This window comes from Citrus sinensis, chromosome 1 (assembly GCF_022201045.2).
Source record: "Citrus sinensis cultivar Valencia sweet orange chromosome 1, DVS_A1.0, whole genome shotgun sequence".
In the NCBI taxonomy this organism is placed as follows: domain Eukaryota; kingdom Viridiplantae; phylum Streptophyta; class Magnoliopsida; order Sapindales; family Rutaceae; genus Citrus; species Citrus sinensis.
The window spans coordinates 7,822,167-7,894,255 of NC_068556.1; the positions used below are offsets into that span (position 1 = coordinate 7,822,167).

Genomic DNA, 72,089 nt, shown 5'->3' on the forward strand with positions numbered 1-72,089 from the left:
TGGAAACGGACCCATAAAATCAATTCCCCAACAGTCAACTATTTCAATTTCAAGTATGGGATTTAAGGGTATCATGTTTCTTTTTGTAATTGATCATAATTTTTGACATTTTTCACAAGTTTTGCAAAATTCATGTCTTTGAACATGGTAGGCCAATAAAATTCACACTGTAAAATTTTAGCAGTAGTTTTTCTTGAAGAAAAGTGTCCACCACATGCTTCAGAATGACAAAAATTAATGACACTACTTACCTCATTATCAGGAATACATCGCCGAAAAATTTAATCTGAACAATATTTGAACAAGTAAGGGTCATCCCAATAAAATTTCTTTACTTCAACAAAAAATTTCTTCTTCTCTTGAGAATTCCATTGCAAAGGAATTTTACCTGTAATAAGGAAATTAACAATGTTAGCATACCATGGCATTGAATTAACAAAAAATAAAAATTCATCAGGGAAAGAATCATTGATGGGTGTTATATTAGTGCAGAATTCGGATGTGAGTCTTGATAGATGATCAACAACAACATTTTCAGCACCCTTTTATCTTTGATGGTAAGGTCAAATTCTTGAAGTAACAAAATTCAACGAATTAGTCTCGGTTTGGCATCTTGTTTACTCATCAAATATCTCACAGAAGCGTGGTCAGTAAACACTACAGATTTAGACCCAAGCAAATATGAACTGAATTTGTTTAATGCAAATACTACAGCAAGTAATTCTTTTTCAGTTGTAGAATAATTCATTTGAGCACTATCCAAAGTCTTACTCGTATAATAAGTCACAAAAGGCTTACCATCCCTTCTTTATCCTAAAACAGCACCAACAACAAAATCACTTGCATCACACGTTAATTCAAAGGGCAAAGACCAATCAGGAGATTGCATAATAGGTGCAGATGTTAAAAGACAAATTATTTTCTCAAAAGATTTTTGGCAATCATCATTCCATTCAAACGGTGCATCTTTTAATAAGAGGTTACAAAGTGGTTTAGATATGGCACTAAAGTTTTTTATAAACTTCCTATAAAATCCTAGATGTCCTAAAAAGGATCGCACATCTCTAACTGTTTTTTGTTGTGGCAATTTAGATATGACTTCAATTTTTACTTCATCAACTTCAATTCCTTTAATAGAAACAACATGACCCAAAATAATTCCAGAAGTAACCATATAGTGACATTTTTCCCAATTCAACACGAGTTCTTTTTCAACACATCTTCTCAAAACTTTCTCCAAATTATCAAGGCAATCATCAAAAGAATTCCCAAACACAGTTAAATCATCCATAAATACCTCTAAACAATGTTCAACCATATCACCAAAAATACTTAACATACATCTTTGAAATGTTGCAGGAGCATTACAAAGCCCAAATGACATTCTTTTAAATGCAAATGTTCCAAAAGGACATGTAAATGTGGTCTTTTCTTGGTCCTCAAGTGCTATAGGAATTTGATAATAACCTGAATATCCATATAAAAACAGTAGTAGGGATGTCCTGCTACTCTTTCTAAGATTTGGTCAAGAAATGGTAATGGAAAATGATCTTTTCTACTGGCTTCATTTAACTTTCTATAATCAATGCACATGCGCCAACTAAATGTAATTCGTATTGGAATTAATTCACCTTTTTCATTTTTAACAACAATGATTCCAGATTTTTGAGGCACTACTTGTGTAGGACTTACCCACATCAAGCAATTTAAGGACTTCTGTTTTGACTACCTCTTTCATGTGTGGGTTTAATCTTCTTTGAGGTTGTTGACATGTTTTAGCATTTTCTTCCAAATTAATTCTATGTGTGCAGATTAAGGGATTAATGTCTTTAATATCATTTAAAGTCCAATCAATTGCATTTTTATGCTTTTTAAAAACAGTTAGTAACTTACCTTCTTGGTCGCTTGTTAAAATAGAAGAAATCACAACAGGATAAGTTTGTTCTTCTCCAAGAAAAGCATACTTCAATCCTTCAGGCAAAGGTTTCAATTCCAGTTTAGGTGTTTCTTGTTGTTCTGTCTTTTCAATACTTCCAAGCTCCTTAAATTTTGGCTTGTCATCATAATTTTGTGAAGTCTGCACAGAATCAAGCAATGAATCTATATTAGAAATATTAAAGTCAAGTTGCTTATTTGACTCAATTGAATTAACTACACAAACATCAGAGAGTTCAGAAAAATTCCTTTTTTGAATATTTTCCTTGATACAAGATTCAAGTAATTCCTTTTGTTCATCAGTATCATCTTCATTCTCATTTTCTTCACTAGGTTGCCTGCACATGTTGAAAAATATTCAATTCCAAAGTCATATTCCCAAAGGATAAATTCATTAAACCATTCCTACAATTAATCAAAGCATTAACAGTTGCTAAAACTGGTCGACCTAAAATTACACGAATTGGTTTGTAATTATTCACAATAGGTTCAGTTTCCAAGACAATAAAATCCATAGGGTATATGAATTTATCAACTTGTACTAAAACATCTTCTACTATTCCCTTTGGTACTTTAACTGATCTATCGACAAGCAAAAATGTAGTTGAAGTTGATTTTAACTCACCAAGATTAAGTTGAAGATAAACTGAATATGGAAGCAAATTAACACTAGCACCAAGATCTAATAAAGCATGCTCAATTATGTGATCACCAATAATACAAGAAATAGTAGGACAACTAGGATCTTTATATTTCAACTTATTATTAGTAGACAGAATTGTACTTACCTGTTCGGCCATGAAAGCACTCTTTCTTACCTTCAATTTCCTCTTAACAGTGCACAAGTCCTTTAAAAATTTGGCATATAAAGGTACCTGCTTGATTGCATCTAATAGAGGAATGTTAACTTTCACTTGCTTAAAGATTTCATAAATTTTAGAAGAGTGGTTTGATTTCCTTGGTTTATTCAATGCATGCGGAAATGGTGGTTCAGATGGAATACTAGTTATTTCTTCACTAGGTGTAAGTTCATTTAGTCTTTCCTTACCCTTTGAATTTTCATCATTTTCACAAGGTTCAGGCATAGGTCTATCAACAACCTTACAACTATGAAGAGTTATAACTGACTTGACTTGGTCTGTAGATGAATTTTGTTGAATTTTAGGATTTGGTTGTGGTTGGGCTGGAAATTTTCCTTTTTCTTGAATTGTGAGTGCAAAAGCAATTTTAGCAAGAGTATCTTTCAAATCAGAAAAAGTTTGTGCATTTTGATTGTTAATAACATCTTGCTTTCTGATGAATGAATGCATTATGTCTTCCAGATTTTTCCATAGTGGTGGAACATATGGTGCATAAGGCTGAGCATTTTGGAAATTTTGTGGAGGTGGTGCTTGTGAAGATTGCCCATTATTATTATTCCTCCAACTGAAATTCAGATGATTTCTCCAACCAGGATTATAAGTCTGTGAATATGGGTTTGGTTTATTAAAAGTGTTAATGACATTAGCTTGATCATTTAGACATTCTTTAAGTACAGGTAGAGTGGAACAATCTTGAGTGAAATGATCATTCAAACTACATATGTTACATGCAATTTCTTGAACAGATTTTACTTGATCACTTTTTTTATGCTCCAAAGCTTCAACCTTCCTAACTAGGGATGCAAATTTTGCTTGTAAATCATGATCTTCCCTAAGGTTATGGATTCCTCCACTAGATGGAGATGGTTATTGCTTATTTGTCAATTCAAAAGTTCCAACAGTATCCTAATGTTGTGCATTTTCAGCTAATTGGTCAAGGTAATCTAGTGCATCCTCGGGATTGTTATCCCTAAATTCACCATTACACATCATTTCAACAACCTGTCTACTTTGGGGTATTAAGCCCTCGTAGAAGTAAGTGACCAATCGCCAAGTTTCAAAACCATGATATGGGCATATGTTAAGCAACTCTTTAAACCTATCCCAACATTGGTATAATGTTTCTCCATTTTTTTTTAGTGAAAGAAGTTATTTGCCTTTTAAAAGAATTTGTTCTATGAGGTGGAAAGAATTTTTTCAAAAATTTTTCTTACATGTTATTCCAAGTTCTTATTGATCTAGATATAAGGTTTTGTAGCCAAGTTTTAGCTTTATCTTTTAATGAAAAAGGAAAAAGCTTTAACCTAATTATGTTCATGCTACAATTTTGGTCTGTGTATGTATTATAAACTTCCTCAAAATCTCTTATATGCAAGTACAGATTCTCAAATTCTAAACCATGAAATGTTGGTAAAAGTTGGATAATACCTAGTTTAAAGTTGAATCGAGATGCTTCTGGAGGGAATACTATACACGACGGTGCTCCGATTCTGGTTGGATTCATGTAGTCTCTCAGAGTTCTTGGTTGATTCTGATCATGCCCATGTTGAGAATGATTATCTCCCTGATCAATCTGAGGATTAGGTTCGTGCACAAAGCTTTCGTCTTGGTTCTCATCCATGATTGGTGGAGGAGATTGAGATCTACGAATTAACCTGCCACTTGAAGTTCGAGACCAACGTCCCATGCAATGGTTATGTCACAAAGATAATATTCACACAAATTAATAACAAAATTAAAAAGACTAATTAAAAATTTAAAAAAATAAATATGCAAATAATATAAGTGTACAAAAGAAAATTAAAACTAAAATTAAATAACAATTTTAGCAGTTGAACCCACCAATAAAGCAAAAACAATTACAAAATAAAATAAATAATGAAAATTAAATAACTGAAAACAAAAATTAAGAGTTAGTAGTTAGTTTGGTGCTTGAACCCACCAATAAAGCAAAAATAAATAAATAATAAATAAATATGAAATAAAATAAATGCAGGAAATTAAATAACTGAAATTAAAAAAAAAGTTAGCAGTTAGCAGTTAGTAAGTTAAGAGTTAGTAGTTATAGTTAGTTTGGTCCAAAGTATGTCCAAGATGTTAGTCCAAGTATTGATTATTTTGAGGAATTTCGTCTAGGGATCTTATTGCAAATTATTTTTAATTTTATGGCAACACCGTAATTTTTAGAAGTTTAGAATTGAGTCATGTGGGATGAATGTGAAACTTTTGAAAGATGTTGGGGTCAAAACATAATTATGAGACGAATGAGCTAGAAATGAGAATTGTTGGGGGTGAAACTAGAATTATGAAAGATGTGGGGATAAAAGAGAATTTAAGAAAAAGAAAAGGGGGCAAACGAAAATTTACATATAAGAGAAAAATAAAAAACAGAAAAACAAACCAAATAAAAACTTTTCCCCGACAACAGCGCTAAAAACTTGACACAACTTAAAAGTAATTTTAAACTCCCAAATATAAGAGTGTCTTGTTGTATTATAGCTCGGTGAGTCCGAGGTCAATCCACAGAGAAAAGATTTACTTTGTTTATTTTATTTTATCTAAAAATTGAAATTAAAACTTGAATATAAACAACTTAATTTAAATGAAACTATGAAATTGAACTAGTTAGGGTTGTGGATCCACTCTTAGTAGTAAATAAATTCTTTTTGCCTTTTTTTTTAGATTTATTGTCCAAAAGATTAATTATATAAATTATTATTATTTTCCCTTTAATTTTATGATGGATTAAGTATTTATTGTGCCAAAATTTAATTTGTCTACAATAAGTCAAAATATCAATTTACCATACCTTATATTAAGATATTAAGAATTTATTGTGCCAAATTCATTTGTTTGTCTACAATAAATCAAAATTTCAAAATATAAAATATGTATAAAATTAAATAGAAAATAACTTAATTTATAAAATTAAAAATAGAATTTGATTAAATCATATTTATTTCCTAAGAGTTTCACCTTCCCCTAACTAATATTATTTAGTTGAGCATAATTGAAATAAAAGGATTTATTAAAATTGAATTACTTATAATTAAAAGTAATAAAAACAACTAAAATTGAAAATAAAACTAATTTTATTTATAAAAATAATTATACAAAATATTAAAAACACACCTGAAAATTAAGATTACAGGGAGATGGAGAGAATTTGAGAAGAAGAGAGTTGTAGAGAGATGATTAAAAACATAAAAATGAGACTCTATTTATAGAAAAATAAATTCATAATCCAGTGTTTTGCGGTCTATCATAAGCTTCATGCATGTACTCCTCACAACCATTAGATCAAGATCCAATGGCTGGTCAAACTTCAAAAGTCAACATCACACGTGGCATCATTTGACTCGTCCAATTTGGCCAAAGAACGGTTGAGATTTGGCGGGTTAATGGGTGGATCGGGTCGACCCGAATATAAAAATTCGGATCCTACAACTTGCTTCGCCAACCATTGTCACGTGGCACAATCATGGCCATTGAATCATGAACGGTTGAGATTTAGTCAAAATTGCTAGCTATCCCATGCATTCATATCTATTGTAAGCTCATTTCATCATCCAATCAATGTTCTGTCAACAGGAAAAGTAAACTCTTTTTACACAAGCTCAATTTTAAGCTGATTTTGACTGATCTTGAGGTTTTTGGACCTCCAGAATCTAAATTTGACCTTTGTTTATCTATTTGGAGCCCCGAATTACGTGAAATTAATATTTTACCTAATAAACACACAAAAATACACAAGATTAGATATATTTAAAACATAATTAATAATTCCTAATATATTGTATAAACACAAATATAAATTCTAACATAAGCACAAAATAATAATATTATCGCTTGATAATTAGACAATTTTTAATACTAATCACTATTGCTAGTAATGAAGTTAAGTTGAAATATGCAGCTAATATAGCTTAGGCCAGAAATAATCAGAAGAAATCAAGGAGTAATTTTGGTTGGAATAATAATAATCAAGGAATCTAGAATGGAAATTATGTGAATAAGAGTGGAAATGCTTTCTAAAATAAAAAATACTATAACAATGGAGGTTATGGATCAAGAAAGGTGGATATTTGAGACAAAATTCCGGAAGAGGATGGAAAGGTAATCAAGGTAGAATAGGTTTTCTTGTGGTGGTTTCTCTAGCAGTAGTGGCTTTCTGGTGGTTTCAATAGTAATGGTGGCTTTTCTAGTGTTTTTAATGGCTTTATAAGGGGAGATGGTAGAGGAAAAATTACTTGTCATATTTGTTTTAAGCAAAATTATTCTGTAGTTGAATCCAAGGATAGGTTTAACATAAACTTCTTAGTTTATTGTCACTTTCCAAACCAGAATCAAGCCTCTAGAGCTGCTTATATGGTCATATCAAAAGGAATTACAAATCAAGGATGGTACTTGGATGATTAAGATACACATTATCTTACCAATAATATACATTATCTAGCTAAAGATAAGCATTATCTTGGTTCTCGCTTGTTGCTAGTTGGTAACGGACAAGTTCTTAAAATTACACATACATGCTGCAATTGTTTTTACACCTCTTTAAGACCTCATTTAAAATCTTACTAATATTTTATGTGTACCTAAGATCACCAAAAACTTTATCATTATATCTAAATTTCTTTTAAATAACAATATAATCATTGAATTGTTTTTTCCAATTTGTGCTTTATCAAGGACAAGATAAAGGGAACTTTGCTAATACAAGGGATCGCTAAAAGTGCTCTTTACAAACTACTGTCTCAAGATTAATTTCTTCTTCATATTGCAGATCAAAGTTCCTAACCTAGTCCAATGTTGTTTGTTCTCTTTAATAACGGAATTGTAAACAGTTTGCAAGAATTAAATAATCAAGTTTTTATGAGTCTAACTTTTCTTAGCTCTAGTCATTATTCTGTAAGCTTTATTACTTCAGGCAGTGAGTTAATAAAGTTTTGCAAATAATAATAATAAGACTTCATTTGCATTTAGTCCATACTCAATCTATTGACTTTTGTGATGCTTGTCAATATGTAAAGTTGCATTAATTTTATTTTTCTGTTACTAAAATTAAGTCTATATCTACACTTGAATTTTTATATACTGACTTATGGGGACCAGCTTCTGAACCTTCTATAGATGGTTACAAATACTATATGTCATTTGTCGATGATTTTACAAGATATTGCAAGATATTTCCTCTTACTTTTAAATCAGAAACACTTGACACATTCAAATACTTTAGACTTCTTATCAAAAAATAATTTTCCTTAAAGCATTGCAGTCAAACATGATGAGTGAGTTTATAGCCTTTAGATCATTTCTTCAACAAAAGGGTATTCACCATAGGCATAGTTGTCCGCATACTACTATTAAAATGATATAGTTGAAAGAAAACATAGGCACATTATTGAGACAGGTCTCACTCTCTGAATTTGACTTACCTTTTTCTTTTTAGTGGGAAGCTTTTCATACAACCTCATATCTAATAAACAAAATGCCTATATAAATAATTGGTAATCTATTTCCTTTTCAAAAGTTATACAATCAATTACCTGACTATCAATTTTCTAAAGTCTTTGGTTGTTCTTTTTCCTATTACTCAGGCCTTATAATTAACATAAGGCCTAAAAATTGCGTATTTATTAGTTATAGTCCTCTTCATAAAGGTTACAAGTGTTTAGATAAGTCAAGTAGAGTCTTTATTGCTAGACATGTCACCTTTAATGAATCTCAAAACAGTTGCCTGATTCTGCTACTGCTACTTCATCACTTGTTCAAATCTCTTTCTTCTAAAATTCTGTTTTTTATGACAGTAGTAATGAAGGATCATCAGCTGTTATCTCTACTCTTATTTTATCTCTTCCATAAAGTTCTTACTTAGCACAACACTCTTCTTCAACACAATACTCGTGTCTTCCTTCTAGTTCTTTTCAATCTATATTACCTTCACATCTAATGATTACTAGAGCAGAGGTTAGTATTTTCAAATCTAAAACCTATCTAACAGCCTTCCAAGATTTAGAACCAAACAGTGGCAAAGCAACATTGCATGATATTAAGTGGTACTTAGCTATGAAAGAAACAACACCTGGACATTGATATCTGCTGAAGCTGCTGCTAAAATTGTTGGTAACAAGCTAGTTTATAGAGTTAAGTATAACCCTAACGGCAATATCTCTAAATACAAAGCTCGTTTGGTGGCAAAATGATATCATCAAACACATGGGGTTGACTTCTCTAAGACTTTCAGTCCAAATGTAAAGTCATGTACTATTAGAGCAGTTCTAAGTTTGGCTATTATACATCATCGACCAGTAAGGCAGCAAAATGTGAATTACACCTTCCTCAATGGTATTCTTACAAATAATGTCTTCATGCATAAGCCAGAGGGCTTTATAAACTCCAATTATCCCCTTTATATCTGCAAACTCAACAACGTCTTGTATGGCCTTAAGCAGGTTCTAAGAGCCTAGTATGACAAGTTGAAAAGATCCATAGTGCACGAGGGTTCTCAAGCATCGAAGTCCGATACTTTGTTTATTCAATATGTTGGTGAAGATATTTTGCTTAGTCTTATATATGCGATTGATATTTTGATTACTGGCTCAATTCCAAGCACATTGAACATGTTATTTAGCATCTCATTTCAGAATTTGTACTTAAAAGACTTAAAGGAGTTTAATTACTTTTTTGGTCTTGAATTTACTCTATTTGTATAAGGTTTGCAACTTTCCTAAACTAAATATGTTGCAGATAGTCTTAAAAAGGCTAATATGCTGAATAGTAAAGGCTATAATATAGTCTCAAAAAGGCTAATATGCTAAATAGAAAAGGCTATAATACTCCCATGAGCACATCTAACAAACTTCAAAAGGATAAGGGTGCTACATTTGAAAATCCATTTTTATATAGAAGTATTGTAGGCCCTCTTTAATATGTTCTCTTAACTAGGCATGATATAGCTTATACTATCAATATGCTTAGTTAATTTTTGGCTGCTCCTACAATCTTTCATAGGTAGGCTTGCAAAAAGGTCTTAAGATATTTTCAATGCACAAAACATTTTGGTATCCAATTCTTCTATTCAGGTACTTTAACCTTAACAACATATACTAATGTTGGTTGGAGTTCTGATTTGATGATCGAATGTCCATTTGTGGCTATTGTGTGTTTCTAGGCAGCAATCTTATTTCTTAGTCTTCAAAAAATTGGCATATTGTTTCCCGATCAGCAGCTGATTATAAATACAGAGTTCTGGCCTTGGCAACTTTAGAGCTTTTATGGCTTACTTATTTGTTACAAGAGCTCAAGGTCTCCCTTGATCAAGTTCCAACTCTGCATCGTGACTGTAAAAGTGCTAAAGCTTTGGCTAGTAATCTAAAGCATCATTTGCACAGTACACGTATCGAATTGGGTCTTCATTTTATCAGGGAACTCATTGCACTAAAGCAACTTCTAGTTGATCATGTTTCCAGCTCTGATCAACTTGCTGACATTCTCACCAAACCTCTCTCATTTGATCACTTTACTTATCTACCTAGCAAGGATAATGTCTTGCCTAAACCTTAAGCTTGCGGGGGGATGTCCATAATACATTTCAGTTAAGTTAGTTAAATAACTGACACTAGCAAAAGCTAGTGATGTGGCTTCTGAATCAGCAAGATTGTTATAAGTTATTAGCGCCAGCATTAGGAATATGTTATTTTGGCTACTGGTTTGTTAGCAACAAGCTTAATCTTAGGACATGTATTTGGTGTATGTAGAATGTTTTAGACATCAGTTTATAAAGGCTTTGTAATCACATTCACGAAGGATGAGAAAAATAATATTTTGTCTTGATCAAATTTTCTTTCAAATTCTTCAGCTTTCTCTTTATTTTTCTCAGTAACTGAACATTACAAAACTGGCAAACAGACTTCTATTTTTCTCTTTGGATCAGGATCCTCTCTTGATCTGATCTTCATCTGAGCAAATTCTGTTAATATAATTGGTGATTAATAAATTAAAAAGAAAAATAATTAAATCATAATTATCCACTAACACTAAAATACAGGTGGCATAAAATCTGTTAAAAGTCAGAAGTGCTCAAATCATGAGAGAACCCTAATCATTTCTCTTTTTATCATATTATTATTACCATCTTTGAAAAGTAGTGTTTATTTTTTACTTGTCTTTGGCAAAAATTTAACGTTAATTTGTAGCGAAAACCAATTTTATTATAATAAAAAATAGAATTTGAGAATGCAACAGATTAAATTAATACACACCTCAAAATATTTTTCAAAGACAGTTTCAAATCTTTTCTTATACGTGTCAAATTTCCGATCAATAGTTTAGGCACCATTAATTTTCGCAACGCCTAATTTAAGCGGAATCATAAATCGCAATGCAGGACTTAACATAAGTAATAAAAGGCAAACTCTCCAAAGACAATTTATTTATTTTCGAGAAAGCGTCAGCCGGAGATTATACAACGACTGCGGCACACAGGGCAAGAATTAGAAAGGGAGATCCACGTGGAGATACACTTCGCGTGGAACACGTGGCCGCATGGAACTTGCTTGCCGGGGAATTCCTGCGAATCAAAATCTTCCATGCAGACCATGCAAACGCCTTCAGTAGTACCACTACCGGCACCTGTGGGCAAGTCCGACGCCACCATCAGCAATCCACCGTTTGTTCCCGTGACTTCAATCTTCTGTTGGTCTTGATCATCTGATGGCGTTGACGGAGTGTCTGTGGTCGTCATCGTTAGAGCCTCGTCGAGGTCGAAGCTTAGATCGATTATTGGACAGCGTAAGACGGTGTTGTTGTTGATCGCCGACGAATATGCAGACGCCATCTTGAGGGATAGAGCTTGAAGTAGATTTCTGAGAGCTATTCTGCTCGTTGTACTTAATTTATAATTATATAGAGAGAAGCTTTCTAATCTAAGTCTACAGATAAGATGGGTTATTTATATCGTGGACACAATTCACTGTTGAAAATTCACTGCTCGTCTGTAGCTTACAGATTCTGTAAGCTAGTCAAGTCCCAAATTTTTGCCACTTGCTAATGCTATTATTAGGCATCGTTGGCTTGCAATAAATGAATGGGAACCATTTGGACTTTTGGAACTGCCAACCAAAAGTATCACACTAACAAATTAATGTGTTGAGATTACGATGGTTCTTTGGGATTTGACATTCAGCCACAGATAATGCAACACGTGTTAATTTTTTGGGTAACGTAACATGTTACTCCGGTAGAAGTCACAATCCTTGTAGTCTGTTTCTAAAGTGGTCCACAAGATTTATATTGTACGTCACGGGTTTAAAAGTTAAATAATAATCTTAAGTCTTTTTTTTTTAAAATTTTTATAAACTAATGAATATAAAGTCGCATGTTTAGAAGGCATGTAAAAGCTATCAAGTATTAAAAAAATCAAATGGGCAAAAAATATTACCAAAATTTTGTTAGGCACAAACACAAATTTGAGAATAAAATATAAATAGAGATTATAAGTTATTTTAATTTTTAAGAAATCTCGGTAGGCAATATATGGAAGATTAATATTTTTATTACCGAGTAATATGTTGTTTTTAATAATTTTTAATTTTTTAATAACCATGTTTGTTATGATCGTATTACTAAAACAAGAAGTTCACATCTCATGTAGCATGATTTTAGGGTTTAGAGATGCAGTCAGAGGAATCAAGTATTTTGGCTCAGCGTTGGAGACTATTTATACAAGCTCCAAAATGTCGCATTTTACAAATAGAAAATAAAAATGAATCAATTAAATAATTAAAGTAAGATATTTTTAGCTAATACGGTGACGTTTAGGGGGCAAGTATGTTTTGATACCATTGGTAGTGGAGCAATTAATGCCATTTCGACCCTAAAAAAAAAGATAAAACAATGAAAAAAAAAACAATAGCAACTCCGGAAGTTATTTGCTTTTTTTTTTTTAAATGCCAATAGGTCGGTATATTTTTTGTGCTCAATGTGCAGTCGGCATTTAGGTTTAGCTTGATGGCCAAATTTTGTTATACCTAATTTGTTCGTTTTTTTTTTATCTTTTTCCTAAAAGTGCAATATTTTTGTTATCCCATTAATGATTGCATGAGTTCCATGTTTAGGGTTAGCTTGATTACGATATTCTTTTTAAGGGGAAACATGTGGTGCAACTGTAGTACCGTGCCATAATTGCATCCAGTCGTTAGATATCAATAGACCCCACCAATTCAAGTACATTCAACGGCTGGATGCAACTGTGGCACGGTACCACAGTTGCACCGTAGCATGATCCTCTTTTTAATACTAGTATGTCAATATTTTGACATTAGTGCTGGTATATTATTTTTCACTTACAAAAACCAGGCCTTCGAGTTGCCCACTCCGTTCTTAAAGTCGTTTATTTATAATAGGAACCATTGATTTGCATTTAAACCATATCCAACGGTCTGTGATTTTTTAATTGTATTTTATGCAACCCGATCGATCGTTACATCAGAAGCATCCTAGTCGCGGCCTGCATGTTGGCTTATATCGTTGCTATCGGCATGCCGAAGCATCGAGCATGAAAGGGGCAGGAGAATCAAATCACTCCTTTTGTTATTATAAAGTTCATCATCAGTTGCTGAATAAAATAAAGAAAAATATTAAAAATTTGGAAGGGTCGACGAAGGCTGATAAAAATAATGCAATAATGCAACTTCTGTTTCCACCGGCGATGTGTTAAATTCTCTGCTTACATACTAATAAAGGGGTACTTGTGTTGGACAAGTCAAAGAAATAATTTCATCTCAAGCAGGTTTGAAAAATGGGCCGGGCCGAGTCAACCCTCTCAATAAATAAATGAGAGATAATATTTTTTTTAAGATTTTATTTGTCACTATCGTAACTATGAAAAGAAGATTTGATAAATCCATCAAGAATTGGATCAAGTTGAATCTGATAATTCCATATTGAATCAACATGAAAGGTGTTATTTTACTATCCAGAGTAGGGATGGCAATTTGATCCATTTAAATTGGATATCCATACATCTAATCTAATTGGATTGGATAATATCCATCCAAAACTTTTGGACATGGATATGGATATTTTAAAAAAATATCTAAGTAAAAGTTGGATGGGTATGGATATCCAATATCCAATTAATATCTTATTTGAAATTAAAAAATTAAAATCATAAACTAAAATGAAAAAAACAAAAACAAATGTCTAGAATCTAGATAGCAAAAACCTAAGATTATCACATCGCTTGCCAGCCGGTCTTCGCTTACCAACGCTCTTCCCCGACTTCGACGTCGCTGTTCGAGGGTTCCGTTTAGGTGTGTCGGCGCTGTACCAATGGTTGATCAGCCGTAACTGCAGCTTCCAGCTGTTCTTGACCGCTTTTCTGCCTCATTCCAGCTACCATCGTCTCTGTCGTCGCTGCCACCGCCGTCGTCCGTCCGCCTGTTCGTTGTCTCCCGCGCAAGGTAAGTTTTGATTGCTGAAGCTTAATAATGTAATAAGCTGGATTTAAAGTTATGGCTGCGTCTATTTTTCCTTTGCAAGGTAGTAGTAACAAAAACTTGTCTCAACTTAGCCGTCATTCTAGTCCGCGTGAAGTCATTGTTGGGTCAAATTTTCAGCACTAAATGTACTGCCACCTTCTTTGCGGTCTAAGGAATTATGAATTTATCGATGGAATTCTTTCTCCTTATGCTATAGGATTAATTAGAGCATTTAGTTTTTTTGAATCTAAGTGGGAGCAGCTATGTGATGATCTTGAAAATGGGTACCTGTGTTTGGATATTACTGAGGTTGCAATGCGAGATTCTGTTACTGAACCAGATTTGAAAATGGGTACCCGTGTTGCAACCAGATTTGTCAAAAAGGATCCGATCAATTTGTGGAGAAAGTAATTTGACCCTAGGTTCCTAGAGCGTAGAGACAATCCATCTGCTTGATTAAATAATGTAACTTGGCAGCACCCTATATCAGATGTGTAATTAATCTCTATATGGTTCATGTTAAGCACTACTACTACTTCCAAACAAACGAGCTAGCTAGTTCTGGAAGTTTAGGGATTGTTAATAATTGCTTTGTAATGTCTTTTTTTCAGGTTAATTATGTCTGATTTTGATTCCGATCCTGCTATTCAATTAAACCCTCAAGCCTCAAGTAATGTTAATGCTGAAAATCCACAAACTCATTCAATTAGTGGAGGTACAAAACGAGACTCGGAAGGACAACCTAGAAGCTCATTGAGACAAACATCTAGAGCTTGGGACTATTTCACAAGGAGAACAATTAATGGAGAAATGAAGGCAGTGTGTAATCATTGTGGCAAAGGTTTTGCTGGACAGCAATCAAGTGGAACTTCACATTTGTTAAACCATATTGATAGGTGTCCCAAACGGATACAAGAATAAGCTCCAGCTCCAACTTCTAGCCCTAGTCAGGCATCTAAGGTCTACAAGAAAAAAGATGCTGAAACTTCAACAATTTCAGCATTTGATTCCACTGCATTTGACAAAGCACTTGCTAGACAGAAAATAGCAAGAATGATAATCATGCATGAGCTTCCTTCGAGATTTGTTGAGTATGAAGGGTTTAGGGATTTGATGAGTTTTGTTCAGCCTTTGCTTGGTAAAATTTGTAGGAACACTGTGAAAAGAGAAGTTTTTAAGCTGTTTGATTTTGAAAAGGCTAAGACAATGGCTTTGTTGGAGGATATTACTAGTAAAGTTTCCATTACTACGGATATATGGACATCTAGTAATAAAAAAAAGGATATATGGTCGTGACAGTGCATTTTATTGACAATTCGTGGACTCTACGAAATCGGATCTTAAGGTATCAGTTTAAAATAATTTGGGAAATTAGATTATCATTGAATGCTTGGCTTAATTCTTCATGTGATGTGATAAAAAATATGGCGAAAAGTATGTTAGAAAAGTTTGGAAAATATTGGGATGAAATCCATGGTGTAATGGTTGTTGCTGTTGTATTGGATCCTAGATACAAAATGGTTCTAGTAGATTATTTCTGTCCTCAGATTTATGGTAGTGATGCATCAACTCATATTGATAGAATCCGTACTCTCTGTTCTAACTTATATTCAGAATATAAAAAAAAAAAAGAGGATGGTTGGATCGAATTTAGCTGAAGGATTTGGTGAGTCTAGTGTTGTTTGTAATTCTAATTCTAGTTCAGTTGTGATGGGTATGTGGGATGTGAAAAAATTTAATGCATTCAAAAGCCAACATATTCGTAAACGAGTTAAGTCGGAGTTAGATACTTACTTGGAAGAAGAGGATAAGACTACTCCAGACTTCGATATTTTAATGTGGTGGAAGGTGAATAGAAGTAGATATCCGATATTGTCTGAGATTGCTAGAGATTTGCTGGCTATTCCGATCTCCACAGTTGCTTCCAAATCTGCTTTTAGTGCGGGAGGTCGATGTTTAAGCCCACATCGTAGTAGACTTCATCCGAGTACAGTAGAGGCCTTAATGTGTACTCAGAATTGGATATGGGCTCAATTAAAAGGTATCAAATTCAGCTCACTTCTGCACACTATTTGATTTTGATAGTATTTGTTTTTTTTATATTTTACAATTTTTTTTAAAAATTAGGTGAGATTCCTAAAGATAAAGTAATGAATGGGGAAGAAATAAATGGAGAAGTGACTGATAATGATGATGAAGAGGAGACCCAACCATGTTCTGAATAGTGTTTATTTTTCTTTTTTGGTATGTGCTTGATGCTTATTGTGATGCTCAATTATTAATATCATGGTTATACTTATTTATTTATTGCATCAGTGGAAGCAGCTAGTAATATTTTCAATTTTTTTCTATTATTGTTGTGCCTAATTGAAGAGTATATTTTTAGGAAAGGACCTCAATGTTACAGATCCCTGGTGTTCTGTTCTGTGGCCCTGTCTTCTATTACCTAATCTTCTGTCCTGTGTTATTCATCTTAAGTTTCACTTGATTTGAAAATCTATCCGGCTGCCAAAGATATTTCATTTGTTATGGCCATGGTGGCAAATTATATGGTTTAAGCTGAATATTACAGAAAATGTAACTGCCTTGGTTGATGCTTAAAATACTTTGATCACTTCTGAGATTAAGAAATAATAAGCATGTGAGCCCTTTGCACAATAGACTACCTACTATCTATATTATATATTTATTTAGTTAGGAAGTAAAGTGCTGAGAAACATACAATTGGAGTCTGTTTTAGAATTTCTTGTTTAGTTCATATCTGCTCTATTCATGCATCAAATGGCAGGTCTGGCTTTTTTCTGTCATTTTCTCATTTACTTCTTGTTATCAGTTGGTTGCAGTTCGAAACATTCCTTGGGCAAAGGCAAACCTGAATTATACTGGTCAGGCACTTATCATATCCGCAGGTAACTGTCACAACTGGCTGAACTTACACTATTAAGCTTCTTTCATTTTTCATTTGGCTCATTGTGCATTTAATATTATCTGTGTTTTGCTTGAATTTGCAGATTAATGATGATGATCTAGTTGGAGATTAATGATGTGTTAGAAGATTGGAGATTAATGATGTGTTAGAAGAATGAACTTTTTGTATTTAATTTGTAATTTCATATTATAATTTTTTTTTAATTCATAGTTTTGATATTTGTTATGTTTATTATTTTTTATTTGATATTAGAATCTAATACTGATTTTAACTATTTTTTATTTTATTTTTTTATTATTTTTATATAATAAAAATAAAATATTCATGGATATCCATATCTTTATGGATAAAATCCATATCCATGTCCAATATTAAATACTGGATATGGGTATGGATATATCCATCATGGATAACTATGGATTTGTATTTGGATGAATATTATCCATCCATAATTGGATATTTGCCATCCCTATTCCAGAGAGCATTGCATCCGTGTGTGGGCGCTGTAGTTATGATCTCGTCCGGTTAGCATTTCTTGCTAATGCAGCTGTGTGTCTTTTTTCTTACAATCGCAATTCGTGGGTTCCATTTATGGTATGTTAATATGGGATTTTGTAGTGTTTGCAAAACTGAGAAATTACGGTTTGAGGCATAGTTGTAAACAGTTCCATTGCCAATGGGTCGTGCCATCAAACTAAGGATTGTGAGGGCCAACATTTGGTGGGCTGTGCCGTGCTGGCCCAATTTCTTTTTGTTAAGCCCAGCACGGCTCACGACACGAGCCCACGCGCGATTTGCCCAAAAAATGTCTATCAATTTTTTTTTCCCTTCGTGCTTGACGCGCTTTATTTAAGCTCACGTACCTAACGTGCTTTTCTAAGTCCATTAGCCCATATAATAATAATAATAATTTTTATTAACTATTAAGAGAACAATTAATATTTATTATCAGTTTATCACAATTTCACAACTATATGTTTAAATATTTAATTTCACAATTATCAATTCAATTATAACACAAAAATATTATTTGAACAGCGGTGAAGCAAATTACACCTAATTTTATTTGAACTATTAATATTATAATTTAATTGAACTCAATTGAATGAAAATGTAACTTTTAATTTATTATAAAAAAAATATATTTCATTCATAATTTTTTTGTGTATAAATATGAAAAATATTTTATTCACAAATCACAAATGAAAAATATCTCCATTAACTAAATTACGATTTCATAAATGAAATATCAATTGTCGTAAAATTTTGATATATTATTTATAAAATCGTGATATTTATAATTTTATTTATTAAAATTATGATATTTATTTATTCATTTGATAAATGATAAACATAAAACAATTAGAATTTTTTTAAAACTAAGACTTAAATTAATTTAATAAAATATATTAAAAATTTTAATTTTAAAATATTTATAAACTTATAACATTTTATTTTTACTTTTTATTAAAAAAATTACTTTGATACATTTTGGGCCACGTGCTATTGATGGCACAGGGGCCGCGTGCTTATTACGTACCTTTTCGCGTGCCGTACTTTGGTCCACCACTAATCGTGTCGTGCTTTTAAAGCCCACGTGCTTAAAAATCTGAGCCCGGCCCACGTGCATGTCGTGTCATGCCGAAACGTGCTTGTGTCGTGCCATGCTACATGGACACGTGTCGTGCCCGTGCCGCCCGACCCGTTGGCCACCTTTATGTTTAGTATGAAAATGTTATGGATTGAGGTATAGTTGTAAACAATCTTCAAAGTGTTTGTTATTTTTATTGAATGAATAAATTTATTTGCTTTGATGTTTCAAAGTGTTCAATTTAGTTAATATTGTGGTATGAAATTTTATATTTTTCTTCAATATTCGGAATGGGATGATGTAATAAGCAGTAGCAGCTTCTCTAGATTCTTTTGAAAAAATTGTAGTTTCTGAAAAATGTATAAGCTTAAGTATGGGTGCACTTAAAAGCAGTTTATTCTTTTAAGTCCTTTCACGTAAAGATAAAAATAGATATTAACATAACAGTAATTAATGGGGAGTAGAAAAGTATTATAAGAGCACCAAATATCACCACTCAAACTAAATGCTGGGGTTGCTCGCCTGAGCCGGTCAACTGTTTTAATGGGTGTAAAAAAGAAAAATAATTAAGTATGGTATCATTAGCTCGGGGCCAGGCGTCTCGTTTCTTGTCATGTTCGCGGGTGATCCGAATCCAATCCAGTAACAATCATATTACCGTCATAACATCCACCTTAGATACGACCAACTAATTTAGAGTACAACAAAATGACATGATCTTTTACTTCAACAGTCCGAAGGTTTCACCTATTTCGTTATTCTTGGTGTAGAATATGAGTTGTGACACTTTCAATAGCTCGAATTTACCTTCTTCTCCATGTCATCTCCAACCATTCATAAGCAGAATATTTGAACACATCGACTATGTATCTATTAAAGAGATTCTTACTTTCAATTTAGTGATGTATTCGAGAGAAAGTAAGATGTAAAAATACTTGTTTTATCTAGTTATCTCATATAAATTTATTTATAGGCTAATATACTCGACCGGAAAAATGAGATTCCCTCTGTTAGATCTAGTCACGTGCTTTTTGAATAGAGTAATTGATTTACTTCCTTTAATTTATTAATCTTATAGTTGTTGATTGTCAATAAATGCCTACTAATATATGGATAATCCAAAGTCAGAATTCCCCCAAGAAATGTGTCGTTGTTTCATTGGCTTTTTATTTTATTTTATTATTTTGATGAAGTTACGAATGATAACCTCTTTGATTTGTTTTTTGAAATACTGATATATTACAATAAGAACTCTACTGATATTTATAACCAGATAGCAATTGAGACTCTCCTTCTTGATTCTAGTATGGCAAAACCCAAATAACCACCCTCACTTAATACTGGAGCCAAATAAACTCCTATTAGAAGGGGAGTCGAATAAACTCCTATTAGAAGGGGAATCGAGTTCCAACCATTACTGTTACTAATGATAACCTCTTTGATTTCACTGTTAAAAGCTTGCATGTTACTAATGAGCAGGACCTCTTGTTTTGTATTTAACATGTTAACTTCCCTTTCTTTGAAAAGTATTTAACCTAAGGTTATGTTTGAGAGCAAGGAATAATTCTAGGATTGGATAGACTTTTTGGGATTAAATATTAAAATGCATCCGTTATAGCACTTTCATGAAATGCAAGAGTGCAACTTAGACTCTACTTGGTATTAAGGTTGGATAGCCGTAGGTTAAAATATATGATATTAAATTGCTTCGTAAACAATAACTACTGTAACTTAAAAGTTAAGTTAATTTGATCAATCACTTTTATAATGACTTATAATATCTTTATTATTTTTATCAAAATTATTATTTAGAAATTACGCTTAGTATAAACTATTAACTTTTATTTCATAATTATAATATTTTTTTTCACAACAACTAAGTTTAAAACCTATAATGCCTTAATACCAAACGTGATCTTAGTGTTATTAGTATCACTTATAAGACAATGGGTCAAATGTGTTAAAGAGGCATTAGACCCAAACATCTTTTGCTCTGTTCCAAGCTTAAATAAGGCACAAATGTGTTTGGCTTTTATTTGCATTTTTTTCCTTTTGTTTCTTTTTTCCCTTTCTCTTTTGAAGAAAATATATTTTAAGAGTAATTTTATAATAAAAAAAATACTTTATTTAACTTTAATAAAATAAGGGACAAGCTAAAAGAAAAAATAGACCCTTTAATGTTGTGCAATTTATCTTGTACTGTAATGAAATATGTGTTTTTTTTTATCTTTATACTTGTTCATTATTTTATTAAAGTAAGGAATTCTCTTACTGTAAAATTATTCAGCTTTTTATAAATGAATTATGAATATTCATCGATAATTAGTAGAATTAAGGGGATTTTTTTTTCAAAGATCAATGAGTGGGCAAAGTTTAAACTAATTTTTAAACCCCACCTATTCGAGATTCGAATTCAAGTATTTAACTAAATAAAACCGCTTGGAAAGCATTCGACGGAGTTCCCAGAGGCAAGGGCAAATATACTTACTAGCTAGCGTGGGCAATTGACCTTACTAAAAAAAAAATTCTTAAAATTTCATGTTAATATTTAAGATAATTATTTTTCAGTGGGGGCAATTTTATAAATTGTCTTTTGTAGTGGAGACAAACTAATATTTTCCAACTCAATTAAAATATTAACAAAATGATTTTTCTTATCTCTCAAATCTCATGCACATTGCTCATTACTCTTTTCCCAATTAAAAAAAAAAAAAAACTTGTTACTCAGCTCTCGTTTATCACCCTTGATCAACACAACCCTCTTTTACTCCATTAAAATTCTTTCTCTTCTTTTGTTCCATTTCGTCAACTAGAAAAGCATTTTCGGCCATAAACATTGTGAAGAAACGAAGGAAGATAATTGGATACATGATTGCTTAGTTGCATACGTAGAAAATAATGTTTTTAGTAATTATGATAATAAGACTGTTATTGATAATTTTCAAACGAGTCCAGAATAATTGTAAGAATGTTTTAACTAGTATTAATGGGTATCAAACTTTTCGATAACTACTTAAAGCGATCCTTTAGAAAATAAAAATAGAAGCAAATCATATGTGATAAGTAGAGCTGGCAAAACAAGTGATCGGGTCGTGTTCGTGTCGTGTCAGCTTCGGGTTGTGTTAAATTTAGCTTGACCCAAACCCGATCAATTTAATAATCGTGTCAAAATATTGAGACCCAAACCCGACACGGAAAAATAATCGGGTTACCCAATAAACCACATAATATCTATATATTAAACAAAAGTTATATCAAATATTTACACACTGTCATACATACGTACGCATGTACGTATATACATACATACATATATAATTTATCGATATTATAAAATATACATGTCTACCAAAATATTACACATTTACACTATTGATTTTTTAATTATATATATATAAATAATATTATATATCAATATTATAAAATATACATGTCTACCAATATTTTACACATTTACACTATTGAATATCTAAATGTATTTAAAATTTTATAAATAAAACACTATGTTTATATTCATCTTTTTAAAGAATAAAAATAAAAGAGAAAATCATCTCTAATATTTGAGTTTTGATGACAAGAACCTGTAAATTATTTTAAAATAAAAAATATAATCGGGTTATTGATCGGGTAAATGGGTCAAGAATTTTAACCCTAACCCGACACGGAAAAAAATCGTGTCGACCCAGACCTTACTCATTTAATAATCGTATTAAATTTGACGACCCATACCTATTTATTTATGTCGTATTCGTGTCGGGTAATCAGGTCATGTCAAATTTTGCCAGCTCTAGTGATAAGGGTGTCTTTGATCATCAACGTCATTATTTTGCTACGTTTCGTTTAGACTAAGTCTTGAAATAATTTTTTTTCCTTTCGATCAAAGAATTAGAAATTTGATCATTGCTGCAAATACTAGGAATAAATTGTTTCTTATTATAAAAATTTAAATCTAGGTTGCTCTGGTGCCAACTACCAAGTCGAGAAAGAAAGAACATCTTTTCCACAGCTAAATTATCATTGCAGCCAGCCAGCAGCTAAGAATCTAAAGATTGCATTAAACCAACTTAGATTTGGTAGAATATTCTTATACGCACGCTTGTGACACGTGGGTACATTAACTGGATCTTAATTAGGGGTGGGCACGGTTTGGTTCGGTTCGAAATTAAGTAGAACCGATTTAAATCGATTATTTTATAAAAAGAACCGAATAAGAACCGAACTCAAACAGTTCTTTTCGGATCGGTTCGGTTCGGTTCGGTTTTTTCGGTTCTGGGCCTATTAGGCCTATTTTGAATTTTTAAATTTTTAGCCCATTGGGCCTCATGAATGTAATAATTTTTTTCAACAATTAATTTATCCTAATTTTATTACAAATATTAACAATAAATACAAAGTATTCAAAACACATTTTATCACTAATATCTTACTAACTATTAATAAGATACTCCCAAAATATGAAATATTAAAATTTCAAAATACATAACCAAACTCCAATACTCTATCTATATAAACATAATCATAATGTTATAAAGAGAAATAACACAAGTTTGATTTGAATAAAATAATGTTTGATTTGAATAAAATTATTAACACATGTTTGATTTGAATAAAATAAAAAAATAATTCAGTTTTTCGGTTCAGCTAAGTGAACCGAATACCGAATCGACATTTCGGTTTTTTTTTACAAACGGTATATTTCGGTTTTTTTAAAATAAAAACCGAACCGAATTAGAAAAAATCGTTGGTTCGGTTTAGTTTTTTTAAGATTACGGTTTTTTTGCCCACCCCTAATCTTAATTTCTGATTTTCCAAGCAAAGTTAGATATCAAGCTGATTAGTATTGCGAGTTTAAATTTCTTGTCAACAAGCTAGCAAATAATAATAATAATAATAATAATAATAATAATAATAATAATAATAATAATAATAATAATAATAATAATAATAATAATACTTATCAACAAACATATTGAGTGCTTTTAAACAGTAAGTCAATAACATGAAATTGCCGCAAATGGATTAGGTCTCATGATTAATTACCTAATCCAGATATTTGTTATTTCACCGAATCTTCCGACCAAAAAACTAAAACGTTGGATCTAAACCTAAAAGTTTGAAAATGTAGAGAAAGAGAAAATAAATTAATTGGGTAATTTCATCGAATGCAAAATAATAAAAAAATTAATTAAAAAGAGAGTTTAGTGAGAAAAATCATAAGTTTAAATAGGCTTACCCTTTAAACAAATGGTAGCTTACTAGCTTACAAACGGAAAGGACAACGTGGTCCTTTTGGTAATTGCTTACTAAGAAATATTAGACCTACAAATTCAATTAATTTCATTTTATTAGTATAAGGTTTTCATTTAACTGAAACTGTTATGCTATATTATTTATTCAATTTATACAAAATAATTTTAAACGTGTTACGTATGGCTCCAGCACCACATCACATGCACCCCTGCCCACTTTGAGGGTAATTTAGTCCTTTCGTCGTTTAGGAGTCTTCTTCTTGTCCATTTATCCAAGTCTTGTGGAGGAACCGATCCATGATTTAGTGATACGTGTCCATTCTAAAAGTGGGGCCCATTTGCCACGTGTTGGATCTTGATTCATACCTTGCTTTTCAATGGAGTGCTATTTCATCCCAGCGATTCCGATTGGACTCTTTTTGATTTGGAGTGCTGCGTGCTCAAACCTGCTGGGCCCCACTAACAGGAGTAGCCAAGTCCGGGTCTCTCTTTGGGTCCCAATCTATTGCCGTGAATCACCATTCTTTTCTTTAATCGTAAATAAAGTTTAAACGATTTGATCTGCTTATTCTGGCCGTCGGATCTCAAATAAGATATTCAACGTGGCAGATCACTAGATTCCTAGAGTTAGAATTTCACTCAAAATCATCTTTACCTACCGAATGGGTAGGCTCCACATTCTTTCAACGTGCCACGTATTAAGGCTTTATAATCTCCTACATTATTAGAGATTTTTGGGACAATGCTGGACTAACTCGATCACTCGTTGCCACGCAATCTACAGCCCGCAAGTTGACACTTCAATCCGCAGATTGCGGGTGCATTGCGCTTCGGAAACACCGCCCAACAGAGAAACTCTCCTCCGTTAATTATGAAAGTGGTGCGTAACCTCGACCATAACAAAAGAAATAAAAAGAAAATAACACGTGGCGGTTGAACAAAAAGTAAATGAGTACGACTTTTTATTTTTTTCCTTTTTGTACAATAATCAACAATCAATGGTTCTTTTTTCCTTATTACGTGTCGCTCTTTTATCAGTTTACTTCTCTCTTCTTTTATTATCTCATTCAATTCTCTCCTTTTTCGCCTTCTCTCTGAACAGTCACTACATGGAACCCCTTTCAGAGCGAGAAGAAGAGCAACTCGAACGATTCGACTTGGTCGCTGACACGGACTTGGCATCGGCGAGTTCAGGCTTGTCATTTGTACTAAGCACCGACGATTCCAGGAGCACGACTAGCTCCGGGGACATCTCCGCAAGCTCCGGCGAGATTCCAGCGATTCTTGTCGAGGAAACAGTGGTTCCGAGGCTGGTGGACCCCATTCCTTCCATCGGTGAGTTGACGGTGGCGGTGACGCCGACGGCGAGGCTGATGTGTGTGGGGAGGGATAATAAAGGAGTTACCTGGGGTTTAACATCTGTGATTGGTAGACGTAGGGAGATGGAGGATGCTGTCACCGTCATGCCCGGTTTCATGTCTTGCACTTGCGATCACGTAGGTGGTTGTACGGCTCCTGGTTCCAGGTCCTGCGGCGAGATCTCTCCCATCCATTTCTTTGGCGTCTATGACGGTCACGGTGGCTCGCAGGTACAAACTGTTCAAAATTTTGTTAGTTTAATCCTGTCCACTAACTTAAAAAATTGAAATTATTGGCACCGGGAAAATCAAATAATTGGTTCCTACTAGAGCTGTGACTTCATGGAAAAATTAAAAACTATTAGCACCAGCATTCTCGGGGATGAGCATTATTGCTATTAGCCAGATAGCCAATTTTTAAAAAATAAATTATTATTTTTTGGCAACGTTATGTGAAATTATTCCGTCTCTTTGATAGATTGCAATAGTTTGTTCGAACTGGTCTGACACGTGTAACACAATCTTTGGTTATGTTTGTAAAAATTTTAAAAATTTTATTCGAACCTTCATTTTCTTTACAGAGACTGAGACACGTGTCGTTGAAATCCGTGCCAATACTATTTATTAATTTTAGGTGCCATTGAGTCGTGTGGAACTTTGTGTCACTTGCGTCACAGAAACGTGCGTCATAGTTACCGACACAGTCACGGACGCATTATCACCGGCCGTTACTATCAGCAGAACCCAATCAAAATTCAATGGAATTAATTTGTTCACTTCATTCACAACTTTTGAAATTCTTTTTAAATTGGCAATTTCTTTCCCCTCCTCTCTCTCTCTTTTTTTTTTAAAATAATAAATATAATATGTGTGTGTATGTGTCTATATATATTATAACTAGAACATCCGTACTTTGTTAGTAGCTTCGCAAGAGAATGACTCTTATATCTATGTATATGTATACTTGAAAATTAGAATAGAATGCATATTTATAATCAGAGATCTCTATTGAGTTCAAATCTCTTATATCATGGTTCAATTTTTTTACTTTTATTATTGGAAGTGGTATATACCCCAACAGTAAGAGAGAAATTTACGTCCACAATTTGAAGTTTTGTGGATCCTTCCGTTTTTGTTGGAATCTATAAAATCTGATGGTCTAAATCTTTCGTGCGGTGCACGTGCTGGACGGTGGTGCCCTTTATTTCTTTAGAACGTAGATTTTGACTTGTGATTGGTTCAACTGTACGCCAGCTGGCTGGTATGAATGAAAAAAAGCCTGTCGCCTGCCCTACTGTTTTTATTTTGTTTTGCAATTTTTTTTTTTAAATTTCTCGATGAGCCAAAGATTTTAAGGTTTTGATGTCATTTTCATGCGGCCAAGTGTTTGGTGAAGCTGTTGTAACCTGGCCCATACCGTTCTATCAAAAAATCATCGTTGATATGCTAGAATTCTTATTAGGTTCTCTCTAAGTTACATTTTATGTACCTTACATCCACTCACGTAATTTTAGAGTTGGCTTTTTTATTAACTCGTCCTTTATGATTGTAATAAATGATGAAATAAATTGTATAAGTAATTGTATATCATTATTCTTGTCTTGTTTTAATTGGTGGAGCAGTTTATGGGTTAAAAAGAAAAGAAAAGAAAAGAAAAGAAGATAAGGGATGCATCAACATTTGATTAAAACAATAATGTTGCGTTCTGGACATATTAAATTAATTATGTGGTGTAGGAACCTTTGCATCCTAAGATGATGTGTCATTACCATGTAAAATTGACAAGCTGATGCCAACCTTTTAGACGATATTTAGGTGGCTAAATTTTGTGCCGAGCGGATGCACGAAGTGATAGCTGAAGAATGGGATCGAGAAAGGGTTTGTAGTGATTGGCAGAGGAGATGGGAAGTTGCATTTTCTAGCGGTTTCGAAAGGACAGACAACGAGGTTCTGACAGAGGCAGCAGCTCCTGAAATGGTTGGATCAACTGCTGTTGTTGTGGTTCTCTCTGGTTGCCAGATTATTACGTCCAACTGTGGCGACTCGAGGGCTGTGCTTTGTCGCGGGACTGAAACAATCCCATTGACTGTTGATCAGAAGGTCATATCAGATTCTCTTTTTCACATCCCTTTTTAATTTTTAGGACTTAGCATTCTTTATTTTACTTACACATTGTTGTAGATTGGGTTGCATAATCTCTATGCCAATTACTTCTATTGTTAGATATTATGTTCATGTTATATTTTCAGTAGACAGATATCTAAACGTGTATGGAGCAATTTTGTTTTAGAAAACGATCTAAGGCATCACTTAAAATCTGAGTAGTACATAACCGTCTAAAGAGGCTGATCAAAAGACTATAATGAAGGAAACCACTTGTAGTCACAGATTAGGTTTTCTGTTAGTATTGTTAAGATTTTATTTCATTAAGAGGACTGAAGACGTATTCTGCTTGTTGATTTTACAGCCTGATAGACAGGACGAACTCGAGAGAATCGAAGGAGCTGGAGGGAGAGTCATAAATTGGAATGGTGCTAGGGTTTTCGGAGTTCTTGCCATGTCCAGAGCTATAGGTTTCCTTTTATCTCTATTCCTCTACTTTGTTTCTGATTTCTTTGTTTAGTAATTATTGAAGCATGGGGGATCGAAATAGTGTATGTACGTTCTGTTCCCCCACCATCATATATATCTACCCTCTTTCTTTATTCCATTGGTACTCAATTTGAGTGATAATCTGTTGGGGCCAATGCATCATAAATAATCGGGACCATGCAAGTCCCTAAGAAGTATAGAATTCTAATTGTATAATATCATTACCATTCCCTTTATTCATTTTCTTGATAGCTAATCAATCCACAAGTTTCTTCCTAACTTCCCAAGGTCTCATATTCCTTCACTTTTTCTGAAAGAAGTTGAATATATACAAGTATGTTATTGTCGTTGACTTTTGATAAGCTATCATCATGTCTACCCTGGTAAGGTTTTCTCCACATCGACTTAAATCTGGAAATAGCATAATCGTCACCACACCATGTTCATTTCATAATCACATGTTGTGGTTGGAAACTTAGATCCTGTTCTCCATTGTTATTTGAGGCATTTGATAAGTTGACTAGGTTTATCATTTCAGATCACTAACTATATTTCAAGTCATTAAAATACTATAATCACTAACTATACATGGGGAATGGGGAAAAAAATGATTGATTCATTCTCGCATCACTCATTGCTTAAGGGCTTCTTTCAGGGGATCGGTATCTAAGGCCTTGTATAATTCCAGTGCCTGAGATTACTTTCACGACAAGGACCGATGAGGATGAGTGTTTGATTTTGGCAAGTGATGGACTTTGGGATGTCATGACGAATGAAGAGGTTGGTGAGGTAGCTCGCCGCTTGCTAAGAAGGCGACGCAGGTCCCTGTTGGTTGACGAGGTTTCGCCAGCACAAGTTGTGGCTGATAATCTCACAGAAATAGCATATGGCAGAAACAGTTCTGATAACATTTCAATCATTGTTGTCGATTTGAAAGCAAAAAAGAAGCGCCAGCAAAGGCAGCAGTGAAAAGGGAGTGACGATGAAACCATTTTCCCCAGAAATCCAAATCACTTTCAGCCATTTAATTGAAGTTTAGAGATCAGGCTGGCAGCAGGATTGATGATCTAGTGATGTTCAAGAAGTTCCGCGAATGAGCAAATCCCTTATTGATGATCACTCAACAAGGAGACTCGTTTAGCTACCAATGTTGACCTCAACGTGTACAGAGCTGACCGGCAAGTAACTGTTGCTTGTAACACCAAAATAGGTTTTGTTACTGCAAAGTACTAGATCAATCCTCAATTTTTACTGGTTTGGTCAAGAATTTAAAAAGAATTAATGAAAACAAAAGTGTTCTTTAATTGAAGCATGAACACACAAGGATGAAGGAAAAGGAAAAGTTTGGGAAGATCATTCTTTTCCTAGCAAGTATGAAGGGATTTATTGAATTCATCTTTGAAAGTAATTAAGGTTATTATTCATTATATAGTTTGGGAAGATCATTATTTTCCTAGCAAGTATGAAGGGATTTATTGAATTCATCTTTGAAAGTAATTAAGGTCATTATTCATTATGGTTTAGAATTTTATTTATCCATATATAGTTTAGTAATTTATAGAATTTTATTTATCTATATACTTGTATCATAAAACCACCATTGATCACAAGGATTAAGGTTTTTTTTTTTTTTGGGATAAATGCAGAAATTTTGAAACACCCTTAAGAATGAATTGAGGCGGATTATAGTCTATAGAGCCCAGCCAAATCAAATAATCTTTCTCTCACTATAATAGGTGATGTTTGGTTGACAGGAAAGGAGGGTGGAAAGGAGATGGATTCAAATTCTTTTATAATTTCCTTTATTTGGTTGGTCTTAATTGACCGGAAACCAATTTGCAGACAATTATAAACTCCATGAATTGAAGAATTTGATTGGGCATCAATGGACTATAATGGTGGTTGCTATTTGGCAGATTACTTCTCTAAACAAGTCAACCATTATCTCTTAGGAATTTATCCTTTTTCTGTGTTTGTTTGAGTTTCATTTTCTGTTTTCACCTGCATGGCCTTATAAGAAATTTGATTCTTACGGATTACAGCTAGTTTAAATTTTCTAACTTCTTGTTTTTGTTGCCTTTCCTTAATGGTCGTCATCGTCCTTTAGCCTTTTTGTTGCATTTAAAATTTGGAAACTTCCTTTAAACTTCATGTTTTTTTTTTTTTGGAAAATTAATGCGTCATTAACCAAAAACATTACAATAGAATTACAATTGAAGGACGCACATCGACCGAGAGCCATTTTAGCAACATTGTGGGTCATTGAGTTACAAGACTTTTGGTACATGTTTCACTAAAAACAGACTTTGTTACAAATGAGAGCTCTAATATCATATATAAGTCAATTGATTTGTAATATCAAATATAAGTCAATCAATCTTCAAATTGCTAATAATTCTCTCTGATATAAGATTAATGACATTAGCTGAATCTAACTCAATCGCAAGTGTAGTAAGCCCCAAATCCACTACCAACTTGGCCTTCCAATATCGTTCCGCAAATTCAATATCACTCGACAAGTATCTTCTATGTATTGAAGCAAGCAACCATAAACTCCAAGCCCAATAAAAACTTTTAGCCTCATTGATTGCTGCGTCTGAATTCAACTTAAACCAGTTATTTTCAAGAGGAGACTATTTTTCTTCTTTACTTATTAGAGATGCTTCAAATGGTGTAACATAGGTATCTTGAGCATCCCTATAAGCCTAAATTAAACTGTCAACCCCTACCAAAGTACTCAAAGTATCATTCCTTCCTTTATGAGCAATAGCAAGATTTCTTTATCTCAAACTGACCAAAGCTAGAACCAGAAAACATTGAAATTCTCTTTAGATAATAAAGAGTGTAGGTACAAAGAGTGCATAGAAGTCACTGAAAGAGTCATTGTTTAAAACAACAGCTAAAGTTGAATTCTTCCATACTTTTCAACCTATTTTATAGGGGCACTACTACAGTACATGCAAGTATCTCATACATGCATAAAAAATAACCATTAGATTAAATTGGAGTAGATCGAATGGCTGATATTTTTTATTATTATTAAATGTGAAAGAAATGGAAACTTGAAAAATCGATAAACATGAAACATTAGACTAATAAACATGAAATACCTACCATAAACTTGAAATTGAAATCATTAAACTTGAAACTATAGAAACTTAAAACTTATTGCAATGAACATGGAACTTAGGATCATTAACTTGCAATCCTGAAAATTATTCAATTAATGGACCAATAAAAAGGAAACACCTACCATTAACTTAAAATTGAGACCATTAAACTTAAAACTAAATGAACTTGAAACTGAGGGCAATGAACATGAAACTTAGGATCATTAACTTGCAACCTCAAAAATCATGCAATTAAGGGACCAATAAACATGAAACACCTATCATTAACTTGAATCTGGGACCATTAAAATAGAAACCAAACTGAAACTTAAAGCAATGAACATGGAACTTGGGATCATTAACTTGCAACCCCGAAAATCATGCAATTAATGGACTAGTAAACATGAAAGACCTACCATTAATTTGAAATTCGGACCATTTAACTTGAAACCAAATGAACTTGAAATTGAGGGCAATGAACCTGAAACATAAGATCATTAACTTGCAACCCCAATTATTAGACCAATAAACATGAAACACTTACCATTAACTTGAAAGTGAGACCATTAAAATAAAAACCAAAGGAACTTGAAACTTAAAGCAATGAACATAGAACTTGGGATTAACTTGCAACCTCAAAATTCATGCAATCAATGGACTAATAAACATGAAACACATATCATTAACTTAAAATTGGGACCATTAAACTTGAAACCAAATGAACTTGAAACTTAGGGTAATGAACATGAAACTTAGGATCATTAACTTGCAACCTCGAAAATCATGCAATTAATGGACCAATAAACATGAAACACCTACCATTAACTTGAAACTGGAACCATTAAACTTGAAACCAAATGAACGTGAAACTTAAAGCAATGGACATGGAACTTGAGATCATTAACTTGCAACCCCAAAAATCATGCAACTAAGGGATCAATAAACATGAAACACCTACCATTAACTTTAATCTACACCATTAAAATAGAAACCAAAGGAACTTGAAACTTAAAGCAATGAACATGGAACTTAAGATTATTAACTTGCAACCCCGAAAATCATGCAATTAATGGACCAATAAACATGAAAAGACCTACCATTAAACTTGAAACCAAATGAACTTGAAACTGAGGGTAATGAACATGAAACTTGGGATCATTAACTTACAACCCTAATTAATGGACTAATAAACATGAAACACCTACCATTAACTTGAAATTAGGACCATTAAAATAGAAATCAAAGGAACTTGAAACTTAAAGTAATGAACATGGAACTTGAGATCATTAATTTGCAACCCCGAAAATTATGCAATTAATGGACCAATAAACATAAAACACCTACCATTAACTTAAAATTGGGATCATTAAATTTGAAACCAAATGAACTTGAAACTGAGGGCAATGAATATGAAACTTGGGATTATTAACTTGCAGCCCCAATTAAGGGACCAATAAACATGAAACACATACCATTAACTTGAAACTCGGACCATTAAAATAGAAACCAAATGAACTTGAAATTTAGAGCAATGAACATGGAACTTAGGATCATTAACTTGTAATCCCGAAAATCATGCAATTAATGGACTAATAAACATGAAACACCTACAATTAACTTGAAACTGAGATAATTAAACTTGAAGTTAACGGAACTTGAAACTTATAGTAATGAACATGGAACTTGAGATCATTAACTTGCAACCCCGAAAATCATGCAATTAATGGACCAATAAACATGAAACACCTACCATTAACTTAAACCTGAGACCATTAAACTTGAAATAAAATGAACTTGAAATTGAGGGCAATGAACATGAAGTTTGGGATCATTAACTTGCAACATCGATTAATGAACCAATAAACATGAAATATTTGCCATTAACTTGAAACTGGGACCATTAAACTTGAAACCAAAGGGACTTGAAATTTAGAGCAACGAACATGGAACTTGGGATCATTAACTTGTAACCCCGAAAATCATGTAATTAATGGACCAATAAACATGAAACACCTACCGTTAACTTGATTCTGTGACCATTAAACTTGAAACTAATTTTTTATTATTATGTTGCCTTTATTATTAAAATAATAATTATTTTATTGTTATATATTTTTTATTATATTATTTCATAATATAATATTCATTTAAAGAGCAACCAGTTACTCTTTACCAGTTGCTCCAAGTTTTTTTTTTAATGTTTGGCTGCCACCATATATATTTTTTAACTTTTTATTACCCGCATGTATGTGATACATGCGGGTATTGTAGTAGTGGCCCTTTACAGGGTATAGTAGTAGTGGCCTTTTATAGGACAGTAAGGCATAGAAAGCATCTTCCCTGACTAATTGACATCTCTGACAATTGGGGAATCAAGGATTTTTCTCCTCTACAAGTTATCTGTTATAGATAAAATATTCAACAAAGCCTGCCACATGAAAATTTTAATTTTGCTAGGAAGAGATAAACACCATAAGTGCTTCTACCAACCTGTGGTAAAAGAAGAACAAGAAGAGGATTTTGACTAATTAAGCAGCAGGCCCCATGACAACCACTTTTAACAGTATAAGCCCTCTCTTTTCATGATGCCGAAACAATTGGTCTAGCCTTGGTACATTACGTAGTGGGATTCTAAAAATAACTTTAGTAGCTATTAGAAGAAAAAAAATATTCAAATCAATAACTCATCCTATGATCCGAATTAATCAACTCTAGTACTGTACTTCTTGGCAGCATAGGAGTTAAAAGCTTGAAAGTTTTCGACCTCGATATTCAATTATCCTTATGTATTTGTTGGAACAAAACTTGTTCTTTCTTTCTGCTCTCTTTGTCTATGCTATTTTGTATGTTTTGAGGGAAAAAAAAAAACTCTTGCTTCTTTATTTTGAAAATAGTGTAGATAAGTAATAAATATCAATTTTAAAGAAGAGAGAAATTTGACAATCTCCCAATAATTTACATTGTATTACACTTTTTTTAATCTTTTTATATTATAGTAATTAATGTACGAAAGTTAAAAATATATTATTTAATAGTAAATTTCAATAATTAATTAAATATAACTAATAATAAAATAATAAAATATTCATGAATTTAAATAAAATTAATTTAATATTAATATTAATATATAGTAATAAAATAAAATATTGTTATATATAATGCAGTACAAACTACTGTAACGCTTAATGTAATGCACCTTAATATATGAAACACAACTAATACAGTACAATATAATATAATGTGTCAAATACACTCTAAAAATAAATGTATATGGTTATAATTGTAAGAAATTTTGCTTTGTGCTCTTTTTCTAAATAATTCGTAAAAAGTGGTTAGATGGATAATATTAAGCAAAAGTTTGATGGTACCTTTACTTTATTTTGCCTAGATCTGACAGCCTCTGCAACACAAGTTTACAGCCTAAAAACACAAGAGGACATCAATAGAAAATAATTTAGAGTACAATTACCAATATTTGAGAGAAAAATATATAGCTTATTCAATCAGATAAGATGCTTACCAGCCACTTTTAAGCACTGCTTTGCCTTTGCCATTTGAGTCCCTCAATCTTCCAAGTGCAAATTGAGGAGTAACCCTTGAAGGTGTTAAACTTTCTCTAGTGAGAATCCCTCCTATAGAGGTCCTAGGTAATGGATCAACATTATCTTTTCCTAGTTATTGTTAGCCTAAAGGGCTACACATATTGTAATTTTAATGATGACAAACACGTGTCTTAAGTAAATTAAAAAATATTGTATTTCACATTTCACTACTTCTTAAAGGATATTATTGACGAGGAAGTAAATCACGTGAAATCAAGCTCAAGACACTTAACAGACAACGACGCGATCAAAAATAAAGTTTAGAGCTCAACAGACTCATTATTGCGACAATTATTGTAAAGCTGGTACGATTTAATATATGCTTGGTTTAGCATTTGGGAAACTTAAGATTTTATTTAATAAATCATCATTTTTCATAAACTAAAGGTTTTACAAGTATAAGCTAAGTATTTTATGAAGTTAGTTATTTTTCAAGATAATCTTTGATTTTAATAAGTATTGTTTTGAATTCTAGAGTTGGACCTATTTGTAAATATTTAAAACGTTTTGGGCCATACTATAATTTATTAAAGTTTAAGGACCCAAATGTAAACATCCAAAATGGGACAGAGAGTGAGTGACTATTCACCAGAGGAAAATCTCATATTTTCAAAATTTGGACTAAATTGACAGTGGTACTGTAGCAAAATTCAAATTTAACGGTAACATCCCTATTCTAGAGCGGCGAGCCGGATGAAAATGAGCAGCTAGCCGCTTGAGCTCTGGAATTTGCTTATAACAGCTAGTTTTCGAGCTTTAATTATAAAAAGTCAACTCCAACTTTAATTTAAAGACTTTTGCAAGCATAAACAAGTGTATAAAACATATATTGAGCTTCCATTTCACAAATCATCATATATTGAATCATCATTGTGCTATTATTTGTAGATTCACTCTAAAAGAGAGTTGTTTATTGTATTTTCTATTTTTTTATCAAATTTGTGAGTGTATAAGTGTGAGAAACACTTGAGTGAAGAGATTAAGAGATAATCTTTTGGTTGTAAAGGTTTATTGACACATTTGAAGTCAATTGTAATGAACTTGAAGCCTTGAGAGGCTTGGATAGTGAAATCATCGAGCTTGGTTGTCTTGGAGGCGTGGACTTAGGCAGGGATTGCCGAACTACGTAAAAATTATTGTGTTTGCTCTCTTTTCCCTTACTCTTTTATTATTGTGTTTTATTGAATTTATTTATTTTTATTTGATTAAGGCAATATATTAAATTGTTGTACGAATTGTTTAGCGTAATATTTAAAATCCCAATTCACCCCCTCTTGGGTTGCATAACTTGTATTTCAGCATCGTTGTTGCTTTCTTTCTTGTTGCATTCCTTACATTTCTCCTAGTTGCTAAATCCATTGCTGCTTGATCTAGCTTTTTTGTGTTGATGTCAAAGTTGAGGGCCGAGCTGTTGTGCCTTTAGGATTAATTGAAAAAAATATATATTAAGATATTGAGGATAAACTTTAATTTACCCCCAACTAAATTGACATACTTCAATTGACTCCTCAATCGAAATTCAACTTCAAAACTTGAAGTTAATAAATGTTGAAAATGGTGAACAATCATTATAAGTATCAGTTACAAACTAAAAAATTAAAAAAAAATAATGGACCTGAAGTAGATCCACTAGGCTAAGATGCACTAATAGAAGCACCATTATTAATTGATCCAACAGGCATGGAGCCACTGGCAGCAATGCTAGAATTTTGTAAGTTCCTGACGACGTTGGCTCCTACAAATGATGCACCTGAGCTTGGACCTGCTGCCAATGTCTTCCTATGTTTCTTCAAACATAAAACGAAAACCAAAGGACATTTGCATTTAATTTGTGCATAAACGAAAAGAAATATCAAATAATTTCATATTATTGCATTTTTTAGCCATTGCCTGACCAACATGTTCCTTGTATTCTTATGTGCATTAGCTGGATTTACAAGGTAACATATTCTATTATAGCCAATAACTCCATATAATTTGCAGAATACAATGAATCTTCTCTTATGAGCTGATGGTTCATAAAGCTCTTTGTTTCTACATGTTCTGGGCTTGCCAGGTGGTATTTGAACATTTGGGGGCAAGATTTTCTATGTGTGGCCATTTAGATTTGTTAGCTAAGAGATGAATCATACTTTAGTAACATCTTAAATATGCCTTCTTTGAGTAATAAAGAGTAACAAACATTTCGTAAGTACCCTTCATATAAGTGATAACTCTATGAAATGAGAGTTATTATGGTAATTCTAAACTTAAATCAAGACCACTTAGAGAGTAAATGATGTGTTTTTATTATATTTTGGTTATTTTTTTATAAACATCCATTTTAGTTTAGTCTAAATAAGTTTTGCTTGATTTAAAGTAATTTGTGTTTAAAACATGTGCATAATTGTAGATTTTCAGAAGTTATAATCCATGAAAGGAGGCTGAGATATTAAGATAGCAAAAAGAAGAAATAATATGGCCATAAAAGAAGTGAAACACAACCGGGAACAATGCAGTGTTACAGCCGTTGCTGGAGAGACCATTGCTGTAGCAATTCTGGAACAACGAGGGAGAAAACTTAGCGCGGGTTAGCTGCAGAATTGTGACCTGCAGTTTCCTAATTTGACTCATGTACGCCCGAGGCTTTTGTTTACCCTAGTTTTCAGTTATAAAAAGAGGCGCACATCACATAAAATGGCAACAAGGAATTATCATTGGAGAAATTGGATAGAAAAAGAAGAAAAAGATTAGAATTCAAGGGAACAGATGCAACATTATTGAAGAGTCCAGTAGAGTTATTTGGATGCACTTTTTGCCATTATCAACTTATACCTTTCTTCACTCTTTGATTGAACTAATGTATTTCGTGACCAATCTGTTGCCGTTTGTTTTTCTCTTTCAAAATATAAACTAAACTTGCATGTAGTTGAGTGACAAACAATCTAATGGGTTTTTGACTGTTCTTATGAGTTGCTATATAATTGATGTATCATTTTACTCTAATAGCTATTATTATAACTGTTATTTCGATTGACCACCCATTTAATGGTTTAAGTTAAGATAAAGCCACAAAATAGCTTGTCTTAGTGGATATTATTAGAGTAATATTTGATCTTAATTTGAGTTTCCTAGATTAAGTTTATCTTGAATCCCATAAGGGCCATACTTGAAGTTAAGATTTGTGACAAACTAGATATAGGTACTCACCTTGTAGGGTGGAGAGAATAGATGTTCATAATGACATGCCATGGGTAGAATAACAACTGGTCATTGCTAAGATACTTAAGGATATGAGAATTCCAATATATGACAGCTGAGGATGCAAAATAGTTCTGCTCAGTGCTATAGAAATTGTTGTAGCAACTGGTGTTAACTTGATGAAAAGCAGTCAGCCCATAAAGAGAGTTTGATCTTTCAACTACCTTATTTTCATTTGATTCTTCGACACATTTTATTTAATTTATTTCATCACTGCATTATTTCATTTTATTTTCTCACGATTATCAATTTCAGTAGGAACCAACTTTACATTTGTTCATCTCGGAATAAAGGTAGATGACACTATTGTGATTGTTGGAGCATTTCTAGTAACATCAATCCTTGTGGAGACGATCTTGAATATTCATCACTTTATTACTTGTTGTGTACGCTTGCACATTATCATCAATAGCATTTGATTACAAATAAACTAACAATAAGCTATATAAGGTATTGCGTGCCTAGAAGATAAGCCACTAATTTGCCACAACCTATAGTCACATGTATGATTTTATAAAGGGAAAATATCCACCGTCCACCTATTTTTTACACTTTTTTCAAAAATACACAATTCCTTCATTTTTTAGCTAGAATCCACCTAAAGTTACATTTTTTTTCATTTTTCCACTTCCGTTTGGAATCCGTTAAGAAAACTAACGGAAACTTAATAAAATGACCATTTTACCCCCAAAACGAAAATTACAATTTCACCTTAAAAAATACCAAAAATAATAAGATTTAATGATGAATATCATTATTGGTACTTTAATGAAGTACAAAAAAATCTTAACTACTAGAGATTATAACTCAATTAATAATAAAACTCTACTTATCTTAAATTCAATTGATGATTTGTGAGATTGGGCTATTTTTAATACTACTGTTATAATTTAGCATTCTAATTACAGATATATTTAAAAAAAAAATGCATTTGATGGTTATGGAATTAATTTATTTATTGACCGATGGGGAAAATAATTAGATTTAATCTAATTATTTTTTATAATTTTTAAGGTGAAATTGTAATTTTCGTTTTGGGGGTAAAATGGTCATTTTTTAAAGTTTTCGTTAGTTTTCTTAACGGATTCCAAACGGAAGTGGAAAAGTGAAAAAAAATGTAACTTTGGGTGGATTCCAGCCAAAAAATGAAGGAATTGTGTATTTTTGAAAAAGGTGTAAAAAATAGGTGGACGGTGGATATTTTCCCTTTTATAAATTGACAACCTAAGACTTTGTTGGAGATTCAACTTCAAAGAACACCTCATTTGCTGGTGTAACCCTAAGTTTCCTCCCTTTCTTTAGTGTCTGGTTTATTTTGTTGTTGATGAAGGTAGGAACATCAGTTTTCCATTGTAAATAATTAACTTTTCTATCATTTATTACTTTGGTCATCATTTTCTTTATGTGCTCCACCAAAGTAATTATGGGTGTCTTTCTCATTTCACCAATCCATATATTCTAACTTTTAGCCATAATATTTGTTGTACGATCATATTTGACAGAATTATTAAAAGTATAGACTGACTAATACTTAGGGTTCAGTTTTCTCAGCCACTCAAATGCATTAGAATCAATATTTTGTATATCTGTCATTGCTGTAGTGTACACCTTTTTGCCTATCAATCATGAAGGCAAGCTATCTTGTATCAACTAAATACTCTTGTAAATGCCCTAAAAATCAGGTCCCACTTTTAATGTTTTCAGACTTGTAAACATACATTGTAACTGTACAAATACCTTGATTTTTATCAGTGTGATAGCTGACTGTAAAAGACCTTCAAGGAGGCCTTTTAAATGACAACCATCCAGCACCTAAAAAAAAACATTTGAAATCTGCACTTATCTGCAGGTGTGTCTTTTTGTGTTACTTTAAGCAATGCTAAAGCCCTTGGCATTTTTTTTTATGATTTGAGCATAATTCCAAAGTTGTCTAAAACTTTTAACATGATTTTCACCAGTAGCTGAATCCAATGTCTTTTTCTTTGCTCTGTAAAATTTCTAGAGATTTATCTCTACTCCATACATTGTCGTAATATCATCAACAAAACTTTCTATACTAATTTTTGGATCAATTGTCACTTTATTCTTATATGTGTTTATAATTCAGCTAACAATAATTTCTGAATTTTTCACAAGACCCTTATATATGTGTATGCTGTGTAAGGTCTTGATTTGAAAACATTGTCCAAATGCATGTACTTTGAAAGGGCATTTGTCTACATAACATTTGCACACAATTATTTTTCTCTCAAACTTAATTCTTATATCTTTGAAACCTTATTGTATGCAGTAATCCTTTACAGCCCATGCAAAAGATTAAAAAATTTTGAACACTTATCCAACTCTAAATTCAATAGGTTCTTGTTCATCTTTAAACATTTCACCACCCAACACATGAGACATTTGACTAAAAGGATGTTCATTTTTTAAATATGACATTAGCCAGTAATTTGCGTTGTCACTTTTATATCCTTATAATACGTCGTTATTTGCATCATGCTCATCCTTATGATATTGAGTCTCTTGTTCTCTAAATTCTCCATCACTAATATCATCCTCTAATTCAGAAAATACATGGAAATCATCCTCTACTTTTGATAACTTATCATTACTGTAAATAGTTTTTGATGATGTACCAACACTATCATCTATATTAATGCTTGACTTCTTATTTTTTTGTTGTTTTGGGTGTGCTCATCACATGCTCTGAATCCACTGCATTTTTTTTTGTTTTCTTTGCTTTCTTATATCAAACCATCCTTGGAATAGCTGCACATTATTTTTTACTTGCTTACCTCTTATAAGCCTTTACTTTGACAGATGTAGACTTTCTTTTATTAACTTCTTTTTGTGAAGCTTTGATTGCATTCTTCGGAGATAATGGCAGCTTTAACTTTCTTTTGGAAGATTGTACTTGGTCAACTTGCGATGCTAAGTTTTCTTTGGGTAGTGTGGCTGTTTCTGCATGAGGTCCTGTAGGGATAACATCTTCTGAAAATGGTCGTGAAAGACAATCCTTGAAAAATTAAAATAATGATGGATCAACTGCCTCCTTATCAACTTCAATGTCATCCTCATCATTCACCATAGGAAACTCATAAAAGTCATTAGCATCCTTAACGTCAAAGTCACATACATGGTCACTACATTGTGAGAGGTGGAAAGAATAGTGTCATAATCATTAGTTTTGTCTAGGGCCTCATGTTCAAAGTGTGTAGTAGCTTCATTAGACGGTATTTCTTAAATCAATGGAGGTTAACCATAAGTATTGAGTATGACTATAGTCAAATTATGGTCCAATTATTGGTGTTTGATGAGATAAGGATGTTTGAACAATAGTTTTTTTTTTGTTTTGTAAGAGTAATGAGTTAAACATTTAGATTGATGTTATTACTGACTGGTAGCTTGAGTTTTTATAGTCTTTTTTGATGATTTGTGGCTCAAGAGTGGATGCGTTATCAGATATAGATGTGTCTTTGTGATTGAGGTGAGGTTCAGATTGAGGATGAGCTTGAAGTTTAGGTTAAGACTGAGATTAAGGCTCAAGTTCAGGTTTGGGTTGAAGCTGAGATTGAGGCTAAAGTTTAAGTTTAGGTTTAGGTTGAGGCTATGAATGAGGATGAAGTTTAGGTTTAGGTTTAGTAGTAGGTTGAGGCTAAGATACAGGTTTAATTTCAAGTTTATCTTCAGTAGCAGGTTCATCAATAGGTTGAGGAATGAATGGTTCGTATTTATGGAATGATGGACCCCTGCTGTTAGTTTTCTTCCCACATACTTTTTCTGCATTCCTTTGTGAACTTCATGTTTGTCTTATGCTATTCTTATGTAGTTGTGTCAAAGGATGTCATTGCTTTATTTTGTTCCACCCGAGGCTATTTATGAAAAACACTTAAAACATTAGACTCCTCAGCATTGGTCCAGCAACAATATCTTCACTATCATTCTGAAATAACCTTCTTCTGATGACATTATTCATATTCAGTAGTATTATTTCCATATCAAATACAATCTCTGTTAAAATGAATAATTCTTTGATAATGATTTTGATGATAACAAACTTGATTAAGATTGATTATGTCTTGAAAAGCTCAAACGTTTTTCATACATTTTAAATAAATCGCTATTTTGAAGTAGTAAAGGTTTGTACTTAAATGAAAAATGATTTTATGAAAGTTGTTTTTAATTTCATATCCTTACTAAAATAGCTTCTGGACACTGTCGACGATCCGATAGTATGATAACGGCTATCCGATATCATACAAACTTGGTGATTAGTTTCTGGACACTGTCGGCGATTCGACATCTTCATAACGACTAACCGACATCAAACATAATTAAAGATTAGCCTCTAGGCATTGTTGGTAATCCGACTTCATGATAATGGCTAACTGACATCGAACAAAATTGAAGTTTAGCCTCTGGACACTAACGACAAACCGAATTCTTGAAAATGGCAAGCCGACAGTTTCTTTGCAAGTCACTGGAAGATAACGGCGATCCGAAATTTGCATAACGGTAATCCGATAATTTAAAAAATATGTCCAACAGTCACTTGCTTAAGTTAAAATGGCGATTCGACTTTTAGTTAACAATAATCCGACTTCGATCAGAAAGTCAAATTCAAATAAGGATTGATCACAACATTATCATTGAGCTTGTAAACGAGAATACAATATTCATTGAGCTTTAAATTCGTTCTTGTTTCATTTATTCACACATTGAGCATAGATTTGTAATTATATATTTTGTGTGAGAGAGAAATATATTTGCAATCTTTGTTTTGAGTGATTGTAAGTGTAGGGATATACTTGGGTTAAGAGATTGGGGATAATCTCTTAGTGTAAAGGTTGATTGACACCTGTGAAGTCAATTGTAAGTGTTATTCAAGCCTTGGAGGCTTGATTATTGGAATCCTCAAGTCCGGTGAGCTTGGAGGCGTGGACATAGGCAAAGTTGGCCGAACCACGTAAAAATCTTAGTGTCTAAATCTTTCTTCCCTTATCTTTTATATTTTGGTTGATTTATTTATCATTGTTTTAAATTCGCTTAAGATTTGCATTAAGTTTTGTTCAAACATTGCATAAATTTTTAGAAACCCAATTCACCCCTCTTGGGTTGCTTAGATATTATTTCAATCTCAGTATATTTCTTATCATTGTACAAATGCCAAATTTCATAGAGCTCATGACATCATCAATTATCCTATTCAATCCATTCCAAGGCAGTGGCACTTCAATTATAGATGATAAAACAACAAAACTACTGTTATGAAAATCTAAACATGATATTCACATTAAAATTAAAAACCATAACAATTAATTTGGAGTTCACAATACACTCAATGAACTTGCAGCGAGAAGTTGGCAAATACAGTTGCTTTTTGAAAACAAATTCAAGTTCAAATACAAATGCAAAAATGTTTGAGGTTTAGCATAATACAAATGCTTTAAAAAACAATCGTACTAACTAAAAATGAAATTCCTTATAAACATCAAGATCATTAAGAGTAACAACAACATTAGTATGATTATCTTCTCCCTACTAACAAATCTTCACAAATGAAAGCATTAATTTCAACAAAATGATAGATGAAATAAAAAACCCCAAATTTTGTTGACTCAAGGTTTGTTTATCAATTTTTTCTACAAATGTCAATCCAACAATAATCGTTCTTAGTAACATATTAATTATTGGTACTAAATATTGTCATCCATAACTTGAATATTTACTAAGCCCTTTAACTTGAAAAAAAAATAGAGACATAGAAATTTTATAACTTCAGCTATCGCAAGGATGTTTTGTTTTTGTAGCTGCCTTCAATGCTTAGTTCTTAACACAATTTTCAATAGCGAAATCTCTTGTTTTAGGTTGTTTTTATCATGCTATGTTCTAAGCTTCTCTATTGGCCGTGTGAAGAAAATGTGGTAACGCGCAAAATACAAAAGAATGGCTATATAGTTCAAATAAATAAAATATTTTTATGTTAAAATATTTAAAATATAAATAAATAAATTAAAATATTAAGGGGTTAGATATGATATGTACACTGCTGCTAACATTGATTTGACATGCACAAGGCTCTATAGCTAACAACCATTACAATATGTATACAAATACAATTTTACCCTTTTGGATGTTAAAACTAACAACGAGTTATTACTTTTTAGGGGGTAGGTTAACGTTTTTACACTTTTAGGGGTAAATTGAAGTATGTCAATCTAGTAAGGGGGTCGGATAAAATTGACCCCTTTCAATATTCAATAATTGTTCGAGTATCATAGACTTGCACTACTGCCATATGTTTAAGTCAGCTCGAGGACAAGTTATTCTAAGGGGCGGGGATTGATGTAGGACAAGTAGAGTCATAGTAGAAATATAAGTTTTCTAGTTTAATTAGGAATTGCTTAATATTTTCTTGTTTAAATAATATTCTTTTTTTTTATAAGTAATCATAATTCTGTTAGGAATAAGATAATCATAACTAGTATAAATAGGCTTTTTATACTTGTTTCTTTTCTTAAGCTTTCATTAATAATATTAAATTATTTTCTCAATAGAGATATTTTTCTCTCTTGTTAGAGCCCTCCTTATTGAGTTTCAAGAACATACTCTAGAAAAAATCTAGTATTGCTTTCGCACTGTGTTAAAATCAGAGATTTTTTTTTTCTTTTGATTATGAAACCACGGGTAAACCTCAACCCCTCATGGTTATTAATGCATATTTTGGTCTACAGTGAAATTATGCATTTTAATACATGTCATTTTTGTAGCCAAACATTGTATTGTATTAGCCTAATACTATATAGGGTTCTAATGCTATGTAATGTGGTGTACCAAACACACCCTATGTACATAAATGTCCAAACTACATGCATATATGTTTTGCAATTCTGGATACACTAACTAATGTAACTTTTAGTCCACTAATAGAAGGAATTAATTGATGCAGAGCAAAGAATTATATAAAACAAATTGATGAAAAAGTTCAGAAAAAATTGACGAAGCCATATATATACTTTCTCGAAGAAAGATAAACAAAAGGAAATATACATCATGCGAAAGAAGTTTAAGAGTGTAGGTCATTTTGTTGCCTTAGTATACAAACTTAGGACCCAGATGAACCTAAAAAAAGAGTCTATAACATGAAGAAAAGGCCCGGCAGCTTAGCAGGCCAAACGAAGCAACAAGAAGAGAAAGGTTATTTCCATAACAAATGAAGATTTAACATGGTAGTGTCGTTAAGGTACACCAAATTTAAAACCTTACTACTAGTATAAATAATTAGTACAGAGCGAGTAAGGATCGATCCCATAGATTAATCTAACTAAAGAAAATATCAATTATAAATGAAATGGGGAGTTTTATGAACTTTTAAATAAATAGTAAGAAATAAAGAAATTAAAATTATGAAAATAATAATTTTAAAAAAACTCTAATTAAAGGTGAAAGAAATAATAATGATGAAAATTTTGGTTAAAGGATCATTCGCAACTGCCAAACATGCACATAATATATCAATTCTATCATCAATTTATATTAAAACTATCAACCATAGACAACAATAAGCTCTGTTAGTCTCAATCTTTCCTTAGCGTGTCATTAGACAAAACAAGCTCTTCACATAATCTCTAACCATTAAATAATTTTAAAAAAACTCTTTAAATTTAAGATAATGGAAGCATTAAATAGAGAAAGATGTTAGGTTGATCTAGGCAATAAACAAATAAGCTCAGATTATTTAACCTATGTTATGTTCTCCAATTGAAATCACTGATTCCAACCTACTACTAATGATTAAAATATCAAGATAATTACGGATCAAGAATTTTAATCTAGCAATAGAATGTATTCAAGTCCTATCTAATTGGATGATAGAAATTAATTGGATGATCAACTTAAATAAAACAAGAATAAAATCATAAACATTAATTATAGAAGAATATAAACAATCTCAATTAAATAAATTGAATGATAGAAATTAAAAATTAATCATATGAAATGTTTGGGGTTTTGAATTCACCCTCAACCAAATAGAAAATTTAGCCTAACATAATTGAGTTAGGAATAAAAAAATTGATAAAACCAATCATGGAGATTAATTCAAGCGGCTAACTCTGCTTCAATTCCTTTCAGTTTCTCGCTTGTTTTTTTCCTTCTTGCGGCTGCAATCTCCAATTTCTCTTGGCTGCAAAAATCCCCCCTAATCAAAAGCCAAAAGTTGGCTTTTATAATGCCCAAGATTGGCCGAATTTTATTTCTAATTTAAAGCAATTAATTTGCTTCCTTTAATTGCCATGCACATGCTGCCCACTTTGGCAATTTCTTTTTTTTCTTCAATTTGGTTTCCATAATTTAATCCCATGCACGTGAACTTTAACATTGGCAAGACATACATGCAATCTTTTTAAATTGGTCAAGTGAATCCATGCACGCAGCTTATAAAGCCATGCACATTAAACAAGTTTCCATTTTAGCATGCTTGTTCCCAAAGTCTTTATTAATCTCCATGAAATCCCATATGCTTTTGAATGTGCATCAATTAATTAATTGGCTTCCAAAAATCTTCAGTTATTTCCTTTTCTAATTCCTTCAAGCATATTTCTTCTTAAATGCTTCGATTTAATTTCTCTTTAATCCCATCATATAACTAAAATAACAAAATAAAATAAAATAAAATAAAAAACCAAGATAAAAAAATTAACACAATAAGATATAATTTACTAAATTAAAAATTAACTAAAATAACTAGAATATTTAAGACCCAAAATAAGAAAAAAGATGGGAAAATTAATAGCAAAATATATGGAAAATATACGCCTATCAAATTTCCCCACACTTACCCTTTGCTCGTCCTCGAGCAAACCTAGAACAAAAATAAAATAAAAAGGAAATCTAAACTAGTCCACTTTCTTAGGAAACCACAATTGCATTTAGCGTATGCAACAAGTCTTTAAACCCCTAAGCGGCCCTAGTGGACGAGTTATAGTCCCGTGAGGGCTTCACGGATGATACCTACAAACATCAATTCGTTTTTTTTCTTTTTACAAAACTAGAACAGAAGAATTTAAAGTAAAACTATCCTAAAGATTGCATAAGTCATATAGCTCAAAGAAAATTTCAAATATTATCGAAGTTCTAACTTTAATTCAATAATCAATCCCATCTCTTTTTTTATTCTCATAGTGTGTTTGTGAATCAATTCAATCAAAATCAATTCCTGAAATCTTCAATATCAATAGCCTTTGCCTTGAATAAAGAAAAAGTAGGTCAAACTAATCTTATTATTTTGATCTCTAATTTTTTTTAGGCATTTGTGTGCATTTTTTTTTGTCCATAGTCAGGAGCTTTCACTTTACCCCTTAAGGTAACTTTCTTTTCGTGGTAGATTATCCTCTACATACTTGTGGTACATAGGCCAAAATTACTCAAGAATAGCTTCACTCTTAAAGGTTATAGGTAGCTATTTTTGACTATGGTGCATGTGTATACTACACTGTATTGAGGAACTAAGAATCAAGACAAACAGTTATTTACTCAAACTAAAATTCTCAACTCAGGCTGCATCAATCTCAAATTCTAAGTCAAAATTATGAAAGAATTAATATTAGTGCTTATGGCTTAAGAAATCTCAATTAAGAGGAAATCAACACAAGAACCAAGTATAAACTAAGGCAATATTCAACCATTTCTAAGAATCATATTTATTGTCAATCAAATTCTTATCATTGGCTAATATTCAAAACAATATTTTTTTTATTTTTGGAAAAAAAGACAAAGCAACAAAAACTAAGTTCGAAATCCACCCCCCACACTTAATTCTTACATTGTTCTCAATGTAATCCTAATGTCACGGGATGAGTATTTTGCGCAGTAAATTCTTGCGGCACTTAGACAATCTTTTCTGAATGTTGCTAAGTAAGCCTTGAGCTTCTCGCCTAGCTAAGCCTAGCAATTTTCGAAGAGCTAGAGAGAGAGATCAATGGAGCCTAATAAGGAAACTTGTATTGCTTGCAAGAGATCACAAGAGAGCTTATAAGAATGCTTGAGTTGCTTGCTCTAAGCGTGTTGCTCAAATGCTAAATGCCATACCCTATTTATAGAGGAAGCTTTCCATGCTCTGTAATTCTAGAGAATTCTATTATGTGCCTAGGATTCTAGATATTTACATGTGCTGGAAATGTGTGGAGTACTCTAGATTATTTACAAGCTCAAATGTGCTAGAGTTGCCTAGAACTTTCTGGAATCGGGCCAAGCTAGCACTCTTGGCCTTGTCTTGGGCTCTTGGTGGGCAATTGGACTAGCAACTTGGGCGGTCCGCAACATCCTCCCCCACTTAAGCTAGCGGCGTCCTCATCGCTCTCTCGTGCTTGAAATTTTGGATGTGCTCAGCGAATTGCCACAAATCATCTTCACATTCCCAAGTGGCTTCGCTCTCGGGGAGGTTCTTCCACTTCACCAAGTACTCGTTGTATGGTGGCACGCCTCTCCTCCGAATCATGCGATCCGCAATGATGTAGTCCACATCTTTGTCGTATGCAGTGACAATGGCGGTTGTCGCGCGCCTCGATTCTCTGCGACTTGGGTCTTCCACATCTCTGTGATATGGCTTGAGAAAGCTCACATGAAAGACTGGGTGGATCTTGAGTCTTGGCGAAAGTTGGAGTTGATATGCGACGTTGCCCACACTTCGTACAACTCGGAAGGGTCTCTCGTAGTGCTTCACTAACCCCTTGTGAACTTTCTGCAATGTCTTGAATTATTGGGGTAGGAGCTTGATCATGACTTAATCTCCTTCTTTGTACTCAACATGTCGTCTCTTTGTATCCGCCCACTTTTTCATCTTCCTCGCGGCTTTGTTAAGGTAGGCTTGCATGATGTCCGATTACTCGTGCCATTCGCGGGCGAGCTTGTGTGCCGTGGGGCTTTTTCCTTCGTAAGTTGAGGCTATGGCGTTAGGGGTCATAGGCTGAAATCCCATGACGATTTCGAATGGACTTTTGCATGTAGCCTCACTTCGCTACAAGTTATAAGAAAATTAGGCAATGTCGAGTAGCTTCGCCTAATCTTACTGATGAGCGCTCACATAATGCCTCAAGTACATCTCAAGGAGGCCATTGATGCGCTCGGTCTGCCCATCTGTTTATGGGTGGAAGCTTATTGAGAAATTGAGATCGGTCCCTAATATCTTGAAGAGCTCCGTCCAAAAAGGCCCAGTGAATCGAGGGTCTTGGTCGGTCACAATGCTCTTCAGAACTCCTCAAAAACTTTACAATATGCTTGACGAATAGGCGGGCTACCTCATCAACTTTGCAATCGACTGGTGCGGCAATGAAAATTGCATACTTGTTGTAACAGTCGACAACGACCATGATGCTGTCGCACCCTTCAGATTCGGGCAACGATGTGATGAAGTCCATGGAGACACTTTGCCATGGCCTTGTTGTGAGTGGTAGCGGCTCCAATAATCCTATCGGAAGTTGATGATCCACTTGTCTTGTTGATACGTAAGGCAAGTTCGCACATATGCCTCGATGTCATCCCTCATGTGCAGCAAAAAATACGAGGCTTGAATTAGAGCAGTGATGCGCTCGATTCCTTGGTGACCAGCCCACTTAGAGTCGTGGCACTCCTTGATGACTTCTTTCCGTAAATTTTCCCACCTTGGCACGAATAGCCGATCTCCCTTGGTGAGGAGGATGTCTTCCTCTTGCCAAAATCGCATTGTTTTGCCTTTGAGCACCTTCTCCAGCAAGTTATTTGCTAGCGGATCTTGTTGGAGGCCTTTCTTGATGCATGAGACAAGGTCGGACTTCGGTTGGCTCATGCTAAGTGTTGCCAATTTGGTCTTGCGGCTTAGATTATCCATAACTACATTGGCTTTGCCTGGTTTGTACTCGAGCCGATAATCAAATTCCGCAAGGAAATCTTACCGTGAAGTGTGAGCCTAACAAGTAATGTCGCCACACTCTTAGACAATGGATGATAATTGTCATCTCCTTTTCTTGCACCGTGTAGTGGCGTTCCGTATCGTTTAGCTTTCGACTCTCGAATGCTATTGGGTGGCCTTCTTGCATAAGGACTCCACCAATGGTGAAATCTGAGGCATCTGTTTGAACTTCGAAGAGCTTTTTGTAGTCCGGAAGTGCGAGGACGGTTTCCTCTGAAATTGCTTTTTTCAACTCCTCGAATGCGTGTTGGCACTCTTCAGACCAATGCCACGTTCTGTTTTTCTTGAGCAAGTCCGTCAAGGGTGTTGCCTTTTCTAAGTAGCCTTTGATGAAGCGTCAGTAGTAGTTCACTAACCCAAGAAATGAGAGAAACTTGGGCACTTTCGCGGGAGGTTCCCACTTGAGGATGGCCTTCACTTTTGCATTCTCCATTATAAGTTTTCTGCCCGCAATCTTGTGGCCAAGGAACTCCACTTCTTGTTGGGCAAACGAGCCCTTCTCCATTTTGAGGAAGAGCTCGTTGTCTCGAAGTACTTGGAGGACTTGTCACAGATGTTGGGCATGCTCTTCGAGCGTGGTTGATAACTCTCTGGAATGAGAGTTATTACTGCAATCTTAGACTTAAATCGGGTCACTTAGAGAATAAATAATGTGTTTTTTATGATATTTTGGTTATATTTTGCATAAACATCCATTTTAGTGAGTTTTAATAAGTTTTGCTTGAATTAAAGTAATTTGTGCTCAAAACATGTGTTAATTATAGATTTTCAGAATTTTATGATTCATAAAGGGATGCTGAGATAATAGACTAGTAAGAGGAGGAAAGAATATGGCCACAAGGGAAGTGAAGCACAACTGGGAACAGCGCAATGTCATAACCACTGCTGGAGCAACAATTGTTGTAGTAAGCCTGGAACACCGAGAGAGAAAACTTAGCGTGGGTAGCTGCAGAATTGCGATCTGCAGTTTCCTAATTTAACTCATGCACGCTCGAGGCTTGTGTTTACCCTAGTTTTCAGTATAAAAATAGGCGCGCATCACATAATACGGCGGCAAGGAATTATCATTAGAAAACTTAGAGAGGAAAAGAAGAGAAAGATCAGAATTCAAGGGAACGGCTACAACGTCATTGAAGAATCCAGCAGAGTTATTTAGATTCACTTTTACCGTTCTTGATTATTATCTTTCTTCTCTCTCTCAAACTGATCCAATGTATTTCTTGACCATTATGTTACTGTTTGTTTTTCTCTTTAAGAATATGAACTAAACTTTCTTGTAGTTGAGTGACAAGCAATCTAATGGGTTCTTGATTGTTCTTATGAGTTGCTATGTCATTGTTACATCATTTTACTCTAGTAGCTATTATTATAACTGTTATTTCGGTTGACTTCCCATTTAATGGTTTAAGTTAAGATAGGGCTGCAAAAGGGCATGTCTTAGTGGATATTATTAGAGTGATACTTGATCTTAATTTAAGTTTCCTGGATTAAGTTTATCTTGAATTCCATAAGGGCCATACTTGAAGTTAAGATTTGTGATAAACTAGACATAGGCACTCACCTTGTAGGGTGGCAAGAATGGATGTTTATAATGCCATTACCTACCAATAATGCTAAAATAGTTATGACTTTTCTTCAAAAAAATATTTTCTCCAGGTTTGGCACTCCTAGAGCAATTATAAGTGATGAGGATACTCATTTTTGCAACAAAGTCTTTGCTGCAGCTATGGTGAAATATGGAGTCAGACACAAGGTAGCAACAACATATCACCCACAATCTAATGGTCAGACTGAAGTGTCCAACAAAGAAATTAAAAAGATCTTAGGAAAAGTGGTGAACCCAACGAGGAAGGATTGATCTTTGCAGTTACATGACTCTCTATAGGCCTATAGAACAGCATACAAAACTCCACTCAGCATGTCTCCTTACCGAATTATTTATGGAAAGGCTTGTAATTTGCCACTAGAGCTAAAACATAAAGCACACTGGGCACTGAAGAAATTAAATTGGGATATTCATGCTGCAGCAGAGCAAAGGAAGCTTCAACTTTGTGAGCTTGATGAATTACGGCTATTTTCATATGAAAATGCAAGAATCTATAAAGAGAGGACAAAACACTGGCACGACAAGCATATTCAACACAGACAATTCAGCCCTGGTCAATTAGTGTTGCTCCATAATACAAGACTAAGATTATTTCTGGGAAAGCTAAAATCACGATGGTTTGGCCCTTTTAAACTGTTAAAAGTTTATCCTCATGGAGCTGTTGATCTTCTAGATGAACAAACAGGTCAAGAATTCAAAGTTAATGGACACAGGGTTAAGCATATATACATCATGCGGCATATTGTTCAAAGAAAGTGTTACTCCTTAAAGAATCCAGCTATTGAGTAATGAAAGAATGTCAGGTTGAAGGACTTTAAATCAAGCGCTCCATGGGAGGCAACCCATTGTGGAGACAGCCACTTCAAACAAAGTTTGATCTCCTTTGGTTTTGTTGACAGCTCTCCCTCTTTTCCATTTTATTTAATTTTGTTCTTCCATTCTAGCTATTTAGTTTTATCCTTTCACATTATTGCATTCTTTACTTTTGCTATCATTTGATCTCTTTATTTTTAATTAATTTTAGAATTAATTTTAGTTTTTGTGGGAAGTATGTGTGGCAATTGAATTCCATATTGACAAGTGAGGTTGTATGGTGGCAGAGTGCAGAGGTGAGCCACGTGTCAGAAGGTATTGGCGTGGAGTATGTAACCGTTGCTGGAGTAAGCGAATGGGTGCTGCAGCAACCAATTTTACCGTTACAGTAAATTAAAAATTGGAGCCTCTCACTTATCGTTGGAGATAAATCATGACAGATGGATGCATGGCTTTGGATGACAATTGCGAAAAAATCTCCGAAATTAATGCGTTAATTTTGCTGGCCTATGTTTTAGGGATATGCACATTAAATTCAAAATATTTTCTTCGCTTATTTATCTTTAGTTACCGTATTTATCTTCAATTAAAGTTCACTATAAAAGGGAGTCAATGTGCTTAGTGCTCTTCAGCACTATTCCTCATCTCCTTTGCAAGTACAACTCTCATAATTCTTAACATTTTCTTCTCATGTTACTCTCAGGGACATTAGCCTCAATTTGTTACTGCTACAGCAATGCCGAGGTATAAGAAAACAGCCAGCTGCCTTAAAGATCCGTCACGCTTTCAGAGTTACCACGCCGAAGAAAAATATGAAGAATTTATAGAGCCGCGTAAGATTCTGAAAGAAAAAGGGTTTCAATTCCCAGAACGACTCACCAGAATTATTAAAACAATACACAATGCTGCAGCAAAGCATGGATGGTTGGACTTTTGCAACCACCCTCGAGATCCTGTGCTACCAGTAGTCAAAGAATTTTACGCCAATTTGGTAAGCCCTGATCAGCACAACATTTGGGTAAAAAACACACTGGTTCTATTAGACTCCCGCGTTATAAATGCTTTCTATAATTTACCTGCTGAAATTAATTGTGAGCATGCCAAATTGCTTGATAAATTGACCCCAAAAAAATGGAACACCATCTTCACAACTCTTATAATCGAAGGGGCATCATGGGCTAACGAGGAAGGGCGTGTGGTTAATAGGATAGATTTGAAACCTATTGCTAAGGTGTGGGTGAAATTTCTAAAATCTAGCCTTATGCCAACCACTCACACTACTACGGTTTTACAAGAAAGTTTGGTCTTGTTATATGTCATTGTTTGAGGGCTTCCCATAGATGTGGGTAGCATCATCGAAAAAGAAATCAGGGATTGTGCAGTTAAGAATCACAAAACTGTTGCCTTGTTATTTCCTTCACTCATCACCAGCATCTGTGTAGTATCTGGTGTTCTTCTTGATGCGAGAGATGACCATATCAAGAATGATGGTGCCTTCACAGCACGTACCATTGAGAGAGTTGCTGGTGAGAATGTTGGAACAACAACTGAACCAGCTGCTGTAACAGGAGCACGATGAGCTATTGGTTTAGAATAGACAATCCAGGCGCTCAATACCAGTATAACGCAATGTGCTGAAGCTCAGAAGAGGAAAAACGATCGGTTTTGGAGCTATCTACAGCACCTGGACAACCAACTACACCAATTTGCTCTGTACATGAAACGCACTCATTGGAACTTCCCTGATTTATTGCTCCAGCAGTACAATTTTGACACCAACACCACGGGTGCTCCAGCAGAAGCCAGTGAAGAAGCCACTGCCACATATGAACAAGAAGAAAAAGCTGCAGCCAAACCACAAGCAGAGGTAGAATCAGAAGATGCTGAACCATCTGATCAACCTGATGAAGAAGGTGACAAGTTTGCGGCTGATAGCTCATCTACAGAGGTAGAGGACAACTCTGAGAAAGAACATAAGGAATCTTCTATCCCAACTCATTCCAAAACCAGGAAAAGGCACATTATTCAAGAAGAGGAAGATGAAGACCTTGAAGAGAAACCTTCCATTCCAGTCCTTACGGGCAAGGGCAAGGGCAAGGTAAGGCAAAAATAGCAACACCTCCAGCCTCTGAAGATGAAATGGAGCAAGTCGATATAGAGCTGGCTACTGCAGCAACTAGAGTTACGCCTACACCTGCAGAAGCCAAGCAGCTACTTGAAATCATTGGTGCCATCACAGCTGAGGGCCAAGCAGCTGATGCATCAACTCCAATTCCTCCACAGCAAACTCCTAGCCAACCTGGTCGTACCAGTCCGTGACAATCTAGCAAAAGAAAAGGCAGTACATCTAAAGGCACTATTACAGCAGCCTTGCTACAACCAAAATGGACCAAATCGGTGTCCACCACGCAACCTACCCCAGCCGCAACTCCTCTTGCCAGACCAGTGACGAAAAAGACCAAGACATTGCGAGCTACTTCACCACAAGTTTCACCAAAGGATAAGCTGCGCAGTGCATCGAAGAAGCACTAATATTATCCCGTTATGTGCAGCAGTCCCAACCACAGGGAAGTATTCCTTCCTTACTAGTTCTTTCATTTAAAAAAAATAAATAAATAAAAAATTTCTTTCAATATGTTTTTCAATTTGTGTGGTATTTTCTAATGTCTTCCATGTCCTTGTCAACTTGTGTGCCTTTGTTATGTATGCTTGTGAGGACACAACAACTCTCAAGTTTGGGGGGGTTGTGTTTCCAAATGCATGCATGTGTTTATGTTTGTGTTGTGTGTTGTGTGAACCTCTGTTATTTAATATTTGTGTATGGATTTGAAAACCTAATAAAGATAAATTGAGTGTTATTCAGTATTTATGAGAATGCCAAGTAGAGACAGTTATGGATGGAAGTGAAATTTTCTCCCGACACTTAAACTTTGGTTGAATTGTATGAGACTGCTAGACCAGAGCCAAAAGAATAGAAAAGATCTTAAGTTTGGAGGGAGAAGCAAGTTTGATCGATTGTGAGGGTAGTGAACTCGTTGATGTAGTCCCGAATACTACTCAATTGTTTAAGGTGATGTAAGTGATAACTCTATGAAATGAGAGTTATTACATTAATTCTAAACTTAAATCAAGATCACTTAGAGAACAAATAAGGTATTTTTATTACATTGTGGTTATATTTTGCGTAAACATTCATTTTAGTTGAATCTTAATAAATTTTGCTTGAATCAAAATAATTTGTGCTAAAAACAGGTGCATAATTGTAGATTTTCAGAAAGTCTTAATTCATGAGGGATGGTGAGACATTAGATGATCATTAGAGAGGAAAGCAAATGGCCGCAAAAGAAGTAAAGCACAATCGGGAATAGTGCAGAGTTGTAGCGGATGTTAGAGCAACTAGTGCTGTAGCAATCTGGGAGCAATGCGGGAGAAAACTCAGGTGCGGGCCAGTGGCAAAATCGCGATCTGCATGTTTCCTATTTTAACTCATGCAAGCCCACAGACTTTTATGTTACCCTAATTTACAGTATAAAAGGGAGTCATGCACGACATAGAAAGACGGCAAGAGAATTATCATTAGAATAATTAGAGAGAAAATGAGAAGAAGATCAGAATAGAAGATTGTTGTTTCGACAATATTGAGGAATCTGGCAGACTTATTTGGATTTGTCTTTCACCGTGCTCAACTTATATTTATCTTCTTCCTTTAATTGTTCTGATGTATCCCGTGAACAACGTATTTATGTTTGCTTTTCTTATTCAGAATATGAACTAAATTTACTTGTAGTTGAGTGACAAACAATTCAATGGGTTCTTGACTGTTCGTATGTTGTTATGTCATTGCTGTAGCATTTTACTCTAGTAGTTATTATTAATATAACTGTTATTTCGGTTGACCACCCATTTAATAGTTCAAGTTAAGATAGAGCCGTAAAAGGGCATGTCTTAGCGGATATTATCAGAGTATTACTTGGTCTTAATTTAAGTTTCCTGGATTAAGTTATCTTGAATTCCATAAGGGTTATACTTGAAGTTAAGATTTATGACACACTAGACATAGGTGCTTACATTGTAGGGTGGAGAGACTAAATATCATAATGGCATACCATAAGTAGATTAGAAACTGATCATTGTTAATAGATTTGAGGGTATGAGACTTCCAATATGCGATAGCTGAGGATGCAAATTAATTCTACCCAGTGATGCAGCACTTGCCGTAACAACTGGTGTTAACATGATGAAAAGCAGTCAACCCATAAGGAGAGTTTGATTATTCAACTACCACAATCTCAATTGAATCTTAGACACATTTAATAGAGTTTATTTCATTACGGTATTGTTTTACTTTATTCTCTCACAATCATCAATTAGAATAGAACTCAATTTACGATTGTTAACTTCGGCCTTAAGTTGATTTGCACTATTGTGATTGCTATAGCATTTCGAGTAACATCAATCTCTGTGGAGACGATCTTGAATATTCATCACTTTATTACTTGTTGTGTATACTTGCACATTGGCATTGGTAGCAATTGATTATAAAAATAACCAACAGTCAGCGTGCTCGCGCTTTCTTCTCCACATTGCTTGGGGCGAACTGCTTTTGGAGTTCTTGCTTGAAGTCGGCTCAAGTGTCGATGGTACAAATGCCCTTGCCCATCTTGCCATGCTTCCGATGCCACCATAGTTGAGCAGCGCCTCGAAGATAGGTGGGTGCAGTGCCCACTTTTGATGCCACGTCTCGTACACCCATGGCATCGAAATATTGATCTAATCCGAATAGGAAGTTGTCCATGATTGTGGTGTTGCGTGTGCCATCGTAAGTGTCAGGCTTTGGCATGTCAATGCGGCATGCATCACTCGTGCTTACGGAAGTTGGACTAGCGGAGAGTATGCGCTTGTTCCATGCCCAATCTGAGTGGACTTCCTCCACTTCCGCATGGATAGCGCGTAGTTCGTCCTAAACAGAGCTACAAAGTTTTAGCAACTCATCATGGAAGGATTGAAACTCACATCGGAGAGTGTTCACCTGCTCTTGGATAACGGCTTTTGTCGCCACCGTGTACTCAACATATTTTCCCTTGAGACTGTCACTCTTTCCTCTAATCCCTCGAGATTGGCTTGAGCGACGGACAATGAGGTTTCAAGAGTGGCTATGCGAGGCTCCAACGCATCCACAGATGGGGCCTTGGACTTGCCGCGAGTCTTGCCTTGGGCGTGCTCTCCCTCACGGTCGCGGCTTGGTTCTAGTGGAACATCCACACCAACAACGCCCTCTTGCACTGGATTTAGAGGGTTGGCCATTGCTCTGATACTATTTGTCACAGGATGAGTATTTTGCGGAGCAAACCCGTGCGGCACTTAGACAATCTTGCCTAAGTAAGCCTAGCAATTTTCAAAGAGCTAGAGAGAAGAGATCAATAGAGCCGAATAAGGAAACTTGTATTGCTTGCAAGAGATCACAAGAGAGCTTACAATAATGCTTGAGTTGTTTGCTCTAAGCTTGTTGCTCAAATGCTAAATTCCATGCCCTATTTATAGGGGAGGCTTTCCATGCTCTACAATTCTAGAGAATTCTACCATGTGCCTAGAATTCTAGATATTTACATGTGCTGGAAATGTGTGGAGCATTCTAGATTATTTACAAGCTCAAATGTGCCAGAGTTGCCTAGAACTTTCCAAAATCGGGCCAAGCTAGCACTCTTGGCCTTGTTTGAGGCTCTTTGTGGGCAATTGGGCTAGCAACTTGGGCGGTCCGCAACACTAAGCTAACAAAAGAAAGAATTAAAAGAAAGAATCAAGTGTGATAATGCTAGTGCTATAAATCTATCAAAGAATCCCCTTTAGCACTCTAAAACCAAGCATATAGAGATTAAACATCGTTTCTTGAGAGATCATGTTCAAATGGTGATATTACATTATAATTTATCTCTACGGAAAAATAACTTACCGATATTTTTACAAAACCTCTTTACAAAGAACAATTTTCAAAAATTCGGCATGAACTTGGGATGATGAAATTTTCGCATTAACATCTTTAATCATGTTATTGAGACTATTAAAATTGATTGATTGGTGATTGTTGATGTTTATGAAGTGTTTAAGTATGATAGATAAGTGATGTGTTTGATTTATAAATTTTTGAATGCTTATATATTTCATGAGTGTGTAAAATATATGCATGATGGATGAATTATATGTTTGAATTAATCATCTTTTGAATGTTTATAATTATGATTCATGCATTGAAATGGCTTTTGAGATGTTTCAGGATCACAAAATGACCTCAGGATTGATCAAAATTAGCCAGAAAGTGAAAATGGTGCAGAGGACAAAAAATAGGCGACTAGCCGCTTGGGAGTTATCCCAAACCCGAGAGCAAGCGGTTAGTTGCTTGGACACGGGTTTAAGGGATTTCCACCCTCTTTCTCTTGCTTTCTTCAACCTTTCTTTATTCTCTCTCAAGGCTGAACCTCTCACCTCCATTTCCTCTCAAATTTTCTTCACTTCTCACCCATTTTTATGCCAAAATCAATCATTCAAATCATTTCCCATCCAATTAACCTTCATTAAACACTCTTCAATCATCATTTCATTACTTGTTTCTCAAGATCTCAAAATCAAAATCCAAGTTTGCTCATTTCTCTCTTTATCAACTTAAGCCATTTTAGCTTATCTTTGATCAAATTAATACCATATTTTGCCTTTAATCATCACTAGGATCAATTTCATAGGTTTAAATCCATCCATTTTACTCAAAATCTTAAATATCCAGATTTTGGGTATTTTAAATTACCACTTCCATAGTGTGATTTCCTTACGGATTTTACCTTGGCTTTTCTGTTCTATTATGCACTACATCTTCACATGCATTGTTACTTGGATTGTAGCTTGAGGATGCTTGTTATTTGATATTTGGATATTTTATATCTGGTCGATGTTTTTCTAGATTCTTGGAATGTTATAACTCTTTGGATTAATTGCATGCTTAATTTTTATATGTTTCTTGATTGCTCATTGAGATGTTATTTTTGGTATGAGCATTGATTCATAGTAATTTTGATGATAAAGGGGGAAAAGTCATGTATTTTTTGAATCTGGAGACAAGTAATACGTATTTGATATGGAAGTCTTTGTGCATGGTTTTGAAACTTTAAGAGGTTCTTACAAATTTTTATAAATCATATATTCAGGGGGAGTTTTGTTCTTAAATTTGATTTATATGTTGAATCATGTATGTCATAAATTAAGAGAGAGTATAAATGTCAAAATATATGAGATGTTTGTCATCATAAAAAGGGGAGAGATTGTTAGCCTAAATGGCTACATATATGTAATTTTGATGATAACAAAATGTGTCTTAAGTGATTTAATAAATATTGTATTTTACAAGTTCACTAGTTCTTTAAGGATAATGTTTATACAAGTGAATCAAACTCAAAACACTCAACGGATAACGACGCAATCAAAAATAAAGTTTAAAGCTCAACGGACTAATTATTACGACAAATTCTTGTAAAGTCGATATGATTTAATTCATGCATGATTTAACATTTGAGAAACTCAATATTTTATTTAAATCATTACTTTTCATAAATCAAAAAGTTTTATATTTATAAGATAAAGTATTTTGTGTATTTGAGTAATTTGGATTAAAATGAAAAAGTTTTACCATCTTTAATTTTAATAAGTATTGTTTTCAACTCTAGATTTGGACTTATTTGTAAATATTTGAAACAATTTGGGTCATACTATAATTTATGAAAGTTTGAGGACCTGAGTGAAAATATCTAAAATGGACAGAGAGTTGACAGCTAACCGCATGAGGAAAACTTCACACTTTTAAATTTTGGACTAAATTGAAAAAGTTTTGAAAACTTTGAAATTTATAAATATTATGTTAAATTTTGAAAAAGACTATTTTGAAAAATATGATCATGTATTGCGCTACATCATAATTTTAAAAAGTTTTGGGAATAACAAGTATTATTTTAAAATTATGATGTTGGACCTATTTGTAAAGTTTTGTGACATTGTAGGCCATAGTATAATTACCGAAAGTTTTGGGCACAAATGTCATTTTGTGAACAGTATTACTGTAGCAAAATTCAAATTTAATGGTAACATTATTGTTCTGAAGCGGTGAGCTGGATAAATTAAGCGGCTAGCCGCTTGGGCATTGGAATTTACCCATAACGGATAGTTTTCGGGTTTTATCTATAAAAACTTAACTCCAACTTCAATTTTGAGACTCTAGCAAGCAAAAACAAGTGGATAAAATATATATTGAGCTTCCATTTCACAAATCATCATATATTGAATCATCATTGTGCTATTATTTGTAGATTCGCTCTAAAAGAGAGTTGTTTGTTGTATTATTCATTTTTCTTATCAAATTTGTGAGTATACAAGTGTGAGAAACACTTGAGTGAAGAGATTGGAAGATAATCTCTTGGTTGTAAAGGTTTATTGACACCTTGGAAGTCAATTGTAAAGAACTTAAAGTCTTGGGAGGCTTGGGCAGTGAAATCCTCGAGCTTGGTTGGTTTGGAGACGTGGACGTAGGCGGGGACTAACGAACCACGTAAAATTCCTTATTTTTGTTTTCTCTTCCCTTACTCTTTTATTATTGTGCTTTATTGAATTTATTGTTTTCAATTCCATTAAGGCATTGGATTAAACTGTTGTGCAAATTGTTTAGCATAATTTTTAAAAACTCAATTCACTCCCCCTTTTGGGTTGCATAACTCGCATTTTAGTTACATTGTTTCATAGCCCACTATGCTTTATGTTCAAGTTCCACTGGAAGATGACAAGCTTTATCATATACTAACTTGTAGGGTGACATACCAATAGGAGTTTTGTATGTTGTCCTATATGCCCAAAGTGCATCATCAAGCCGTAGGCTCCAGTCTTTTCTATTTGGATTAACTATCTTTTCAATGATTGATTTCACTTCCCTATTAGACACCTTAGCTTGCCCACTAGTTTGTGGATGGTATGATGTAGACACCTTGTGAGTGATGTTGTATTTTCGAAAAAGGGCTTCTACTAACCTATTACAAAAGTGAGTGCATCTGTCGTTTGTAATTGCCTTCGGCGTTCCAAACCTTGCAAAGATGTTACGCCTTATAAAATCTACCACAACCTTAGAATCTTCAGTTCGGGTGGCTTTTACTTTCACCCATTTTGAAACATAATCAACCGCAAGAACAATAAAGAGATTACCAAACGATGAAGCAAATGGTCCCATGAAATCGATGCCCCAGACATCATAAATCTCAACTATAAGAATAAGAGATTGTGACATTTGATTTCTAGGTCCCAGATTACCTGTTCTTTGACAACGATCAAAAGTTTTGCAAAACAAACATGCATATTTAAATAGTGATGGCCAATAAAAACTGCTCGTAAATACCTTAAGGGCTGTTCTCTTTGGTCCAAAATATCCTCCACAAGCCAGATTATGACAAAAGGTGGGAATAAAGGTAAATTTAATTTCGGGTACGCACCTACGGTAGAAACCTGCATGACCAAGAAAAGAATGAACCTCCCTCATGCTAGTAAGAGGTGGTAAGGAGCGAATAAGATCTATCTTAGATTTATCAACTTCAATCCCCTTTTTAGAAATAACATGGCCTAGTACGACACCTTGATTAACCATAAAATGACATTTTTCTCAATTAAGCACAAGGTTAGTGTCAATGCATCGTTTAAGCACAAGTGTAAGTTTATCTAAACATATATCGAAATAATCACCATAAACTATAAAATCATTCGTAAATACCTCAATAATGTTTTCCACATAATAAAAAAAAATACTCATCATACACCTTCGGAAAGTGGCAGGATCGTTACAGAGACCAAACGGCATGTGTCGGTAAGCAAATATGCCGAAGGGGCATGTGAAGGTTGTTTTCTCTTGGTCTTTCGAAGTGATAACGATTTAATTATAACTTGACTAACCATTAAGAAAACAATAATGAGAATGACCACTCAACCTTTCAAACATTTGATCAATGAATGACAAAGGAAAATGATCCTTGTGAGTGGATGCATTCAATTTACGATAGTCAAATACAAACTCTCCGCCCAGTTTGAACCCTAGTTGGCACAAGCTCGTTTTCTTCATTTTTTACCACTGTGATGCTTGATTTTTTTGGAACTATCTGCACAGGACTCACCCATTTACTATAAAAAATAGGATAGATAATCCCGACATTAAGGAATTTCAATATCTCTTTTTTTACAACCTCCATTATTGGTGGATTAAGGCGACGTTGTGCATCTCTCGTTAGTTTAGACCATTCATTTCGTAACATGCGATGCATACATGTGGAAGGACTAATTCCCTTAATTTTGGCAATGGTTCATCCAATCGCCTTCTTGTGATCCCGAAGCACCCTAATTAACTTTTCATTCTCACCCAAGTAAATATATTGCAGGTGCTCTAGGAGTGGCTTAAGTTCTAAAGTAGGTGCCTGCATAACTGAAGGTAAAAGTTTCTCGTTTAATAAAGGCAATTCAAGGTAAGAAACATTATACCCATTCGTGCGTAATGGGACTGCTTCATCTAAGATCGCCATAGCTTCCTCTACCTCATCATCCAACTTTATGAAATTTGCATGTTCTTTAGAATCATCTTTCGTAAGATTTTTGCATATGGCAATTTCAAAACTGTCATTACTGAATAATTCAAAGAAATCCTATACCAAAGTATTAATATAATCTATGGCAAAGACAAAATGTACATCACTATGATACCTCATTACCTCAAAGATATTGAAGCATATCACTTCACCATCGAATTCCATTGTGAGGGTTCCATCATGAACATCAATCTTGGTTCAGGCTGTCTTAAGGATTGGTCGCCCCAACAGAATAGAAGTGGGATTGGGCGATGACTCATCCTCCATTTCAAGAATATAAAAATCAGCTGGAAAGACCAATTCATTGACCTGCACAAGAACATCTTCTACAACCCCCTTCGGGCAAGCATTAGATCTATCATTCAATTGAATAATTATATCAGTTTATTCCATTAGACCTAAGTTCAAGGAGTTATAAATTGAATATTGCATAACATTAATTGAGGCCCTTAAATCTAGCATACATCTTTTGAATCTGGTATTGCCAATAGTGCAGGGGATAGTAAAAGTACTTGGATCCTTGCACTTAAGAGGAAGTTTTCTTTTAAATACAATAGAAACATTCTCTCCTACACTTACCTTTTCGTTACCACTCAGCTTTTGCTTGTTGCTGCATAATTCCTTCAAAAATTCTGCATAACGCGACACCTATTTAATAGCATCAAGTAAATGAATATTTACTTCTACTTTATGATAGGTCTTAAGGATCTCTTTTTCTTGCTCCTTTTTTTTGGATTGTTTAAATCTGCTAGGAAATGTTGGAGGAATGGAAAATGTCTTAATTCGAGGTGAGGGGGTACTTACCTAACTAGATGGATCGACTGGTAATGCAGACTGAAATCGTCTTTCCTTGTTAAAGGAAGAGCCTTAGGGGAAGGATTGGTCACAGAGTGCGATGATGTTGTGGACACTTTTAATGGCTTAGCTAATAATGGTTCTAACTGCTTTCTGCTCTTAAGAGACATAGCATTAGCATTCTCTTTTGGATTAATTTCTGGTTGAGAAGGTAACTTTCTTGTAGTTTTAGCCTCTATTCTACTCATAGATGTGGCCAATTGGCCAATTTGATTCTCTTAGTGTTGGAGCTGTGTCTGGGTAGTCTATTGGAACTGCATAGAGCTAGTAGTGAGAGCTTTTACAAGATCTTCCAAAGACATACCTTGATTTTGAGGAGGTGGAGGTGGCCGAACTTGGTAAGGCTGTTGCACCTGCTATTAGGGGTAGTCCGGTGGTCGAGATGGTGCCACATTAGGAATGCCTTATTGTTGGTTCCTAAAATTAGGGTGATCCTTTCACCATTCATTGTAAAAATTATAATAGAGATCATACATTTGTCTTGGTTGACCTAGGAACCCCTCAACTGCATTGGCCTGCTCATGTGAACCCTTTTGGAGAGCATGGCACATATCAGTCGCATGCCCGCCCATGGAACAGACGCCACATGGTCTCATGTATTGCCCTAAGGCTAATTGTTGCACAAAAAATGTCAGATTTAAAACTTATTGTTCTAGGGAAGTAGTACTTACCTTATTAACTCGCTTAGGTGGCGGCAGTAAATCGTTCCTGGTGTTGAACTGTTGGGAATTAGCAGCGATGTTAGCAATGAGATTTCGGGCTACTTCTGGTGTCTTATCCACAAGTGCTCCTCCAGTAGCGGCATCAATCATACTCCTATCCATAGGCAGTAGACCCTCATAAAAGTATTGAATAAGGAGTTGATCACTTATCTGATAGTGGGGGAAGCTAGCGCATAGCTTTTTGAATCGTTCCCAATAGTCGTAGAGCAACTCTCCATTATACTGCCGGATTCCACAAATTTCTTTTTTAATGCTGCCAGCTTTTGATGCTGGGAAGTATTTCTTCAAAAATAGCTGACGCATCTCATTCCATGTAGTGACAGTACCGGAGGGAAGATAGTACAGCCATTCCTTGGCAGAATCTGCCAAAGAGAATAGGAAGGCCATTAGCTTAACTTGCTCTTCAGAAACTCTGGCTGGTTTTATTGTGGAGCATACCACATGGAACTCCTTCAAGTGCTTATTTGGGTCCTCTCTTACAAGACCATGAAAAGTAGGAAGAAGATTAATCATCCTAGACTTGAGTTCAAAGTTTACCTGAGGGTTTGGATTCTCAATGCATAAGGGTTGCTGGTCCAAGTTAGAAGTTGCCAACTCTTTGAGTGTTTGGTTGTTATTTTGAGCCATTGGTTCAGGTTCTGGGCTGCATGGCTCTGTCTTCGTGAGTGGAATGTGGATTGTAAAATTGAGTTCTGAATATGATGAGGTTGCTCTAAGTTGTTCGAGTTTCAGTGGAATATCCTAATGCTCATGAAAATCTAAATATAGAACAAAAAATAACTAATTAAAATAAATAAATAAATAAAATGAGAAAAAAATAAGTAAAAATAATAAAATAAAATGAGTGATAATAAACAAACTAGACGCTAGTCCCCAACAACAACGCCAAAAATTTGGTAGTGTCGTTAGGGTGCACCAAATTTAAAACCTTACTACTAGTATAAATAATTAGTACAGAGCGAGTAAGGATTGATCCCATAAAGACTATGCTAGTTATATTTATTATCAACTCTAAAGCGAGGTTTAAAATAAACTAATAGTATTAATAATAATAGTAATAATAATACCAATCAATCTAACTAAAGAAAATGTCAATTATAAATAAAAGGGGGAGTTTTATGAACTTTTAAATAAATAGCAAAAAATAAAGAAATTAAAACTATGAAAATAATAATTTAATAAAAACTATAATTAAAGGTGAAAGAATTAATAATGATGAAAATTTTGGTTAAAGGATCATTCTCCACCACCAAACACGCACATAATATATTAATTCTATCATCAATTTATATTGAAACTATCAACCATAGACAACAATAAGTTATATTAGTCTCAATATTTCCTTAGTGTGTCGTTAGGCAAAACAACCTCCTTACCTAATCTCTAACCATTAAATAATTGAAAACAAACTCTTTAAATTTAAGATAATGGAAGCATTAAGTAGAGAAAAATGTTAGGTTGATTTAGGCAATAAACACAAAAACTCAGATTATTTAACCTAGGTTATATTCTCTAATTGAAATCATTGATTCCAACCTGCTACTAATTATCAATCGTATACCCTTAGTTTACCCCGTTATCAAATTTACTACAATACTTTTAGGGAATATTAATCGTCCACCTTAAGTTGACAAAATATATCTGCTGTCCACCATACCATTAGTTGCCGTTTAAATATGATATGTTAGAGGGGTAATCTAGTCTTTTCATATTATACAAGTGATAAATTAAGAGTACATGAGTGATAATAAGAGATTTTAAGGGTATACAATTGATACTTTTCAAGGGTAAAATCGTTAATTCACTATAATTCCTTGAACTTTCAAACGGCAGCTAACAGTTTAGTGGTCGATAGATAACTTTTGTCAATTTAAGCTGGATGATTGATACATCCTTAAACTGTTGTAATATTTTTGATAAAAGTGCAAATTTAAGGTATGAATGATAATTCCCCTAGAATTTATTCAAGTCCTATCTAATTGGCCACTTAAATAAAACAAGAATCAAATCATAAACATTAATTATAGAAGAAAATAAACAATCTCAATTAAATAAATTGAATGATAAAAATTAAAAATTAATCATATGACATGTTTGGCGTTTTGAATTCACCCTTAACCACATAGAAAATTTAGCCTAATATAATTGAATTAGGAATAAGAGAATTGATAAAACCAATCATGGAGATTAATAACTCTACTTCAATTCCTTTCAGTTTCTCCCTTGTTTTTTCCTTCTTGCGGCTGCAATCTCCAATTCCTCTTGGCTGCAAAAATCCCCAAAAAAATCAAAAGCCAAAAGTTGGCTTTTATAATGCCTAAGATTGGCCGAATTTTATTTCCAATTTAAAGCAATTAATTTTCTTCCTTTAGTTGCCATGCACATGCCGCCCACTTTGCCAATTTCTTTTTTTCTTCAATTTGCTTTCCATAATTTAATCCCATGCACGTGAACTTTAACTTTGGCAAGACATAAATGCAATATTTTTAAATTGGTCAAGTGAATCCATGCACGTAAATTTTAAAGCCATGGACATTAAACAAGTTTCCATTTTACGCATGCTTGTTCCCAAAGTCTTTATTAATCTCCATGAAATCCCATATGCTTCCGAATGTGCATCAATTAATTAATTTGCTTCCAAAAATCTTCAGTTATTTCCTTTTTTAATTCCTTCAAACAAATTTCTTCTTAAATGCTCCGATTTAATTTCTCTTTAATCCCAGCATATACCTAAAATAAAAAATAAAATAAATAAAATAAAATAACAGATAAAAAAATTAACACAATAAAATATAATTTACTAAAATAACTAGAATATTTAATACCCAAAACAAGCAAAAGATGGAGAATTTGATAGCAAAATATATAGAAAATATACACTTATCAAATTCCCCCACACTTACCCCTCGAGCAAACCTAGAACAAAAATAAAATAAAAAGGAAATCTAAACTAGTCCACTTTCTTAGAAAATCACGATTGCATTTAGCATATGCAACAAACCTTTAAACCCCTAGACGACCCTAGTGGATGAGTTATAGTCTCGTGAGGTCTTCAACGATGATACCCACAAACATCATTTCATTTTTATTTTTTTTTTGCAGAAAAAGGACAAAAGAATTTAAAGTAAAACTAGCCTCAAAGATTGCATAAATCATATAGCTCAAAGAAAATTTCAAATATTATGGAAGTTCTAACTTTAATTCAATAGTCAATCCCATCTCTCTTTTGATTCTCATAGTGTGTGTGTGAATCAATTCAATCAAAATTCATTCCCGAAATCTTCAATATCAATAGTCTTTGCCTTGAACAAAGAAAAGAGTAGGCAAAACTAATTTTGTCATCTTGATCTCCATTTTTTTTTCAGGTATTTGCGTTCATTTTCTTTTGATTTTTTTTTTGTCCATAGTCAGGAGCTTTCACTCTACCCCTTAAGGTAGCCTTCTTTTTATGATAGATTATCCTCTACATACTAGTGGTATATACGCCCAAATCACTTAAGGATAGCTTCACTCTTAAAGGTTATAGGTAGCTATTTTTTTACTATGGTGCCTGTGTATACTACACTATATTGTGGAGATAAGAATCAAGACAATCATTTACTCAATCTAAAATTCTCAACTCAGTCTGCATCAATCTCAAATTCTAAGTCAAAGTTATGAAAAATTGATATTAGTGCTCATGCTTAAGAGGAAATCAACACAAGAATCAAGTATAAACTAAGGTAATATTCAACCCTTTCTAAGAACCATATTCACTGTCAATCAAATTCTTATCATTGGCTAATATTTAAAACAATGTTTTTTTTGGTTTTTTTTTTAGAAAAAAAGACAAAGCAACAAAAACTAAGTTCGAAATCCACCCCCCACACTTAATTCCTCCATTGTTCTCAATGTAAGTCCTCTGAATCGACTACTCCTACATCGACGTGATAGTTAAACTATCGTTTCCGACCAGTACTGATGTCATATTCTAATGAAATTTTCTCTTTTTTTTAGATCACTTATAACTCAAATAACTAGCTCAAGGTTCTTGAAAAATGACCATCTTAACCACTTAAAACCCACTGTTGTAGTTTCGTTTCAGGTAATGGCTTATGAAACACTTTTACGTATTTCACCCTTTTAGAAAACTAAGTCCATAATGTTTTAATTTTTATTTAAATCTAGCAAAAATGAACTAAAACAATATTATTTTTATGAATCATACATATAATACCATGATTCTTATAATATATTTAATTTATTTTAATTATTTTTCATAATTAAATCAATATGTTAAAAATAAATTTGAATCATTCTATTTGATTCAATCAAGCTTATTTGTTTTTTGAAAATATGTATATTTAATAATTCTATCATATATAGTAATGATAAATACTTTAATTTTTTAAAAGACAAATGTTAAATTACTAGATTAAGATGTTTCTATTCAAGGGCAAAACTGTGTTATGAGTTGGGGGAACTTAACCACAGGGTCGAAAAGAAATTTATAACAAATAAGGGTTATAACATAAAATTATGCCATTTGTATGAAAATTTTATAGTTTGCCACCTTAGTTTATCAAAATTGATATATATCTTCTTTAAGTCTATCATTTTCATTACTATTATTATTTTGACCCCCGAACCAAATTCTTACTTTCCCACCCTTCTTTCTAGTTAATAAACACAAACAACTTAGTAGCTTATTTCAGACAAAAAAAAGTGAAAGCAGAAAAGTCACTCGTCTACATGCATATTCGAGTCCATTCACAATTTAACTAAATTTGAGGGTTTATTCTAATTTCAGACAAATAAATAAAAATAAATACTAATGCTTCTTAACTTTGATTAAAGAAGATTAGATAACTTTCCTTAGTTCCTAGAATTTATTTCAATTATCTAGCTAATCTTTGTATTTTTGAAAATTAGTCAACATTTCTCATTGTAGTTGTTAGATCTAACTTTCTTAAGGTTAAAATAATATTATGTCAAATGTAATCTGAAATTCAAAACAATCCTAGCAATACAAGTGGAAAATAAAGAATAAGTAACTAGGTTTTATGAAAAAAAATATATGCAATATAAATAATCTGGGTGATATTTAAAAATATAAGGACTAACTAGAATTGACTCAAACCCTACCCACGATGATTATCTCACTAATTTTACATAATAATATCATTTATATATCGATATAAAAATTATAGGTTAATAAAGACAAACATTTAAAAGTATTGAGAATCTCATCCATTAAATCAAAATCTACCAAATGATGCAAAAAAATCTGAAGTTATGTGTTGAGATATGTAAAAATTTTGTCAATTTCTTAAAGAGAAATAGTTATGTACTTTCTGCTATAATTTTTATGGTGTTAGCGCAAACGCGTCGATTGCTTACTTGACCATTTGTTATTATTTTCTCGTGATTTTTTAATTTTGTCACAAGTTTTTTTTTTCTTTTATAATCATTGATCACTCGGTTATTATAGGTACTACGTGTCTCTTTATTCATTTCTATGAAAGATACGAACAAAAAATTAATATTCTCACTACATATATAATTATTTCTCAAAATCAAATCTTGTAATCTCACTTTTTAGAATCAATAATTGCAGGCTAATATATAGCTAACGCTTAGTTACCTTTATTGGCTATATAAATTCATATTCGGCTTGTCAATGTTTTCATCCAAGCTTCAATATTCACTTTCTTGTTGTGTAATTTTCTCTTAAATCCGTTCTAAGATTTTATTGCTTTCTTTCATTTAGCAATGGAGGCTTTGCGTCAACAAATTGCAGAAATGAGGCAATCCTTTTTTGACGAGGTTTAATTTCTTTCACTCTCACTAGTCTTCTTCGCTCAAGCTTTAATGCTTTTTTTTTGCTTGTTACTCTTACAAGAAAATATATTTTGGAGGGTTTTCATCTTACGATATACGTAAGCTGTATCTTGATTTTACTATAGCCATGTACAAACAAGCTTCTATTTATGAAAATGGCTGGAATTTTTTAATGAAAAAATCATTTTTTATTAATTTTGATATTTTATGAAATCTTTTTCTACAACTTTTTTTTAATTCTTTTTCCTTTTGGCCAACCCAAAAGTTTTAGACAAAAGGTTAGCGCCGCAAGGGCGGACATCTCCCGTCAAAAAAATTTCTAAAAGTTGAAATTTATTATTTATCTTTAAAAAAAATTATGTTTTAGCCTCTCATTTTAAAGATACCATATTTAGGCCTCTTCAAATATGTAATTTCTTTGTTTTGACCCTATTGAACCAAATTAATTCCGCCGATTACCAAAGTGGAAACCTATTCTTGTATAGGTTGTCCACCGGAGCTTCAACAAAATAATTCTTTATGGAGATCATAATCGATGGATATGATTATTATGATTTAAATATTTTGTTAATTATAATAAAAATAATAATATAGGCTATTTTCTTATTAGAAGATTATGTATATTATTAAAAAGAAATTAACATGGAATGTTGCTTCTTCCAGGAAATATTGGACAGGTACTTTATTCAGCTTGAACAACTTGGTGAGAACAACCCTGGTTTTGTTGAGGATGTGTTGACCGTGTACTTTAGGGACTCAACAAGAACACTTGCAAACATTGAGAAAGAATTGTAAACTAAGCTTATCAATTTCTAATCTTATTTACCTTCATATTATTTAATTATTTTTTTTTTGTGATTATTATGATCGTAATTTGATTATAGATAATGATTATTTACAACATATTCTACAGGCAAAAGACTGAAGTCAATTATGTTGAGCTGGATAGGTACTTTTATAATTTGAAGGGTAGTAGTGCTAGGTACGTAAATGAAAATAAAAGGAAATTGACTCAAAATTTTGCACTTCTTGTGTATTTAAGTGTTGTAAATATGCGCATTCACACAAAATTTACTACATTCATAATTCATAATTCCAGCATTGGTGCTAACAAAGTGAGGAATGAAGTTAACAAGACAAGAGAACTTTGCAGGGCAGCAAATTGGGAAGAGTAATTTTTTATTTTATCCAATATTTGTTTTCAATTATCATTATAAATTAGAGAATAAATGCATTTATACTTTATAGCATTGCATTGTGACATTAATCACATAACAGAGTTGTAATAATGTCAGCAGGGCAAAGGTCTCCCTGGAGCAGCTGAAGGTGGAGCACTCCACTCTGAAAGACAAACTCACGGCTTATTTTGAGGTTCGCTTATTATTTCTCCCATAAATAGAATTTTGTTTCTTAAATTTACTAATAATAAATTAAACGAATATCCTTTTTCAATTTCTTTTAACAGCTGGTGGCTCAACTTGGAACTGACTCTGATTAGGGAGATGGGCCTCCCAAAAAAATTCCAGCATGAAGTAATATTAAACAGAGTGGAGGTTGCTGTTCGGTCTGAACAAGGCAACCATTCTATCTTAGGAATTTACCTATTATGCTTTTGTTTGTTTTTCCTTTTAATGTAATGGGCTCAGAGCTAGTTTTTTAAGGGGTAGTGTCTTGTAATAAAGGTTGCTTATGGTTTAGGTGGCCCTTTCTTTTGTTGCTTTTCAAAGTTCT

The 72,089-nt window shown here is 33.5% G+C and overlaps 2 protein-coding genes and 1 long non-coding RNA gene across 3 annotated transcripts; 2 read left to right on the forward strand and 1 right to left on the reverse strand.

The window, feature by feature from the left end:
- Positions 1-11,197: 11,197 nt before the first annotated feature.
- LOC107176657 (RING-H2 finger protein ATL72-like) lies at positions 11,198-11,786 on the reverse strand. The gene has a single exon (XM_015529474.3). The coding sequence runs from the start codon at positions 11,629-11,631 to the stop codon at positions 11,245-11,247; it is 387 nt and encodes a 128-aa protein (XP_015384960.1). The 5' UTR covers positions 11,632-11,786; the 3' UTR covers positions 11,198-11,244.
- Positions 11,787-25,067: 13,281 nt separating this feature from the next.
- LOC102623733 (protein phosphatase 2C 56-like) lies at positions 25,068-29,510 on the forward strand. Its single transcript, XM_006475500.4, has 4 exons — positions 25,068-25,633; positions 27,218-27,502; positions 27,870-27,975; positions 28,650-29,510. Exons 1-4 carry the CDS (start codon positions 25,154-25,156, stop codon positions 28,961-28,963), a joined length of 1,185 nt encoding a protein of 394 aa, XP_006475563.2. The 5' UTR covers positions 25,068-25,153; the 3' UTR covers positions 28,964-29,510.
- A 41,510-nt stretch (positions 29,511-71,020) lies between these two features.
- On the forward strand, positions 71,021-71,516 carry LOC127900308 (uncharacterized). The gene is made up of 3 exons (XR_008052351.1): positions 71,021-71,149; positions 71,272-71,340; positions 71,458-71,516. It is a non-coding gene; the product is annotated as an uncharacterized LOC127900308 (long non-coding RNA).
- Positions 71,517-72,089: the final 573 nt, after the last annotated feature.

Bases quoted from the DNA above. Each gene is read 5' to 3' on its own strand.
- LOC107176657 (XM_015529474.3), bottom strand. From the start codon at position 11,631: ATGGCGTCTGCATATTCGTCGGCGATCAACAACAACACCGTCTTACGC.
- LOC102623733 (XM_006475500.4), top strand. From the start codon at position 25,154: ATGGAACCCCTTTCAGAGCGAGAAGAAGAGCAACTCGAACGATTCGAC. The intron at 25,634-27,217 runs GTACAAACTGTT...GACGATATTTAG, and splicing joins ACGGTCACGGTGGCTCGCAG to GTGGCTAAATTTTGTGCCGA. The intron at 27,976-28,649 runs GTTTCCTTTTAT...GGCTTCTTTCAG, and splicing joins TGCCATGTCCAGAGCTATAG to GGGATCGGTATCTAAGGCCT.